At 39.4% G+C, this 72,089-nt stretch overlaps 2 protein-coding genes across 3 annotated transcripts; both read left to right on the top strand.

Annotated features, from left to right (window-relative positions):
* The first annotated feature begins 27,556 nt into the window (after positions 1-27,556).
* On the top strand, positions 27,557-31,399 carry LOC131767784 (uncharacterized). Its single transcript, XM_059083178.2, has 2 exons — positions 27,557-27,640; positions 30,848-31,399. The coding sequence occupies exons 1-2, from the start codon at positions 27,602-27,604 to the stop codon at positions 30,941-30,943; spliced, it is 135 nt and encodes a 44-aa protein (XP_058939161.1). The 5' UTR covers positions 27,557-27,601; the 3' UTR covers positions 30,944-31,399.
* Positions 31,294-36,400, top strand: PTP4A1 (protein tyrosine phosphatase 4A1). Of its 2 annotated transcripts, none has more exons than XM_059083176.2 (5): positions 31,294-31,398; positions 32,748-32,840; positions 33,175-33,305; positions 34,216-34,290; positions 35,027-36,400. In XM_059083176.2, exons 1-5 carry the CDS (start codon positions 31,294-31,296, stop codon positions 35,178-35,180), a joined length of 558 nt encoding a protein of 185 aa, XP_058939159.1. In that variant the 3' UTR covers positions 35,181-36,400. The 2 variants fall into 2 exon arrangements, with proteins under 2 accessions (XP_058939159.1, XP_058939158.1); XM_059083175.2 differs by having other exon boundaries at positions 35,023-36,400.
* The last annotated feature ends 35,689 nt before the right edge of the window (positions 36,401-72,089 follow it).

Below are 72,089 nucleotides of genomic sequence, written 5' to 3'. Positions count from 1 at the left end.
CAGGAACTATCAGAGGGCTAAAAATTATAAATTAAGTGTAAAAATATGTCTACAGTTACTGGTAAATTTGTATTTTCACTATTAGAGAAATATGACGTTTTGTCATTATAAATCATTATGTAATTTGGCTTTTCACCATTATTTAGGTGTTTTTGTAGGATGATGAGCAATATTTCATTTTCTGAAAAAAGAAAATTAGAATCATGAAGATTAACAGTTGCTGGAGATAGGGCAAGAATAATAACACTATAGATTCCTGAAAATGAACAGACAAAAAATTAATGCAAACGAACTGGCAAAAGGAAGTCAAATTGGAGCCACGTGGAATGATGTAATGATGAAATACAACTGTGAAAATAGCCGTGAGGGTCATTTACTTCATACACTTTTTCATTCACTGGAGTCAGCATATCATCTCAAGGTAGGAAAAAGATACCCGTATAACCCTGCAAGAGGACACTGGTGGGACACAGCTGCAGAGAAAACTGGTCTAAGAAAATGGCACAAAGGCTAAATCCTAAATGTATATGGTGTTGGCAACCAGGTATAGGTTGCCCTGCCTTTTATCCCCAAGTCTATAGTTTAAGTGGATGGTCCAAGAAGATGCTCCAGATTGCCTTGAAGACTCAGCCACCCAGACACAAATGGTGCCTTGTACAGCCAAACAGATGGTTTACCGCACAACTCCGGGGCACCATTCACACAGACTATTATGTGAAAGGGGACGCTGACTTTGTGAGACGTGGATACCCCTCAGGGTAAACCGCCAGGGTCGTATAGAATAAGAGAAGAAAGCAGGACATGTTTAAATATAAAGTATGATAATGATTTTTTTTCCAAATAAAACATAGAAAAATGACCAGAAGGAAATTATTAAATTTCTGGAAGAATGCCTGAATTCACTTTCCCTTATTCCTAGTTTTCCTTATTTTCACATAGAATAAATTAGTAGCTTTTAAATAAATTAACAGCATTTAATAAATTAGTAGCTGAAAATATCCAAATGAATACCATTTTTAGCTTTAATGTTACAAAATGTCAAAGATGTAATGATTAGAATGGTTTTCATACAGATGGAAAATCCTTTAGAGAATTGGGCACTATTTTTCTACATGTGTTTGCATTTTAAACTATTCAATAAAATATCAGGATTGGCTTTGCTTTTGAAAGCCCTGATTCTCTCATAAATGCAGCCAACTTGTATACTGCACATCCAGAGGTATACCAGGTTTCAAGTACACTTCTCTCTGCCCTGAGGTTCTCTCTGTGCTGCCAGCCTCTTGGGCTGGCATCTCTCTAGACCTCATACCTGCCATCAGGAACTGGAGCCATGTGATTCCTGGTCCATGGCCAATGGTGAGAGGGACTCTCCACCCCTAAACCAATCACAGGCAGGAGATGAATCAGGACTGACCCTGGACCAGGGCTCACTACATATCGCTACTGCACACTGGGAAAAGGGCAAGCACAGGCTTCGTGAAGCCTGGAACTTAACACAATCTGGGGGTTCTCTTTAAGTGATACAGTTTTAAAACTACAAACTTATTAAGAAAGTGAATATTTATTTAGAAAGAAAAGAACACAATATACATTTTTTAATGCCAAATGCCATAGACATCACAAAATTCAGAAAAGAGACCGTGACATTTTTGTTAATTTACTTCCTGACAAATTTCTTTATACCTTTTTCCACAATTTTTTGTCCACATTCTCTTGGATTGCCTCTTCATGTGACAACTGTGTAATGGTTAATAAAGAAAACATAAAGAAATATAATTGTCTTTTCTCTAGCATATATTATTTGAAATTGTTGGCATTATTGATAATTTCAAAAAAAATTTTTAGCATCACAATTTGTTATCAGTGATGTTATACAAATTTTCAGGAATGTTATCACATTTAGGTAGAACTCTATCAGTTATTTTTTTCACATATGGCCATAAAATTTAGAACAATTTTCTAAAGTCTAGCTACTGGATCTGCACCTTTCAAAGGTAAAATCTCTTCGACTATCCAAATACTGCCAGCACCAGGCACTACAGGACTTGCTCATGGCTTCATACATCCTATGCCAGGGTTGGCACAGCACAATGGATGTTGCGATTATTTCTGGAAGCCATTTCTACACGAGGGCAGCTAACTGTACATGAGAGTAATTGCAAACAAGGTAAATATATGCCATTAACCCCAAACAAAAATATTCCCTATACACCATCCCCTTAATTGGATCTCAAATTGTATCTAGGCACATCACCCAACTGAAGGGCAAGTGTGATGGAGGTGTTAGACAATGAAGTAAAAATCAGTTCTAACTGACCAGAATTAAAATGTCCCATTGTTACAAATTTTACAAAAACATTATGACCATGTTAAATCAGTATTCAGATCCCATAAGATTGCATTCTATATATTTGGCAACAGACTATGGGAAAAGATAAGATAGTGCACAATCGATTTCTTTTGTTATGATGATCAAATTATATCTACTTATTAGTCAATTAGTTAGTAATTCGTTCATGTATTACATTCCTGATGCAAGTCTGTATCCCACGGCATGAGGGAGGAGGGGTAGACATAGAAATGTATCACCAGGCCCTGCCTTTGAAGAACTATGAACCTGATAGGGGCACCAAAATCTATAGGCATTCATTTTCTCCTTTAAAATACTTGATAGAGTAAAAGAAAACAATAAAATAAATATATCTTGGCATTAATAACATCTTAATTTCATATTATACACATTAATTCCATGAGAAAATAAACACTAGTGTATAGCTATTTGAAAAATAGTTTGGTTGGAGAATCATACTGACATTGTGCAAGGAACAGTGCCCAACAAGCTATGGTGTTCATTGTTTCATCTTGAATACAAGGCTGTTTAGCATTTCCATCAGGTGTGGTTGACAGACTGGAGCACATAATGATTAAATTTACAGATGACAGCGAATTAGAATAAGTGGTTATTACTTTGGATAGGATTAGAATTCTAAATGACCTTGCAAACCTGGAAAAGGAGTCATGAAAAGACTGATGAGCAATTGCATTGAGAAATGTGCAGTAAAGTACAATTAGGAATTTTTTATCTACACAAACTAAATGAGGCAAACTCTTTAACTTTTTTTAAATGCAGAAATCACATTCCAGCACAAATTGAATATACTTCAGTAAGTATAGCAATTAAAATTTGTTTAATGCTTCATTTTGGACGTGGTTTAACAACACTGTAATTGAAAGGAAACAGAAAATAATGTTTTCCCACTATATCTGGTACCATGCAATCTCTCCTGGGTCAAGGTATACTCTAATTCTGAAGAAAAAAAAAATTTTTTTTTTTTTGGCTGCACGGAGTGGCACGCAAGTTCGTAGCTCCATGACCAGGGATGGAACCCGTGCCCCTTGCAATGGAAGCGTGGAGTCTTTTTCTTCTTTAACATCTTTATTGGAGTATAATTGCTTTACAATGGTGTGTTAGTTTCTGCTTCATAACATAGTGACTCAGCTATACATACACATATATCCCCATATCTCCTCCCTCTTGCATCTCCCTCCCACACCCTCCCTATCCCACCCTTCTAGGTGGTCACAGAGCACTAAGCTGATCTCGTTGTGCTATGCAGCTGCTTTCCACTAGCTATCGACTTTGCATTTCGTAGTGTATATATGTCAATGCTACTACTCTCACACATCGTCCCAGCTTACACTTCCCCCCCTCCCCATGTCCTTAAGTCCATTCTCTACATCTGGCCTTTATTCCTGTCCGACCCCTAGGTTTGTCGGAACTTTTTTTTTTTTTTAGATTCCATATATATATGTTAACATACAGTATTTGTTTTTCTCTTTCTGACTTACTTCACTCTGTATGACAGACTCTAAGTCCATCCACCTCACTACAAATAACTCAATTTCATCTCTTTTTAATAGCTGAGTAATATTCCATTGTATATATGTGCCACATCTTTATCCATTCATCTGTCAATGGACACTTAGGTTGCTTGCCCGTCCTGGCTATTGTAAATACTGCTGCAATGAACACTGTGGTACATGTCTATTTTTGAATTATGGTTTTCTCAGGGTATATGCCCAGTAGTGGGATTGCTGGGTCATATGGTAGTTCTATTTTTAGTTTTTTAAGGAACCTCCATACTGTTCTCCATAGTGGCTGTATCAATTTACATTCCCTTCAACAGTGCAAGAGGGCTCCCTTTTCTTCACACCCTCTCCAGCATTTTTTTGTTTGTTTTTTTTAGTTTTTTTTTTAGTTTTTCTTTAGTTTTTTTTTTTTTTTTTTTTTTTTTTTTTGCGGTATGCGGATCTCTCACCGCTGTGGCCTCTTCCGTTGCGGAGCACAGGCTCCAGATGCGCAGGCCCAGCGGCCATGGCTCACAGGCCCAGCCGCTCCGCGGCATGTGGGATCTTCCCGGACCGGGGCATGAACCCTCGTCCCCTGCATCAGCAGGCGGACTCTCAACCACTGCGCCACCAGGGAAGCCTCCAGCATTTATTTTTTGTAGATTTTTTGACGATGGCCATTCTGACCGCTGTGAGGTGATACCTTATTGTAGTTTTAGTTTTGATTTCAATTTCTCTAATGATTAGTGATGTTGAGCATTCTTTCATGTGTTTGTTGGCAATCTGTATATCTTCTTTGGAGAAATGTCTTTTTAGGTCTTCAGCCCATTTTTGGATTGGTTGTTTTTTTTTTTTGATATTGAGCTTCATGAGCTGCTTGTAAATTGTGGAGAGTAATCCTTTGTCAGTTGCTTCATTTGCCAATATTTTCTCCCATTCTGAGTGTTGTCTTTATCTTATCTATGGTTTCCTTTGCTGTGCAAAAGCTTTTAAGTTTCACTAGGTCCATTTGTTTCTTTTTGTTTTTATTTCCATTTCTCTAGGAGATGGGTCAAAAAGGATCTTGCTGTGATTTATGTCACAAAGTGTTCAGCCTATGTTTTCCTCTAAGAGTTTTAGAGTGTCTGGCCTTACATTTAGGTTTTTAATCCATTTTGAGTTTACTTTTGTGTATGGTGTTAGGGAGTGTTCTAATTTCATTCTTTTACATGTAGCTGTCCAGTTTTCCCAGCACCACTTATTGAAGAGGCTGTCTATTCTCCATTGTATATTCTTGCCTCCTTTATCAAAAATAAGGTGACCGATGCTAGAGGGAAGAGATATGGGGATGTATGTATATGTATAGCTGATTCACTTGGTTATAAAGCAGAAACTAATACACCATTGTAAAGCAATTATACTCCAATAAAGATGTTCAAAAAAAAATAAGGTGACCATATGTGCATGGGTTTATCTCTGGGTTTTCTAACCTGTTCCAATGATATATATTTCTGTTTTTGTGCCAGTACCATACTGTCTTGATGACTGTAGCTTTGTAGTATAGTCTGAAGTCAGGGAGCCTGATACCTCCAGCTCCGTTTTTCTTTCTCAAGATTGCTTTAGCTGTTCGGGGTCTATTGTGTTTTCATACAAATTGTGAAAGTTTTTGTTCTAATTCTGTTAAAATCCCATTGGTAGTTTGATAGTGATTGAATTAAATCTGTAGATTGCTTTGGGTAGTATAGTCATTATCACAATGTTGATTCTTCCAATCCAAGAACGTTGTATATATCTCCACTTGTTTGTATCATCTTTAATTACTCTCATCAGTGTCTTATAGTTTTCTGCATACAGGTGTTTTGTCTCCTTAGGTAAGTTTATTCCTAGGTACTTCACTCTTTTGTTTTAGTGGTAAATAGGAGTGTTTCCTTAATTTATCTTTCAGATTTTTCATCATTAATGTGTAGGAATGCAAGAGATTTCTGAGCATTAATTTTGTGTCCTGCTACTTCACCAAATTCATTGATTAGGTCTAGTAGTATTCTGGTAGAGTCTTTAGGATTCTCTATGTATACTATTATGTCATCTGCAAACAGTGACAGCTTTACTTCTTCTTTTCCAATTTCAATTCATTTTATTTCTTTTTCTTCTTTGATTGCTGTGGCTAAAACTTCCAAACTATGTTGAATAATAGTGGTGAGAGTGGGCAACCTTGTCTTGTTCCTGATCTTAGTGGAAATGGTTTCAGTTTTTCACCATTGAGAATGATGTTGGCAGTGGGTTTGCCATATATAGCCTTTATTATGTTGAGGTAAGTTCCCTCTGTGCCTACTTTCTTATCATAAATCGGTGTTGAATTTTGTCAAAAGCTTTTTCTGCATCTATTGAGATGATCATATGGTTTTTATTCTTCAGTTTGTTAATATGGTTTATTACCACATTGATTGCTTTGCATATTGAAGAATCCTTGCGTTCCTGGGATAAACCCCACTTGATCATGGTGTATGTTCCTTTTAATGTGCTGTTGGATCCTGTTTGCTAGTATTATATTGAAGATTTTTGCATCTATATTCATCAGAGATATTGGCCTGTAGTTTTCTTTTTTTGTGACATCTTACTCTGGTTTTGGTGTCAGGGTGATGGTGGCCTTGTAGAATGAGTTTGGGAGTGTTCCTCCCTCTGCTATATTTTGAAAGAGTTTGGGAAGGATAGGTGTTAGCTCTTCTCTAAATGTTTGATAGAATTCATCTGTGAAGCCATGTGGTCCTGGGCTTTTGTTTGTTGGAAGATTTTTAAGTACAGTCTCAATTTCACTGCTTGCGATTGGTCTGTTTCTATTTTGTATTTCTTCCTGGTTCAGTCCCAGAAGGTTGTGCTTATCTAAGAATTTGTCCATTTCTTCCAGGTTGTCCATTTTATTGGCATACAGTTGCCTGTAGTAATCTCTAATAATCTTTTGTATTTCTACAGTGTCAGTTGTTACATCTCCTTTTTCATTTCTAATTCTATTGATTTGAGTCTTCTCCCGTTTTTTCCTGATGAGTCTGGCTAAGGGTTTATCAATTTTGTCTATCTTCTCAAAGAACCAGCTTTTAGTTTTATTTATCTTTGCTATTGTTTCCTTCATTTCTTTTTCATTTATTTCTGATTTGATCTTTAGGATTTCTTTCCTTCTGCTAACTTTGGGGATTTTTTGTTCTTCTTTCTCTGAATTCTTTAGGTGTAAGGCTTCGTTCTTTATTTGAGATGTTTCTTGTTTCTTGAGGCAGGATTGTATTGCTATACTCTTCCCTCTTAGAACTGCTTTTGTTGCATCCCATAGGTTTTGGGTCATCATGTTTTCATTGTCATTTGTTTCTAGGTGTTTTCTGATTTCCTGTTTGATATCTTCAGTGATCTCTTGGTTATTAAGTAGTGTATTGTTTAGCCTCCATGTGTTTGTATTTTTTACAGATATTTTCCTGTAATTGATATCTAGTCTCATAGTGCTGTGGTTGGAAAAGACACTTGATACAATTTCAGTTTTCTTAAATTTACCAAGGCTTGATTTGTGACCCCAAATATGATCTATCCTGGAGAATGTTCCATGAGCACTTGTGAAGAAAGTGTATTCTGTTGTTTTTGGATAGAATGTCCTATAAATATCCATTAAGTCCATATTGTTTAACATATCATTTAAAGCTTATGATTCCTTATTTATTTTCATTTTGGATGATCTGTCCATTGGTGATAAAGTCCCCTACTATGATTATGTTACTGTTGATTTCCCCTTTTATGGCTGTTAGCACTTGCCTTATGTATTGAGGTGTTCCTATGTTGGGTGCATGAATATTTACAATTGTTATATCTTCTTGGATTGATCCCTTGATCATTACGTAGTGTCCTTGTCTCTTGTAATAGTCTTTATTTTAAAGTCTCTTTTGTCTGATATGAGTATTGCAGCTCCAGGTTTCTTTTGATTTCCATCTGCATGGAATATCTTTTTCCACACCCTCACTTTCAGTCTGTATGTGTCCCTAGGTCTGAAGTGTGTCTCTTGTAGACAGATATATATGGGTCTTGTTTTTGTATCCATTTATCCAGTCTAAGTCTTTTAATTGGATCATTTAATCTATTTACACTTAAGGTAATTATCGATATGTATGTTCCTATTGCCATTTTCTTAATTGTTTTTGGTTTGTTATTGTAGGTCTTTTCTTTCTCTTCTGTTTCTTGGCTAGAGAAGTTCCTTTAGCATTTATTGTAAAGCTGGTTTAGTGGTGCTGAATTCTCTTAGCTTTTGCTTGTCTGTTTTAATTTATTCTTTGAATCTGAATGAGATCCTTCCTGGGTAGAGTATTCTTGTTTGTAAGTTTTTCTCTTTCATCACTTTAAATATGTCCTGCCACTCCCTTCTGGCTTGCCGAGTTTCTCCTGGAAGATCAGTTGTTAACCTTATGGGGATTCCCTTGTATGTTATTTGTTGTTTTTCCTTTGCTGCTTTTAATATTTTTTCTTTGTATTTAATTGTTGGTAGTTTCATTAATATGTGTCTTGGCATCTTTCTCCTTTGATTTATTCTGCATGGGACTCTCTGCACTTCCTGGACTGGATTAACTATTTCCTTTCCCATATTAGGGAAGTTTTCAACTATAATCTCTTCAAATACTTTCTCAGTCCCTTTCTTTTTCTCCTCTTCTTCTGGGACCCCTATAGTTCGAATGTTGGTGCATTTAATGTTGTCACAGAAGTCTCTGAGACTGTTCTCTATTCTTTTCATTCTTTTATCTTTATTCTTCTTTGCAGTAGTTATTTCCACTATTTTATCTTCCAGGTCACTTATCCATTCTTCTGCCTCAGTTATTCTGCTATTGATTCTTTCTAGAGAATTTTTAATTTCATTTATTGTGTTGTTCACCATTGTCTGCTTGCTCTTTAGTTCTTCTAGGTCCTTGTTAAACATTTCTTGCATTTTCTCCATTCTATATCCAAAATTTTGGATCATCTTTACTATCATTACTCTGAATTTTTTTTCAGGTAGACTGCCTATTTCATCTTCATTTGTTTGGTCTGATGGTTTTTTGCCTTGGTACTTCATCTGCTGTGTGTTTCTCTGTCTTCTCATTTTGCTTAACTTACTGTGTTTGGGTTCTCCTTTTCACAGGCTGCAAGTTCGTAGTTCCTGTTGTTTTTGTTGTCTGCCCCCAGTGGCTAAGTTTGGTTCAGTGGGTTGTGTAGGCTTCCTGGTGGAGGGGTCTGGTGGTGGTGGTGGATGAGGCTGGATCTTGTCTTTCTGGTGGACAACACCGCGTTCGGTGCTGTGCTTTGGGGTGTGTGTGTGACCTTATTATGATTTTAGGCAGCCTCTCTGCTAATGGGTGGAGTTTTGTTCCTGTCTTGTTGTTTGGCATAGGGTGTCCCACACTGCAGGTTGCTGGTCGTTGAGTGGAGCTGGGTCTTAGCATTGAGTTGGAGATCTCTGGGAGAGTTTTGTCGTTTGATATTATGTGGAGCCAGGAGCTCTCTTGTGGACCAGAGTCCTGAACTTGGCTCTCCCACCTCAGAGGCACAAACCTGACACCCGGCTGGAGCACCAAGACCCTGTCACCACACGGCTCAGAAGAAAAGGGTGAGAGAAAGAAAGAAAAGAAAGAAAGAAAGAGAGAGAGAGAGAGAGAGAAAGCTATTAAATTTTAAAAGAATTATTAAAAATAAAAAAGTAAAAAGTAAATAAACAACAAAAGAAAGAAAGAAGAGAGCAACCAAACCAAAAAACAAATCCTCCAATGATAACAAGTGCTAAAAACTATAATAAAAACAAAACAAACAAAATAAAACAGACAGACAGAACCCAGGACAAATGGTAAATCAAAACTATACAGACAAAATCACACACAGAAGCATACAAATACAGACTCACAAAAAGAGGGAAAGGAAAAGAATATATCTATTGTTGTTCCCAAAGTCCACCTCTTCAATTTCGGGATGATTCGCTGTCTATTCAGGTATTCCACAGGTGCAGGGTACATCAAGTTGATTGTGGAGCTTTAATCCACTGCTCCTGAGGCTGCTGGGAGAGACCTCCCCCTCTCTTCTTTGGTCGCACAGCTCCCGGGCTCAGCTTTGGACTTGGTTCCGCCTCTGTGTGTAGGTCGCCTGAGGGCATCTGTTCTTCGCTCAGACAGAACGGGGTTAAAGGAGCAGCTGAGTCCGAGGCTCTGGCTCACTCAGGCCGGGGGGAGGGAGGGGTACGGATGCGGGACAAGCCTGCGGCGGCAAAGGCCGGCGTGACACTGCACCAGCCTGAGGCATGCCGTGCACTCACCCGGGGAAGCTGTCCCTAGATCCTGGGACCCTGGTGGTGGTGGGCTGCACAGGCTTCTGGGAGGGGAGGTGTGGAGAGTGACCTGTGCTCACACACAGGCTTCTTGGTGGTGGCAACAGCGGCCTTAGCATCTCATGCCCATCTCTGGGGTCCGCGCTGATAGCCGCGGCCTGCGCCTGTTTCTGGAGCACCCTTAGGCGGCGCTCTGAATCTCCTCGCACACCCCGAAACAATGGTTTCTTGCCTCTTCGGCAGCTCCAGACTTCTCCCAGACTCCCTCCCGGCCAGCCGAGGTGCACTAGCCCCTTCAGGCTGTGTTCATGCCGCCAACTCCAGTCCTCTCCCTGCGATCCAACCGAAGTCTGAGCCTCAGCTCCCAGCCCCCTGCCCTTCCCGGCGGGTGAGCAGACAAGCCTCTCGGGCTGGTGAGTGCTGGTCAGCACTGATTTTCTGTGCAGGAATCTCTCCGCTTTGCCCTCCGCACCCTTGTTACTGCGCTCTCCTCTGCGGCTTCAAAGCTCCCCCCTCCGGCTCCCGCAGTCTCTGCCCTCAAAGGGGCTTCTAGTGTGTGGAAACCTTTCCTCCTTCACAGCTCCCTCCCTCCCACTGGTGCAGGTCCTGTCCCTATTCTTTTGTCTCTGTTTATTCTTTTTTCTTTTACCCTACCCAGGTTCGTGGGGAGTTTCTTGCCTCTTGGGAAGTCTGAGGTCTTCTGCCAGCGTTCAGTAGGTGTTCTGTAGGACTTGTTCCACATGTAGATGTATGTCTGATGTATTTGTGGGGAGGAAGGTGATCTCCGTGTCTTACTCTTCCGCCATCTTGAAGGTCTCTCAAGCGTGGAGTCTTAACCACTGGACTGCCAAGGAAGTCCTGAGAAAATGGTTTTTTGAGGGTATTTGACTATAGTTTCTGTATCTTATAGATTTCTATCAGATTTTTTTCTGAATGTAAGGAATCAGAGCAGTGACACAGGGGTCCTAAAATTGGGGTCTATCGAAGTCAGTTCAACCGGTACTTATAAAACATTTATATATAACATTGCACTAAGCACTATAGGCAATTGGATATATATCTTATGTAGCTGTGCATAAAAGAGGATTCGGAAGGATTAAAAACACAACAATAATATGCATTTTCTTCCTTAATTAAATAGTTAAAAATTTCACTTATTCCATAACTGAAATTGGTGGCATTTGTCAATTATATGTGTCATTATGATTTCTCTAAAGGTAATATTATAAGATAATTTGAATGTTAATACAAATATAGAATTATTTATAAAAATAAGTGTGATACCCAGAGCAACATCATAAACACACTTAGAGTAGCTTTGATCAGTTAGTCACAAGAGCTGTGCCCCACATATATCAAAGTATCAGAAACCTGACCACCTTCCAGAACATCATGACTAGTTAAAAATCAATACATCCAATAAAGATGTTAAAAAATAAATAAATAAATAAAATTTAAAAAATAAAAATCAATGCATGTTTATTTTTGGCACAGGTCATTTTATTTTATGGCTTTGCTGGTATTTGAAAGCCAATCATAAAGGTTTAAAGTTATCTCAGTAACTTAGCTCAGAGAGGGAAATATATTAAATAATTGGATTAAAATAATAGGATTAGAAAATATCTGAACCCAGGAACTCCAGGGGAAACAAATTACCATTTATATTTTATCCACATGATTTTGTGCAATTTTAAAGATAAACTAGGAATGATTTATAATGTTTCCCATATGTGTTAGCAGTATTTTATCAAGGATATTAAACACTCTAAAGAAATTTCTTACCCTATAGAAAATAAGTATCACTACAAGGAAATCAACCTTAATTATTATTTATTAGGCCAAGTTTTGATATATTATTTCTTAAAATAATAATAATAAATTTAAAGTTTAGGGGTATAAAGTCTTAGCAGTACAGGGCCTTTTTGTAATTTGAAGTTTCCCCTAAAGCACTCCAGATTTAAAGCTCTCCTCTGAGCAAACTCTCTGTGACTGTAACTCTCAGATTAGTGTCACTACTTCAGATGGGAGTTTTTATTGTATAATTATAAAAGACTACAAATCAAATGAGTTAGAAGGGGAGGGCGGGGGAGGAGGGAATGGAAGTAGGGGTTGAGAAGTAAGGTAAAACGTTAAAAAAAAAACTAAAATGAGAGTTTTCATGGACTAATGCTGAAATAAAATGGAATGAATTAAGGAGAATAATGTTCATTTAATCATTCTAAAGTTTTTAAAGTATTTTTTAAAGGGAGGATGGCAGTATTTTCTGGACGGGACAAAATTCACCTAACACAGTGGTTTTCAAGTTTTCACTAGAGCAGTGCAGTGGTTCTCAAAGTGTGGTCCCTGGACCAGCAGTCTCAGCATCCCCTGGGAACTTGTTAGAAATGCGAATTATCAGGCCCAATCCCAGACATACTGAACCAGGAACTATGGGTGGGGCCCCGTAATCAAATGTTAACAAAGTCCTACAGGTGATTCTAATGCTTGAAAGAGGTAAAGAACCAAATTTGTAACACAGGAGCTTTAAGAACTACCAATGCCCAGGCCGGTCCCAGAACAATTAAATCAGACTCTGTGAGGATGGGGTCTTGGCATCAATATGGTTCACAACAATCCTCAGGTCTTCCAATGTCGGATAGAGAATCACTTCCTTAGAGAGTCCCCCGCAATCAAGAGAAAGGAGCCAACTGGCTGAGCTCCAAATTTAACCCTCCTTCAAACAGGATTAATTAAATCTTGAACTGGTTTGTTTTACTTCTTTGTGAATGAAAGATTTTCTTAAAAGAAGTGTGAAACCACAGGCTGGATACAGTCAGGACTGATTAGTTCTATTTAAATCTTTTAACACCTTTGTCAGTAGATCCAAACTGAAGGATTAGGGACCCTAGGCTTAATTTTTGCATGTGCAGAAAGGAGGAGGGGGGATGACCATCCTGAGCCATGGGGCACAGTAAGGATACCTCAACAGCCAAGAATATGAAGAAAGGGACAGGGCTCCAGTGAAGGGGAAGGTAGGAGAGTCCTACAATCAGAATACAGACAGGCCCGGACAAGGGTTTAGGACAACAAAAAGCCGATATGGTGTCACAGGCAGATCTCACCTGCACCAGAGTTTACCTGAGGCTGCCTTTGTACAGCCAAATAGAGATTAGTCAGACATAAAGATTAGTTATCTCTGAAATTATTCTGCAAAATCATGGGGAAACTTTTAAAAATTTGCTGACTTTAAATGTACATGCTAATTTCCAGGCACTTATCTCAGGAGATGGCACCCAATCATCCCCATTAAAGGTTCTTTGGAATGTGAGATGGGGTGTTTGTTTACCAGAAGGTTGTTCAAGAGACATTGTTTCTCGGGTTTCCCTGGGGAGCTGGCATCAAGAGAAAGAGACAGAAATCCAGGACTGTTCTGCTATTATTTTCTCTTCACCAAGATTTCAAGAAATTGTACTGAAAGTGTAGCAAACATTGTTAAAAGGATTTCCATTCTTCATAAGAAAGATAAACATGCAAAAATTGGGACTAATTTAGTGATTGAATTATTAAAGATGAACGTTGAATATCCTGATTTAAAAGAAATTAGACAGAAATTAGATTAGTTTAACTTTCAGTCGAAGACACTTAGTGAGGTAGTTATATATCCCAGTACTTATGCTGTAGCATTGCATCAAATAATAAATAAGATTTTGAAATGTGGTTCAGACATATAAAATACTGCAGATACAAAGAATTAGCATAAAAAATGAAAATGAAAAAGAATAGTTGGGGGTCTCAACAGTATAATCTCATATTTTGAAGATAGCATCAAACTGTGCTTCAGTTTTTCCCTACAACAATAGTTCAAAAATTTTATCTGCCCCAGAGCCACCTGGGACACAGATTGCTGGGCCCTACTCCCAGAGTTTCTGAGTTCAGAAGTCTGGCATGCAGGCTGATTTTGCATTTCTAACAAGTTCTCTGGTGATGCTAATGCTGTTGCTCTGGACACCACACTTTGAGAAGCACTGATTTAGAATACTGAGTAGATTCCAGCATGTAGAATTTGTTTAAAGTTACATACCATATAAGATTTACAAAGAGGTAAAGAATAAGTAAATAAACATACTTGACCTACCACCTAACCTGAGAAATTATACATTACAATACAGTTGAAATTGCCTCTAAATCTTTCCAGATTCCATTTCTCTTCCAACTTCAACCCTAGGGGTAATCAATATTCTTCATGTTTAATTGTTATTCTTTATGGTTTGCAGAGAATTACTGCAAATCAACAAGAAATGGGAAATCTTAAAAAAAAAAAAAGTAGATGAATAGCCAATTTTCAGAAGAAACCCAAAAGGTCAGCAAATATATGAAGACATGCTCAAACCCAATAATCAGAGGAGAGAGAGAAGGGGGGAGGAGCAGGATAAGGGTAGAGGATTAAGAGGTACATGCTACTATGCATAAAATAAATAAGCCACAAGGCTATATTGTACAGCTCAGGGAAATATAGCCATTATTTTATAATAACTTTAAATGAAATATAATCTATAAAAATTTTGAATCACTTTGTTGTTCACCTGAAACTCATATAATATTGTAAATCAAGTATACTTCAATTTTTTTTAATTTAAAAATTAAAACACAGAAAAACATCCAATTGTACACCTTAAATATACACAATTTTATTTATATCTATTGAGGTATTTTTGTTTCATTTAATTATTTAAAAAAATAGGAATCACACATAGATAACGTACAGTGATTGCATTCTGAATATATTGAATGGATCCAAACAAAGCTCTTTGTGGGCCCCTTCCTAGAATGCTTTTAAAAGAGGTGTGTAAAAAAGATAATCCAATCGGGATGAAAGGTTTACCCCCTCCCTCGGGAGTATAAAAGGAGTTGAGAGAGGCGCGAGTGATGCATTCGGCGTCCTGAGAGTGAAGCTACAAGAGTGGACCTTTCTTGGGATAAGCAAGCCTACACCAAGAGAACAGGCTGGAGAGAGGGTGAGTAGACCCGTGTGGGAAAGGGGGGAAAGTCGGGCTCCCCAGGCCTTAAAAACTGTCAACAGTGGTTCTCTCCAAGGATGAGATTTGGGGTATAGATGTGGATAGGAAGTTCGCTTTAAAACATACCTATAGTGTTTGATTTTTAGAACTATGTGTGTGATTTCTTTTCCTACTAAAAAAATGTTTCAGTCTGTGGGACTTCCCTGGTGGTCCAGTGGTTAAGACCCCGGGTTTCCACTGCAGTGGGTGCAGGTTCCATCCCTGGTGGGGGAACTAAGATCCCACATGCTGGGCAGCATGGCCAAAAAACAACAACAAAAACAAAAGTTTCAGGTTATTAAGAAGTAATCTGGATCCTTCCTCTCCAGATTACACGAGATAATATTTTTTACAGCCCAAATATCAAGAGAACAAATATTTGACATCAGACCTATCCCAGATAATTGGGGGAACTATGGTCACAAAATTTATATTCTGATTATCAAAGGATTATCAAAGTTTGAAACTAAGTCCAATAAGAGCTATGTTATGTAATAATGTAAAGTCTGGTCACTGGCAAGTTTAAAAATCAGTATTTTTCATAATTAAAAAAAAAAAATCTGGTAATCTACTGGTGAACCATAATTTATCTTCTTAATAACCTGAAATTATTTTTGCTCTGGGAATCTAGTTATACATACTTGATCTTGATTACCTGGGTCTTTTTTTTTTTTTTTTTGTCTGTGCCCTAGAGGTTTGTGGAATCTTTTCCCAACCAGCACAGAGTCCTAACCACTGAGCCACGAGGGAATTCCCAACCTGGGTCTTTTTTTAAGAATGTTGATAGGGTTTTTCTCATATATGAAAGCAATACAAGCCACTGTGGATAATTAGGAAGATACAGAAAAGTATAAAATATAAAATAAAATGTCCAAAATCTATACTACTTCAGAAATAGTCACTATATGCATTTTGATGTATTCCTTTCCAGACATTTTCTTTGTATATACCACAAATATTGTTTCAAAATGAGGATTGTGTCATATAAAGTTCATTATCCTTAACATTCCTTCATGACCATGACCTCTTTTCAGTGAATATTCTTGGGAAATATGATATAAATAGTTGCATAGAATTCTTCATACAAATTTACCAGATTGTACTTAACTGGTCCCCAAAGTTCAAAGTAGTAAGGAAAAGGTATATCTGAGTATATTGAGTAAATTCAAAAAACATTTTTTTTCTTTAGAGATACTATTCAACTTCAAACTACAGTAGACCCTTGAAAAATGCAGGGGTTAGGGGTGCCGACCCTCCTCACAGCCAAAAATCCACCCATAACCTGTAGTCAGCCCTATGTCCGCACAGTCCCTCCATATCCGCAGTTCCAAATCCAGTTTCAAACAACCTTAGATCATATGGTACTCTAGTATTTACTATTTTAAAAATCCACGAATTAGTGGACCCGCACAGTTCAAACCTGCATTGTTCAAGGGTCAACTCCGCATGTTTTGCTTAATCATGGTCACTCAAGTTTGAATAAAATCTGGTAATAGAATGTGTGTGAATGTGGTGTGTGAAAACCCAGAGTTCTGGACCCCATGCCCCATAGTGAAAGCCAAAGGTCAGTGTACTTCCTCTTGTATGAATAAACAATTCCATGGGTGGCCTAAAGAGAATTCTTATTGGCTAAGACAGGTTAATGAGATTTGGCTTGGAATCCTGTAGTGGTGTAGCTACTTTAGTGCTACAGTGTAGCTAGATCTTCTCTGGCCATTAGCACATATTTCTTATCTTCATGCCCCCAACAAAAGCATCTCAGCTAAGGAATGTGTAGTTCACTGGTGATTGATTGACTGCATTATCTCTGATTAGATCAGGGGATAGGAATTCTCTTGTCTTTGTGTATAAGAGCAAGAATTCACACAGGGGTTGTAGGGAAGGGGAAAGGAAGAGGAAATGATGGTATGAACAGCTAAACAAAACTTTTGCTCAGTTTGAGAGTGTAACTGTAATGGGATGCAATTAAGTTACTTGACTCAGGTTATTTAAAAGGTAATGGTTACAGTTGTTTAAAGCAGAAATTAAGAATAATAGGGCATCAAAGTTAGTGATGTCATATCAGTTGGCATTATTTAAGAAACTTACAAGCACAACTGAAAATCCCAGTTATCAGTCTAGAAATGTTCACAGACATAGACTACACTTTTTTTTTGGGTAATTAAGTGATCTAAATTTTTTAAAAAGCAAAATATTGGAAGTACAAATATTCAGATTAACAGATGGTAGACTCCTCTCAGCAGAGACAATAAAAAAAGACTTTACAATTCTTCTCACCAGAAGTGTATTTAGTTACAATTCAGTCTTGCAGTCTTTTTTTTTTTTCTCTTAAGCACATTTCACTACAGTGAAATGTAGAATTTTTCTCTATTCTTGTCAGGTTTCTGATCCCTCTGGAAAACTTCAACCAATATAAAAAGCATTCATGTTCTTTTAATCCAATTATCATAATACTGGGAGTATTTGGTTCAAAACTTGGGACCAGAAATTCTTATTCTCTTTCTTTCAAACTCTAGTCCCTCCTTAGGAAGACTCTTTACTTTCACTCCCATATTCCAACCCAGGCAGAATTAGGCATCACTTCTCAGGATTCCCATAGCACCCAGCAGAAAACATCTGTTATACATTTTATCTTGCTGTACTGTAACTGTTTACACAGGGATAACTTTTGAGGACAGCATCTTTTTCACAATTGTATACCACCCACACCTCCATCTATTAGACCAGTGCCAGTGCATAGTAAATGCTCACAGAAATTTTATCAGACCCATCCAAGGAGAAGACTATTCTTAGAGGCAACATGGGCAGTTCTGAGACATATGGTATGGTTTCTACACATATTTACCTGTGGCTGATGTCAGAATGGACCCAAGCAAAGCAGCAATTGTTCCAGGTATTCATAGAAACCTCAAACCTCCATTTCTTTTCATCTTTCCACTCCCAGAACAATTGCTGTTCATTTCTAGTAATAGAAGATTAGTGCTAACTGACCCTCCCTTCTTCAAAGGAGAACATAGTTGGCTCAGCAAAGAAAATGGGCTCTGTAGAGCTTAGAAGCTCTCAGAGGCTGCCCTGAGACAGGTGGAAGTACAGGTGTGACTCACCATGGAAACCGTCTCCAGCATTAGAGCATTGAGTCAGATGTCACAGTAAAGACAAGGACCTTGGAAGAGTTCACTGGAAATCAGAGAATTTAAGAATTCGATCTTTTTGTCATGTCATTAGAGTATGTTTAGACCTATAGGAAGTAAAATCCTTGAAGTTGTGTCCCCCCCTCTCCTATCTCTTCTTTTTTTTTTTTTTTGCGGTACACCGCCCTCTCACTGTTGTGGCCTCTCCCGTTGAGAAGCACAGTCTCCGGAGGCACAGGTTCAGCGGCCATGGCTCAGGGGCCCAGCTGCTCGGCGTCATGTGGGATCTTCCCAGACCAGGGCACGAACCCATGTCCCCTGCACCGGCAGGCAGACTCTCAACCACTGCGCCACCAGGGAAGCCCTCCTATCTCTTCAGATACCTATTTCTATAAGTGGCATGGGGCCTCAATTACCAGAAATATTATTACTGCTGCTATAGCTGCTACTGCAATCACAATTCTTGGACCCACAGAGTTTTGTGTGCCCCACTGCACTAGAAATAGATGATTTTGTCTTCTTGTGTGACATACTACCAAAGGCATGCTTTCACTCTGCCTAGCTAATGATGAGCTACCTTAGAGCAGCAGCTCGTGGGAGCTTTTAGCATTCACAGACCCCAACTTGTGAATCAGAATCACCCGAGGTGCCTCTAAAGAGTTTGGGAGCCACAGCCTCAGCGGAGATTGGAGCATTTATTTAACCTGTGGATCCTGATTTTATGAGAAGAATGAGTCTGGGAACAGTTTTCAATTTTGACTAGCTTACTTACTAAGTGTGTTTCAACCTCTCCTTATGGAAGATGGGGTAGCCAATTCTCCTCCCAAAGCCTTGTTAAGAGTCGGTAAGAGATGCAATCAGATAATACAAAAGAAATCATTTGCGAGTTAAATTACATGGAAATGCAAGTTATGTTCCCGATAGGAGGACTTCACCTTGGCTCTCAGATGACTGTGCCACATTCTGTGAGCACTTGATGAGTCACTTATCCTCTCCGGTGCTCTGCTCCCTGAGGTATAATTGGATGATCTTTCAGGCCTTTCCAGTTTCATCTTTACATGGCTCTAAAATTCTCTCATCTTCTTAAATTTGGAAAAACTCCATCCTCCAAACCCTTACTGTATTTGCTGCCTCACATCATTCTAACAGCTTCTGAATCTCAGCTACTCCAAAAAGGCACACAGATATAGACACTTTACAATATCCTTATACAATAACAATGGCAGACAGAGAGGTTGGGCCATGTAGATAGAGTGCTTTAAAAAGATAAAAATCCCCTTAAAAATGAAAGATTGTTATGTAGAATCAAGGGATCCAAGAATAGAATAACTAAGAACCTTGAAGGGCCGTATTTAATGATTCCATAATCATAAATTGTGTGCATAGATGCAGGATAAAACCCTAAATCGTCTGCAACTACAACAAGATGTTTGCCATCCTGAATTAAGTCCTTATATGTACAGTAACCACCTGCCAGGATTTTCCCCTCTCAAAAAGGATTTAATTGAAGGAGAACTATTACAAAGATTGTAAAATCTGTTCTTAAATAATTATCATTACCACTGATCATTCAGCACCTTCAGTGTATATGGAGCCAACAGAACACATGTCATACTCTTCTCAATTAAAATTTAATATTAATTAGCATTTCTTTGGTACAATGTATAAAACAAAGGAAAAACTTTCCTTAAATTTTCAAAAAGTTAATCCAGTCTTCAAGTACACATTTTTGCAAATCTAAAAGTTTAATCACACTAATACAATACCTTAAATATATTATAATAAACTTGCTTTAGGTGTGCCATGTTAAGTATTTTCTCAGAGCATGGCTTCTGTCTGCCTTATAGTACACAGAAGGGAGGGTGACACCAGAGGGGAAGTCTAGAATTCTCTGTTCAAAGGCTCTGCCAAAGAGATCAGCATGTCACTATCACTTTAGGTGAATCTGTTCTACATCAATAATTTATTTCTGAGTCACTGATACTAGTTGTGAGTTCTTTTGTCTTGTTATTCATTTCAAGGAATAAAAAGTAAGATTATTCCTAATAGTAATGTAAAAGTGAGTTATTAATACTCTTTTAGGAGAAATGCTCAAATACAGCAACAACCAAAAAAAGATAGTAAACAATCTGTCTTTGATACTATCGAAGATAAGCCAGCCTGTTATCATGACTTTCTTGATTTCACCTTCTAATCTTTGTCTGTTGCTAGATCCTATTTCTTGGTTCTGTGTCCTACCAAACACCAGCACTGTCTTCTAAACATCCTTAAATAAAGCATGAAACAGTAATACCAAAAAATATGCTAGTTGCTCATTAAATACCTACTATGTGCCAAGAACTGTGTTAGGCACAGGGAAATTAATAGGACCTGGCATCTGCCTTGGAAAGCTTCATGGGGTATGAGGGAGACAGATTGGAGCTTATAAAAATGGTTATCATAATGCAGTGAATGCTTCATTAGAGGTATGCACAAGAAACTATGGAAGCATGGGGAATGGAGTACCTAATTGATGTAGTGGCCAGGAAAGCTTCATAAGAGAATTAATTGTAGAGTTTTAGGGGAAGTAGAAAGAGAACTCTCTAGGTAAAAGGAATTGCAGACCATAGAGGTCTGAGAAAGCATGGCAAATATTTTGGAAACCACAAGTGGTTTCAAAGACTAGAAGAGTAACAGTAGTGCAGGAAGTAGGGCTTGGGAAGGCAAAGGCATAATTTGGAGGGTCTTAAATGTCTTGCTCATTTGGGCTTTCTAAAAGTTAATAGAGGGCCACTGGAGCATTTTAAGTAGGAGAATGACAAGATCAGATTTGCATTTTTTTTAAAGACACTGAATTTTTTAAAAATACAGGATGGATTAGATGGAGACAAGACTAGAAATCCTTGAATCAAGCTATTTCAGTACAACTTAGTAAATATCGTTAAAGGGATGAATGAAGGAAGGAAAGAAGGAACAGAGGAAGGAAGGAAGGAAGACTGACAGTAAAAAGTGGAGAAAGAGGGACACTTTCTGAGATTTTTAATAGATAGACTCAACAGAAATTGGCAGCCAATCAGACAGAAGAGACGAGAAGGGAGGATGCTAGTATGGCTGCCAAGTTTCTGGCTGGAGCATCTGAGGGCCAGAGACGGGAGTCACTGGTATCAGGACAATAAAAAGATGAACTGGTCTCATGGTGAATATTCAAGTCTTCTCAATTCTATTTCTACATCTCTGATCTACTCGCTTCTCTCCATTTCCACTGTCTCATCACAGTCAACACTGTCACTGTCTGCCATTTAGCAAGGCAGGAAACCTCAAGTCTTTCACTGCATCACACCAACTCCACTCTGTGGCTCCCTCCAATCCATTCTCCACAGAATAGGAAAAATGATTTTCTTAAAACATCTATTTCCTGTTAGGCACCTGTTGCTCATTGCCCTTAAAATAAAATCCAAATACTTACCGTGGCCTACAAGGTCGCTGAATTACCCAGCCCCTGCCAGATCTGCAGGCTGACCCCTGCCTCTGTTCCCTTTTCTTATTTTGCTGCAGCCCCTCAAGTCTTTCATCTCCTTGAGCACAGCCAAACTCTTCCCACCTGGGGTATTTGTACTGTCATTTCCTCCACCAAGAACCTCTCTCCTCTCCTCTTCCTTCTCCTCTTTCTGTGATTCATTCTTGTCCTTTAGGTCTGAGTTTCCTGGGAGACACTGCCCCTTGACTTCCCTGTCTGAAGTAACTACCCCAGCTATTCCGTTTACCCCTTCATAGCACACATTACAACTTATATATTCTTTGCTTAGTTACTTTTTATTTTCCCTTTCCTCATCTGTATATAAATTCCACTGGAGGTAGAAACAATGTTTATGCTGTTCATCATAATATAGCAGAGGGCCTGGCATAGGCTAGGCATTTAACAAATGTTGAGGAGAGAGGGAGGGTGGATAGCCAAAGCTGTGGGGGTAAGTGAAAACTCCAGAGTGCATGCAGAGCATCGCCAGGCAGTACTAGAACAAAACCCCAGTGAACACCATTGTTAAAGGGATGGAGAAAAAACTAAGAGGAGCCTGCAAATAAATCTTAGGAAGACTGGGAAGAGGATGCCTAAAAGGATTTCAGGAGGGACAGTAACCTGGTCATATCCAAACAAATATTGATTATCTGCTATATTAATGTATCAAAGGACTCCAGAAATACATGATATGCCAACTCTCTTAAGTAGAAGAAATTCTGAAATGCTTCTACACTTTTTTCTTATTCAGTATCTTCTGGTGATGAAACAAGCTATAGAAATACACTAAGATAGCAATGTTTACTGAACATGTCCCGTTAAAAAACAATTTTGTGATAGAGTAGGGAAGAGACATGACTACTGCAGCTTTCTGTTAAATAAGTGTTATTATGCTTGGCAGAACCTGTTCAAGAACACTCCTCCTTAGGCTGACCCTAGTAAGGCTGCTTGGGTCAGTGTCTGTCTGGATTCTGCAGCCTAAATGCCAGCTCTGTAAGTTAAACCTGTCACGTGACAGCTTTGCCATAGCATGCATAACAAACCTTTGACATTTATTGATACTCCATTCCCTTTCTCTGGCCAGATTAAGTTCTCCTTTCCTAAGCTATTTTTGCCTCGCTTCAGACTGTGGCATAATTCAACATGTTCCTAACAATTTCATGGAGACTGTGGCCCTCCTGATTTCCAATTCCCAAATGATTTTTATTCAGACTTTAGAACAGCAAAAGAAATTTTTCCAAGTTCACTAAAAATAAGAATTTGCTGAAACTATATTCCTCCGGGTACCAGTAAGTGAATCAGTCATCAAAATGGCATGCTATGAAAATGCTATGAAGTATTAGAGGTTCATAATAAGTCCTTTACTCAGCATCCCAAGGAAACAGTTCCTACCAGCATGCAAATAGAAATATTCTTTTGATGAATCTGTCTGTCACATCATAATATGCACGCTGAACCTCCACAGAAGTAAATACTCACTATATTCAGTGGCAGGGTTTCTAATGTGAAAACACAATTTCATCTGACTTGAAGACTTACCTAAGCAATTTTGGGGTTTGTATTCAAGTTGATTAAACTTAGACATGAAAAGTAAAGGGACAGAAAATGGACATAACAGAGACTTACTAAAGAGAATTGTTTCTTAAAATAGTTTTTTAAAAGGTTTTTCGAAAACTGCCTTAAGTCAGTATTACAGAGAAAGATTACCTCTAATGATTGGGTTTGATGACTTAATAAAATGTTTATTTCTGATCCAACAGGATTCTTTTATCTCAAGATATTTACATCTTTACCACCCACCGGGTAGGTGACTGACAGTTTCTATGTCTGACTGAGTCAAAACACAATAGCCCAAGTACAGGTACTGATTGGCCTATGGACTTTGACTGGCTTGTAACAAGCTTAATTGCTTGTTGGAGATTTCTGTGTCTAAAATTCACATAGAAATGATGATGTAGCACTGCTGCTTGATTTTTATTATTCATCACAAGGGTGAATTGATATCCTTTTCCCAAGGAAAAAAATGGTACTTCCCTATGGGAACAGATGTTAGCGAGGCTTACTGTGGTGATTATTTGTGAAACACACAAATGTCGAATCATTATGTCAGACACCTGAAGCTAATATAATGTTATATGTCAATTATATACCTCAGTTAAAAAGTAATAAGTACACAAAAATATGTGGCTATTAAAAAAGATGATAAAACTTTAAATCAGTAACTTAGGGAAAGAAAACTAAGTCATTTTTTAACATAGAGCATGCTTTAGTTTTAAACAACATTCACACACTTGAAAATTATATGTTCACAAAAATTTAAGTATACTCTCCATTTGAAACATTTTTTAAAACTTTATGTTTGGCTGCGTTGGGTCTTTGTTGCCGCATGCGGGCTTCCTCTAGTTGTGGCGAGAGGGGGCTACTCTTCGTTGTGGTGTGCGGGCTCTAGGCATGCGGGCTTCAGTATTTGTGGCACGTGGGCTCAGTAGCTGTGGCACGCAAGCTCAGTAGTTGTGGAGCACGGGCTTAGTTGCTCCACGGCATGTGGGATCCTCCCAGACCAGGGCTCGAACCCGTGTCCCCTGCATTGGCAGGCAGATTCTCAACCACTGTGCCACCAGGGAAGCCCTCCATTTTAAACTTTTTTTTAACAAATCATACAAGAAGAATCATTTTAGATATAAAAGTCTTCTATATAACAGCAAAAGGAAAATAAACTGTTACAATGTTGATAGTAGCCATGGTTGTATCCCTGAGTTTTTAGGACACTTTTTTAAGTTTGGGGCTATACTGCACTTAAGACAACCCTCCCCACTAGTATCCAAACACCCACTGGGGTATTTGCCTCTATTTAGTACACCTGGCACATCATTATACCTTGCAATCTAGTATTTCTTTTCTGGGTTGTTATTGTCACATTTGATCTTTCCATCACTGCAGTGGTAATACTCTTGCTTTATTGTTTTTATCAGACTTCCTCATGGTCTCAACCTACCCTTCATGGCCCTAATAAGTCTGAGAAGATAGAAAGGTTTGAAATCCTCCATTCCTCTTACATGTCTGGTATAAGTGGAATCATTCAATGTTTACTAGATCTGCCATCCTATAAAGACTTCTCTGCTCTTCATCAGTTTTCGCTGATTTGTAGTCTCCTGCAGTGCTTCATCTTCTGTAAGGATTTTCCTCATAATGCTCTTACAGTCTCCTTTACCTCCCAACTGTTCAAAAGCCTGTTGGCTTTTGAATTTTGAATATGCTAATGAAAAGTCCTGCCTACCATGATGAACTCAAGGACACATGTTTTGCTGAGAAAAGTTAACTGCGATCTGGGCATTTTGTTTAGCTGGAAAAGAAGTCTTCCGTTTTAGGGCTTCTTTCTGGAGCATTGCCTTTTCAGAAGTGTTTCCTTACTTCTGGATGTCTGGACCACGATTTGCAAGCTTGTTGGCTCAGTCTGAACCCTCTGCTTCAACAATTTCAGGTGCTGATGCTCCAAGTGCAGATCTATAGAGGTTAGTGAGTCCTCTGACCCCAGGAGCCTCCTAACCAGTGATGGGATGGACCACTGTTTTCTAAGCAGCAGCAGCTTAAAACTATTGGGCTCCACAGGGCATACACGCTCAGCAGTGAACCACAATACCACGTGACACACATATAAACACGGCAGCTGCTGGAGTGGCAGGCCCATGACAACCCTGAGAGAATTCAGTGGGCTGGTCAGCAAGACCACGTTTATATCTTGTTTAAAGTGTGTCCTTCCTCTTAATAGCAAAAGTTCTATCTAGTTTTTCATCCTTGACTGTCTTCTCCAAGTAGAGCAAGGTGGTACCTCATCTGAGAGGCTAAGAGCCGCCCCCTCCCTCCCCCCCCCCCCCCCGAAGCTGATTGGCCCACTTGGGAGTTTGAGCCCAGCTTTGAGAGCTTGATGAGCAACAGCTCACTGGATATTTCATGTCAGCACTGCTTATGACCATTACGGGATCTGGCTCACAAGACTCACAGCTTGTATCTCAAGTTCTACAAGAACACTGGCTAATACTGATTTGGCTCTGCTTAGCTGAACTTATATCTCGTCCCGCCAAACTCATTTTTTGAAAAGATTTCCTTTCACTCTTCCAACTAGCATCACTGTGCTGACAAACTTTTGGCATGAAAGCAGCTGACTGAACATGGGTTTTTTTAAACTACACTATTGTAGATGTGGGTCAAGCATTTTATTTATTATGGTGTTAACTGTTCCCATGATACGTCGCCAAAATTTTCTCCCAACGGGCCATTAAATATTTTAACTTTGTCAACAGCCTTTTGCCATATCAAAGTTTTAAACTTTTATGTAGTGAAGGGGCATCATATATTTCTCAAGCTCTTTAGTTTTCCTTGACTTACATGGATTCAAGAGTTCCCATCTCTAAGCAGAAGTTCTAATAAATCCTAAGATGCTGCAGTACACTGACCAAGGAAACAATGTGATCCCTAAAGCCCTCTCCAACCTATGCTCAGTGAAAACAGCAAACAAAAGGCCTCAGTGTTAGTAGAAAGCCGAGTTCTTCAGAGCAGGTAAAACTCCTGTTTACTCCTTCCAGAGAGCAGAAGAGAAAGAGTTTTCAGACTAGAAATGACAGAGTTGCCCTTGTGTAACACAGAACAACAGTGATAAGCTTTACTTGTTAAGGGCCTACATTACGAAAGACAGTGGGACGGTTCTGAAACGGAACAAAAAGGAAAAGCTCCAGCTTGGACGCAAAGAGTTCCATCGGTCCTTGACCAAGTCGAAGGCTCTTACAATTTTTAAAACGCTGCCTAACCTTCCCTCACCCGTGGCAACGCATCCAGGGAGCCGCAGCACAGAGGATGCGTGGGATTCCGCAATGCCACGCTCGAGCCTGCCGCAGCTGCCCGCGTGCAGAGCACGAAGGCGTGCCTAAGAGAGCCCGCGGGCGGCAGAGCGCTCTGGCCGCTCCTCGCGATGCTCTCCCGCCTTCCGCTGGATGTTCGCCGAAATAAGACCTCCCCGCTCCAACGTGCCCGCACCTGCGCTCGCGCGGTCCGGGCCCGGGGGCCCAGGCACCCCAGGGGTCGTCGCCCGGCAGCCGTAGGGCCACAGAAAACATTTATTTGACGACGGGGATCGCAAGGCGCAGGTGCCACGGTAAACCGCAGGCAAAGCCGACCGCGGTCTAACCTACGGCAGAAGTTAGAAGGGCCGGGACTGAGACCCGGTTCCGGCCCCGAGGGGACTGTGTCTTCAGGCGACGCCAACTCCAGGCCTTGCCTGGTGACGAGAGCGCACGCACTCTTCGGGGTTTTAAGGAGGAAGGGCAGCACCTCCTCCCTCTCCCGGCCCTTCCCCCTCCCCTCCGCCACTTCCCGCCCCCGCCGGGTGGCGCTCCGACTGCAGCGCGGCGCCATTCATCAACCGGTTCACACCGGCAGCCGCCGCCGCTCCGTGACGTCCGCTGGGCGGGCCTCCGCCCCCGCTCGTCGGCGCGCGACCTGGGGCCCGGCTGCGATTGGTGGCCGTGGGGGAGTGCACGTCAGGCGCGCTATAAACAGGAGGGCTTGTGACGCAAGGGCGCCTCGGCGCGCGTATTGGCCCCCTGGACTGCGGGCCGGTGAGGCTGCGCGCCCTTCTCGGAGCCGTTCGCTGCAGACCGAGTCCGGTACCCCCGCCGCCGCCGCCGCCGCCGCCGCTGCCGCCGCCACCGTCGCCGCAGCCCGCGAAGCCGTCTCCGCCGCCGCCTCCGCCCCGCGACGACCGCCGCCGCCCCTGCCCTGCCGCCGCCTCGGGACCGGCTGTATGATTAGGCCACAATCTTCAATGAGTAGACATATTCCTGTGAGTACCCGCGCCCCGCGCCGCCGCCTTTGTTCGGAGCCCGGCGCCCGCCCGCGTCCCGGCCCGAGTCCCGGCCGTCCTGGCGGCGGGCGGGTGCCGAGGGCCGAGCCCGGGGCGCTGGGCGGGGCCCGGCGGCGCGGCGGCCCAGAAGCCACTTTGTGGCCGCTTCTTCGCCCGGGCGACTTGCGGGCCCGGCCGGCGCCCCGAGGCCCCTTTGTTTGCCGCGGGGCCCTGGGATCGGGGACGTGGCCCGGGTGGGGCGCGGGCTGCGCGTCACTGCGGCGGGCGCGCCCCCAGCCCCGGCGGGCGGGAGGGAGAGGCGGCTGCGCGTGGGCTGGGCCGGGCTCTCCGGCGCGGGACCGGCGGGACTGGGCCTGTGGGCCACCGTGCGCTCCGCAGCCGGGACCGGCGCTCGGACAAAATGGCCTCGGCGCCGCACTGAAGGCGCGGCGCGAACCCGTGACCCGGGCCGGCGCGGCCTCGCCAGGTAAGCCGGCCGCCGCGGGGGGCGCGCCCCTCCCCGGGCCGCGGGAGCGAGTCCAGGCTTGTCCTGCGCCGGGGCGGGCTGGGCCGGCGGCATCTTGCGATCGCGGGCTCTTGGGCTGTGCCTGGGTGTCCCCTGGTGCTCCGTGTGCTTGCCTTCTGTTGGGTTGTGGCTCCGTGGCGAGCCACACCCACGGCTGTGAGGCTGAGCTTGTGCCCGTGGAGCCTGCTACCGTTCCCAGTGTGTGAGGTTGTTGCGCTGTAGGTGGCATCGTGGGCTTTGTGCTTCCTGGTACTGTCTCTTTTTCTCTCTCTCTTTTTTTTTTTTTGGCCTCACCGAGCCGCTTTTGTGGGATCTTAGTTCCCCGAGCAGGCATCGAATCCGGGTCTTGGGCAGTGAGAACGAGGAGTCCTAAGCCCTGGACGGCCAGGGAAGTCCCATCCTGTTACTCTTTTCTTATGAGTTTTGTTTGATGGCAGTAGAAAAGTTGGAGACCAGAAAGCCAGATCATTCCCAGGAGTGAGCAGTATTTTACACATGCATTTTTCTGGGTGCGTTATCTAAAGCACAAGTAGATGTGGAACAGACTCGCCAACGAACCGTTGGACACAACAGAGATGTGTTGCTCGGACTCTGCAGTAGGACAGATCGGCTTAGCCTTCTGCACAGAAATTGGTCCCCCATGCCCCCGTGTGTATTATTGAGGTTATATGCAGTGGGAGGGGAACAATTCCTTGGTATTTCCAGACTTCCTATCATGGATAGTCTTTCCTGGGGCAGAGAAGTGGGGAATAGGGGAGTGTCTTGGGCAGAAGAGAAAGATGTTAGGTATTAGTGGTCATTTCTGCGCTTGTGGAAATCCATCGTCTGTCTGCCCGTCGTTGTCCCATCCCCGTCCCCCCCAGCCACTGGGTGCCTCCACTCAGTAAAAATAACCAGGTCACCAAAGGACTTATTTCTGTATTGCTTTCTCATGAAACTGCTTCCTTGAAAGGGGTGGATATGGCCAAAGCCCAGGTGTAACAGGAATTTCAGCTGTTCAGTATGTAAATCGGTGGTGTGCAATGCTGTCTCTTCAGAAATCGGCTTTCAGTTGAAAAAGGGTAGTACCGGAAATCAGAATATTGAGATAAGAGCCCGTGACCTTAACAGCTTTGCAGATCACTTTAATTCATTGTCATTGGAAAGGTGCCAGAATACACCTTTTATCGTAAGGAAGTAGTGTGTAGGATTTGAAGGGAAAGTATATATAATTGAAATTATTTCCAGTTACTGATGTCACACTGTTAACAACAAAGTCCTCAGTGGCAATTTAATCACTAATTTTCTTAGCCCAGCTCACAAGTAGGTGAACTGAGGGTGGGTTTGAGCAAATTTGGATTAATGAAAGTTACCTTCCTTATGGGACACCTATTAAGACATGATTCCTGAGGCTAGTTCCTTTATTTTCACAGAAAAATGAACTGGGTTTTTGACTTAATGTTTTCTGTGATCGGCTAGATCTTCATATGAATTATACTTCAAAACTTAGCAGTGTTCTTTTAGAAACTATAACTAGCGCGGGACTCAGTGAAAATGAGATGAGGTAGTTTGAATGTAGTTTTAAGCCTTTTTTAATGCTTAAATTTAAACTTTAGCATGGTAAACTAAGGGAATCTTTTGATTTCAAAAGATTTTATTTGGTAATTTATCCATGAGAATACCTGTGAAGCGTTTGGGGCAGTGGCTGGCTCTCAGTGCTCTTGTTGACCTGCTATTAATTTTTTTTTTTTAGTCCTCTGTTTACTCCCAACCACACAAGCTCCTTGTAAACTACTTGGAAGAAGACTAACGTCAACATCAATGTTTTTCATGTATATATTAGGAAAATATCCTGTGAATATTCATGTAATATTTGATACTAACATAAAATTGATTTAGATCTTTAAGGGGAACTTGGGGAAAATATAATTGGTGGTAGCACTTGCCTTGCTTTTGAGACCTGTGAAAGAAATGTAAGGTAATTTACACCATCCCACCACCACCTCTCTCTACTTTTTCTTTCAATTAGATTTCAGTTTAAGACAGGATAACTAAAATTTCGGCTTTAAAATACAAAAGACTATTACAATTATGAACGTCTTTTATAGTTATAAATGGGAATTCTGTGTATGTGTGTGTGTGTGTGTGTGTGTGTGTGTGCGCGCGCGCTTACGTTTCACGTAAGTTGAAAACTAGATTTCAAGTTGATTAACTTCCAGAGACTCAGATGAGAAATATCTGTTAAAGGGGAATGATAAGTTAACAGGTTGTTAAGAATCAAATGAAATAGTATATATGAGAGCATTTTGAAAACCAGTTTCGTTTCTTTTTAAGAATATATTGACTAATATATTGAATTTTTGTAATACGTAAAAATATTTTGGTAGTTGGAAAAATGTAGAAAGTTGTACATAATAATTTAAAAGAATGTAAAGCAAGTAGCCATGTTTTAAAAGGAGTAATTAATAGAAGAATGTATGTAAGGGATATTCACAAAATGTAACAATGATGTGAGGGGTATTTACTTAAAGTAATCCTTGCTTACTGATTTAATCTGTAATCACCCTTGTATTTTTGTGGTTCAAGTAAAAGATGTCTTGGGCCCAGATTTGGAAAGATCGTTGTGCACTTAAATACCGTCAAAGCATAACATGTTACTTTTGAATTGAAAACAACTTTTTTTCTCTCTTTCTTTTAAACAGCAGTTCTGTGGTGTTCTTGGTCACACATTTATGGAGTTTCTGAAGGGCAGTGGAGATTACTGCCAGGCACAGCACGACCTCTATGCAGACAAGTGAACTGTAGAAATTCATTACTACTCCACCAAGAAGCCCCCATAAGAGTGGTGAACCTGGACACAGAAGTGTTGAATTGAAATCCACAGAGCATTTTTTACAAGAGTTCTGACCTGGATGGGGTAAACCTCAGTGCACTTCCTTTCTCTTGCCTCAGTATTACTGGATTGAAGAATTGCTGCTTCTTGTCAGGAGGTTCATTTCATTTCCCATTACTCCCAACTTCATACTCAAAAGCACTGAGAATTTCAAGTGGAGTATATTGAAGTAGACTCAGTTTCTTTGCATCATTTCTGTATTCAACCTTTTAAATTCTTTCATAATCCTATTGAGTGTTTTTAAACTAAATTAACATGGCTCGAATGAACCGCCCAGCTCCTGTGGAAATCACTTACAAGAACATGAGATTTCTTATTACACACAATCCAACTAATGCGACCTTAAACAAATTTATAGAGGTAAGTTTTGATGCTTTTTAATGTCTTAAACTGATTGTAGTTTAATAGTGGAGCCTTTTATGTAACAAAATATTTTGGAAATTGTGAGGTGTTATGACTACAGTTCCAACTCTCAGAAATACCAGTGTCTACGTTAGAGGTAAATTATTTTATACATTTTGAGGAGGACATGTACTTGAGTTAGTTTAGATTTGTAAGTTAATATCTAGTTCTTCATACCTTACAGTTTGCTTAATTTAAATGTATATGTGGACAGTATAACAGTATGGCTCTTATCTTACTAGAAATTTGTTAGAGGGAGGCTCTGCTTGTGGGTTTTTCACATATTTGCTTATTAGCATAATGACTGATCCTATAAACCAGGATTAGTTTATGTCTTGGCCCCATTTTGATGCTTAGGATGCAATTATCAGCTACTGATCTACTATTTCTATTTTTGGAAGGATTGTAATGCTGAATAATTTGTTTGGATGCATACACATTTTATTTTATAAATATCTATAGATAATCAGAAACAACAAATAGGCATTCCAGATCATAGAAATACTTTTATCTTTGATTGTCGTCTATATGTTTTTTAAATGCCAGAAGAATTATAATTAGTAATAATGCATTATGAGTCTTTTTTTTTAATTATTTTTTCTTGTGGTACGTGGGCCTCTCACTGTTGTGGCCTCTCCCGTTGCGGAGCGCCGGCTCAGCGGCCATGGCTTACAGGCCCAGTCGCTCCATGGCGTGTGGGATCCCCCCAGACCGGGGCACGAACCCGTGTCCCCTGCATCGGCAGGCAGATTCTCAACCACTTTGCCACCAGAGAAGCCCCATTATGAGTCTTAAAGCCTGTAGTCTTAAATGGTGTGGGGTTTTCACACCACATTTTTGAGATTTTACTCTCTGAACATACTTTTAAGGCTCTGAACTATGCACTGTGCACTGCAAATGAGCAAAAGTTTAAAGAGTTCATATAAGTCAAGTCAGATGTCTTATAGTAATGAGTGATTCCTTTGGTCCTTTGTTCCTGAGTTGCTTCTGATCTTCTTTTGTTAGAACTTCATCTAGCCAAGGTTACCATGACTATAAACTACTTCAGTATATGAAGGGCCATGGGATTTCTTTTTTAACATAAAATTTATTAAAAATATATGATGTTTAACATTCCCTTTCCTTTTAATGCTTTTTTAGTATTGTCACTTAAAACAAGACTTGTGACAATAAGACTTAACAAGACCGTGTTAAACATACATGATTTTCTGTTAACCTGTTAGAGAGGTGATCAAAATGACAAATGGTGAGCAAGGGTGACGTGGTTATGAAGACTTCATATGCTTTTTTACATATGTTTTATCCAGGAACTTAAGAAGTACGGAGTTACCACAGTAGTAAGAGTATGTGAAGCAACTTATGACACTAGTCTTGTGGAGAAAGAAGGCATCCACGTTCTCGTAAGTGTTTAATGGTTCCCATGTGTTCACAGTGCTGTGCTGCCAAAGTTTATTCAGATAAACCACTGGCTTCAGAAAGCTTAATTGTTTAAGTTGTTGCAAAAGTATACACTGTCGTAAGGTCCAAATAAAGGTGAAAACTGAGCAGAGGTTTGAAGCAATAAAAGATCTTTAAAGACTCAGCATGTATTTGCGTTTCATTGACAGTGGGGTTTCATAAAACACTTGTTTGAACGTTAAAAGAAAATGCTTCTGGCAACATTTGGGTGTTAGAATCTTAGAATTATTATACCAATTACATTAAAAGTCTAAAATGTGTATTCTTTTGACTTAGGATTGGCCTTTTGATGATGGCGCACCACCATCTAACCAGATTGTTGATGATTGGTTAAGTCTTGTGAAAATTAAGTTTCGTGAAGACCCTGGTTGTTGTATTGCCGTTCATTGTGTTGCAGGCCTTGGGAGGTAAGAAAATTTCTTAAACCCATTTAATGATACTGGTCTTCATTCTAGTTAAAGCTTGATCTTGACTCCTGTAAAGACACAGTTGTCAGTATGTGAATCAATTTGCTTTGTTAAGTTACTTACTGAGTTAAATTTTAAAATAGGTGAGTGTAGCAATAATGTGTTCCAGTACATTTTGAACTGACAGATGCTATCGCTGAAATTTATACTTGCACATGGGGGCAGAATTACTTAATTGTGTGTTCTAGGTTGTATCCATAGTATTGGGAATCACTGTCTGAGCTCATTGGGAAAAGGATCATGAATTGTCTCTAAGGTGTTTTTGCACTGCATATGGTGAGTTTGTGGCAGGGTTCTTGATCCTGGAGAATCCTGATTCAGTAGGAAGTCATTACACAGCAGTGCCAAAATACACATGTCCGTAGTTGTAAATTTCTACCACCACCCTCGTCCCCCACTGCTCAGACCATGGCCCTGGGGAGGCTGGCGTGAAACTTGTGTCACAGTCTCATTGATAATAAAGAAAGCAATTTTTTCCAGACGATCTTTAAGCGGAAAGTATTTTTCACTGCTTGGAATTTAGAAAATATTGTCCACATGTGTCAAGATTTACCCTCTCCCTTAAATTTTTTCAGGACTGCTCTCCAGTAATACAGGTCTTAATTTCTAGACATATTTGTATTAGTTAAGGACATAGTTGTCTTTTTGGTTATAGATTAAAAACCTGGGTTTGATATGAAAATACTGATACTTTTTTAATTTTTAACATGAAGTCCAACATTTTCTATAGGTATTAACATAGGAAGTACGGTAAATAATAGTGCTATCGGATTGGGGAATGTTGGGAGTATTTTGAATTTTCCAGGATTTGACTTTGAAAAATAATTTACTGTAATTCTTGCCTTACCAGAGCTCCAGTGCTTGTCGCCCTAGCATTAATTGAAGGTGGAATGAAATACGAAGATGCAGTACAGTTCATAAGACAGTATGTATTTAACACATTCTTTCTGTTTGCACTTTTTATTTCCTTGTTGAATGTTAGCAGATTTAAATATATTACTAGGAAAGCAATTTGTTTCCAAGAGCCTGTCTGACCATTTCGTTCAATTTTAAGATAGTATTACCACCAGGGAATATCTTACTTGTTTGAATTCCTTGTAGATACTCATGTTACAAAGATTCTAATCCAGTAATAATTCTGTAAATTATTGTTTTAGTTTAAATTCTTGATTGAATATGTTGCATGTTTATCTGCCCCTTTATTGAGATATAGTTAGTTAAAATGCACATCAGAGGTAGATGAATGGATGGTAATAGCCAAATAAAATAACCACTCAGTGCAATATACAGAATATTTTGATAATTTCAGAAAGTGCCCTCATGCTGTTTGTAGTCCTCTTCCCAACCACCAGGGGCAATCTCTTTTTGACTCATTATTACAATAAGTTAGTTTGGCCTTTTCTTGGACTTCATATAAATGAATTCGTAAGTTTGGACTATTTTATAACTACCTCTCAAAAAGATTTAGAAAATTAACTTTTTACGGCCCTTTTCCCATTTACACATGGATGTTGATCCATATTTCTACATCAAGTAACAGTGTAATAATCAAAAAATAAATTGCTACAGGAAAGGTGATGATTGCCTCCTATAGAACAGTAAATGTTAATTATAGAGGGACTTTGCTTTAATTTGTCTTTTGTTTTCTTCCTTCTAGAAAGCGGCGTGGAGCTTTTAACAGCAAGCAGCTTTTGTATTTGGAAAAGTATCGTCCTAAAATGCGGCTGCGCTTCAAAGACTCTAATGGTCATAGAAACAACTGTTGCATTCAATAAAACTGGGTGCCTGATGCCGTTGATTGGAAGTGGAACCTAGACAGGATGGGATTTGTCATACATGTTAGCCAGCATGTTGGCTTGGTGAAGTCTGATGAAGCTTCCATAGGAGTGTTGAAACGCAGTTTTACCAGGCCACAAGCCTGGCAGAATTGCAGCCTCTATGTTTGGGTTATGATCAACCTACTTGGACACTTAGCAAAGGATTCTTGCTGTTCAGCATTTACAATGTGCTTATCATTTGTACCAATTGACTTTTCCTGAAATCATGCAGTTTGGAGTCATTCATGTCTTTAAATCTGTTTCCATGCCAGATTCTTATCAGTATGTAAGAAATTTAGAAAGACTAGGTGCCAAAATACCCAGCACAATTCTTGTTGTTTTTAGTATCATATCGAACTAAAATCCCAGGAACTATGAAAACTCTGGACCTTATTTGTTTAATTCTTTCCATCATTTCAAACATAGAAAGTAGGGCCTATAAGGTTATTTGCTCACAGTATGTTTACATCTTCCACATTCATACCAGTATACATCAGATTTCCTCATTTTTTTTTTAATTAACCAACTCTTATCAGTGATTATTTAATGTCTTTCTATAAATCTCATTTTGTGCTGTCATGGAAGACCTCCATTTTGAAAATCTACATTGTACAGAAGCACATGTCTTTAATGTCTCCAGACAAAAAAGCCTTACAGTTAATTTTAATGTTTGCACTTTGGGGTGCAACTTACAGGGAGGGCCTGAAAAAGGAATGGGAGGGGGCTATTAAGTATTTTTAGTAAAATGTTGCCTTTGTCTTGTGCAGAACATGTAGAATATGCGCTTTAATTTAGTAAATATTTTTTTAAAAGGTAGAAATACTTTGTTATTGTAGCTAAAACAATTCTTAATCATAAAATTTCGGAAATTCTTGTAATTTTTTTTCAAACTTATCTGAAGTTGTTTACCAACTTATTTTTGTTTGAAGTGTGATTCCCAACCTTTCTTGAAAAAAAAAGGTTTCTGCTAATGAATTGAGCAGACATTTAATATTTTATATGCCTTTTGAGCTGTGTAACTTAATATTTGGATACTTGACAATTTGTTTTATTATGTGACTGATAAAATGGTGATGTGTATTAATGTCAGCTCAACCATATATTTATACTGTCCAGGAACATGTGGTTATAGTTCTGTGGGAGAAATAATTGTCAGTGTTCACCAGCTTGTAAAAATCTAGTGCGAGAGCTTAAACATTAAATAAATGATGAAATGCATTTATCGTCATTGAAGTTGTTTTGCTTAAAGTTAACTTAGTTTGTAGAAAATGATATGAAAGAATTGCACTTCACTTACTGCCATTCAAAGCGTGGATTTTTTTTTTTAACAAACGAAGGATTAAATGAAGTTGGCGTTGTGATAAGCTCCTTATAATTAGGCAGGGAGCTATTTAATATTAAAAGTGCTTTCCATTATAAACTTGTTTTTTTAAGGTTTAGATAATCATGAACCAATTGTACTCTTATGTACTGAGGAGAAATGCTGTGGAGGAAGGCCATGATTTGAAGCTCAGTTCCACCTGATATATCAGTTCCATTGATATATATTGCCAGACTAATCATTTGATTAATGTAGCTATCATAGCTACTTACATATTAAAGATCTTATCAGGTAATTTTCATAATTCAATTACCTTATAGTCCTATATTAGTTATCCCACATTTACACATTTGAGCCTCTAGTTAGGTGATGAGCTCATAAGTGGTAAAAACTCAGGGACTCAAACCTGTGTGACTGTCCACTCTACCACACAGCTGTGACTATGCCTGGCCATTTTTTTATGTTACCAGTTGTTAAAGCTCTTATGAGTTTTCAAACTCCTGCCTATGGAACCCATTTTGTTTAAGGACAAAGTGTTCCACAGCACTGATTTTGTAAATTTCTTCATTTAGATTAAAACCTTTTTATTTCTGCAGAAAATCCCTTTTGAATTAAGTCAGGATAGGCTAAGATTTGCTGCAGAAACAACCAACCCTGAGAGTAGCTGGGATTTATTTGTCACTTAAGTGTCATAGCTATCAGAGGGACCCAAGCTGTTGGAGCATCTACTCTGGGGCAGTGCTTGTGACGGAAGGCACAAAAAAGGCTTTGGAGTGTCACAAATTTCTTGACTAAGAAATCATGCTTAACACTTTTATTCAACTCATTGGACAGAACTGGCCACTCAGCACACGAAATATCATGTACTGAAAAGCCAGAAATAGCATTAAATCAGTACCACATCACTTACAGAGTGGATTTATATTTAAAGAGTATTATCTACAGCAACATCCCACAGAACTGAAATATTAAGCATTAGGGGATAAGGTTTCCAAACAACCAAAGTAGAGGTCAAGAAGTTTAGTGCTTATTGAAGTGTGTGCTTATTAGGGAATCATAGGTGCTTATTTAAGCCTATTTAATCTTAATTTAGATAAAACTAAGGTAGCTGTGGTAATTTGGTTTACTAGTTAGTGTTACACATATATGACTTAGTTTTATGTTTGCTAGGATTTACTCAAGTATTAAATGCCAAATTTAATTATCACATACTTTTTGTAAATCCAATACATACATGTCCTTCGAGGAAAGAAGCACTTTTTCTCACAGTAATAGTCTGTGGTTTGTTGGAGGGCTGGGGCAAAAGAAGAAGCAAAATTCTAGCCCTGAAAGAGCTATTGAATTATCAGTTGACTAGAATCAGGAAATTGTGCAGTAGTTCCACAGGTGTTCATTGAGTGAACATTATATGCAATGTATTTGGCACTGAAGACAAAGTGATTAGGACAAACTTGGTCCCTGCCTTCATGGAATTTAGACTAGCACATCAAATTACTTAAACTGCTGGTATAGCATAATGAAAGCCAGTATATCTAAACCAACACACCCTCTACCTAAAGGTTCTGGCTTGCAAAAGAAGTATGTTAAAATACCCTGCTGCAAAAGTATATTCAAATAATTTTCATGGGTAGCTATCAGGTAAATGCTATTAGCATACAGATTCAAAGCAAATATTTAGACATTAATTAAATGATAGTTGTAGTTATGTCTGATACATATGCTGTGCATGAAAATATTGCCAGGTTTGATAGGGCTTACTGATGCATCAAACTAAACCCATCACAGAAGTGCAGCTCAAACACCAAAAACTTGACAAGATGAACTTCCAAACCTTGGCATTGAGTTGTTTAGTCACACATACAGAATAAGTCGTTCTTGGAGAGGATCTAAAATTACTAACAATTTCTAATTGAAAAATTTTTCTCCCCACTAATTCTACCTCCTGATGGATGAAAAATGGCTATCATGACTTAGTTCCAACAACCCTGACAGTGTAGGCTGCTTCTCTCACTTTTTTTTTTCTTTCTTTGAAAATTTTATTTTTTTGTAACCATACAACATAGGCAAAACTAGTACTAGTAACTTTTCATTTGACGACAACATATGGTGTCCTTAATTGCAAGCAGTTTACAAGAGATGTATTGGTTACAAATATTGCTTACAAAGTCATCAAAAGAGAGAAAAGAAAAGGTTATCTTTGTAACTTACCTTGTTAAATCCTTCGCACTGTTCTCACTTTTGACACAGCTTGCTTCTCAGTACTTTTCAGCTTTTGGAAAGTTAAAGAGAGGCAACTTGCTTCACTTACTGCTTTGCACTTGCTTGAGAGGACTAATCATTTCCCCCATGATACCATGATACCATGGAAGGCACAGGAACAGTAAACACGGATCTAGTTCACAAAACTAAATAGTTCCCTGTTCCTTTGAAATCAGACCTTCAAAATGTGCTCTGCTTATCCTACTTGAAATATAAAAAAATAAATTCCCAAACCCAATAGAAAGTAAAATTATTTTTTTCCTCTTCCAACATCTCACTACTGGCAGAGACCTTCAAGATGGTGGAAGAGTAAGACATAGAGATCAACCTCCTCCCCACAAATACATCAGAAATACATCTACATGTGGAACAACTCCTACAGAACACTTGCTGAATGCTAGCAGAAGACCTCAGACCTCCCAAAAGGGAAGAAACTCCCCATGTACGAGGCCGTGTGGCTGACAAGATCTTGGTGCTACAGCCGGTTGTCAGGCCTGTGCCTCTGAAGTGGGAGAGCTGAGTTCAGGACATTGGTCCACCAAAGACCAACCAGCTCCACGTAATATCAAATGGTGAAAGCTCTCCCAGAGTTCTCCATCTCAACGCTAAGACCCAGCTCCAATCAACGACCAGCAAGCTACAGTGCTGGACACCCTATGCCAAACAACTAGCAAGACAGGAACACAACCCCACCGGTTAGCAGAGAGGCTGCCTAAAATCATAATAAAGTCACACACACCCCAAAACACACCACCAGACGAGGTTCTGCCCAGCAGAAAGAAAAGATCCAGCCTCATCCACTGGAACACAGGCACCAGTCCACTCCACCAGGAAGCCTACACAACCCACTGAACCAACCTTAACCACAGGGGGCAGACACCAAAAACAGCAGGAACTATGAAACTGCAGCCTGTGAAAAGGAGACCCCAAACACAGTAAGTTAAGCAAAATGAGAAGACAAAGAAACACACAGCAGATGAAGGAGCAAGGTAAAAACCCACCAGAGCAGGAAATAGGCAGTCTACCTGAAAACGAATTAAGAGTAATGATAGTAAAGATGATCCAAAATCTTGGAAATAGAACAGAGAAAATACAAGAAACGTTTAACAAGGACCTAGAAGAACTAAAGAGCAAACAAACAATCATGGAAAACACAATAAATGAAATTAAAACTTCTCAAGAATGAATCAATAGCAGAATAACTGAGGCAGAAGAAGAAATAAGTGACCTGGAAGATTAAATAGTGGAAATAAATACTGCAGAGCAGAATAAAGAAAAAAAATGAAAAGAATTGAGGACAGTCTCAGAGACTTCTGGTACAACATTAAACACACCAACATTCGAATTATAGGGGTCCCAGAAGAAGAAGAAGAAAAAAAAGGACTGAGAAAATATTTGAAGAGATTATAGTGGAAAACTTCCCTAAAATGAGAAAAGAAATAGTCAATCAAGTCCAGGAAGCGCAGAGAGTCACATACAGGAAAAATCCAAGGAGAAACATGACAAGACACATATTTATCGAACTATCAAAAATTAAAAACAAAAACTTTTGAAAGCAGCAAGGGAAAAACAACAAATAATATATATATGGAATAATAATAATAATAATATAATAATATAATAATAATATATAATATAATATATATATGGAATCCCCATCATGTTAACAGTTGATCTTTCAGCAGAAACTCTGCAAGTCAGAAGGGAGTGGCAGGAAATATTTAAAGTGATGAAAGGGAAATACCTACAACCAAGATTACTCTACCCAGCAAGAATCTCATTCAGATTCAACAGAGAAATTAAAACCTTTACAGACAAGCAAAGGCTAAGAGAGTTCAGCACCACCAAACCAGCTTTACAACAAATCCTAAAAGAACTTCTCTAGCAGGAAACACAAAAGAAGGAAAAGACCTACAATAACAAACCAAAAACAATTAATAAAATGGTAATAGGAACATACATACTGATAATTACATTAAATGTAAATGGATTAAATGCTCCAACCAAAAGACATACACTGGCTGAATGGAAACAAATATAGGACCCGTATATATGCAGTCTGCAAGAGACACACTTCAGACCTAGGGACACATACAGACTGAAAGTGAGAGGATAGAAAAAGATATTCTGGGATTCCCTGGTGGTGCAGTGGTTGAGAGTCCGCCTGCCGATGCAGGGGACATGGGTTCGTGCCCCGGTCTGGGAGGATCCCATGTGCCGCAGAGCGGCTGGGCCTGTGAGCCGTGGCCACTGAGCCTGCACGTCTGGAGCCTGTGTCCGCAACAGGAGAGGCCACAACAGTGAAAGGCCGGCGTACCACAAAAAAATAAAAATAAAAAATAAAAGATATTCCATGCAACTGGAAATCAAAGGAAAGCTGGAGTAGCAATTCTCACATCCGACAAAATAGACTTTAAAAACAAGACTATTACCAGAGACAAAGAAGGACACTACATAGTGATCAATCCAAGAAGAAGATAAAAAAATTGTAAATATTTATGCACCCAACATAGGCGCACCTCAATACATAAGGCAAATACTAACAGCCTTAAAAGGGGAAATCAACAGTAACACAATTATAGTAAGGGATTTTAACACCCCACTTTCACCAATGGACAGATCATCCAAAATGAAAATAAATAAGGAAACACAAGCTTTAAATGATACATTACACAAGATGGACTTAACTGATATTTATAGGACATTCCATCCAAAAACAACAGAATACACATTTTTCTCAAGTGCTCATGGAACATTCTCCAGGATTGATCATATATTGGGTCACAAATCTAGCCTTGGCACATTTAAGAAAATGGAAATCATATCAAGTATCTTTTCCGACCACAACGCTATGAGACTAGATATCAAATACAGGAAAAGATCTGTAAAAAATACAAACACATGTAGGCTAAACAATACACTACTTAATAACGAAGTGATCACTGAAGAAATCAAAGAGGAAATCAAAAAATACTTAGAAACAAATGACAATGGAGACACGATGACCCAAAACCTGTGGGATACAGCAAAAGCAGTTCTAAGAGGCAAGTTTATAGCAATACAATCATACCTTAAGAAACAAGAAACATCTCGAATAAACAACCTAACTTTGCACTTAAAGCAATTAGAGAAAGAAGAACAAAAAACACCCCAAATTTAGCAGAAGGAAAGAAATCATAAAGATCAGGCTGGAAATAAATGAAAAAGAAATGAAGGAAACAATAGCAAAGATCAATAAAACTAAAAGCTGGTTCTTTGAGAAGATAAATAAAATTGATAAACCATTAGCCAGACTCATCAAGAATAAAAGGGAGAAGACTCAAATCAATAGAATTAGAAATGAAAAAGGAGACGTAACAACTGACACTGCATTAATACAAAAGATTATTAGAGATTACTACAAGCAACTGTATGCCAATAAAATGGACAACCTGGAAGAAATGGACAAATTCTGAGAAATGCACAACCTGCCGAGACTGAACCAGGAAGAAATAGAAAATATGAACAGACCAATCACAAGCACTGAAATTGAAACTGTCATTCACAATCTTCCAACAAACAAAAGCCCAGGACCAGATGGCTTCACAGGCGAATTCTATCAAACATTTAGAGAAGAGCTAACACCTACCCTTCTCAAACTCTTCCAAAAGATAGCAGAGGGAGGAACACTCCCAAACTCATTCTATGAGGCCACCATCACCCTGATACCAAAACCAGACAAAGACGTCACAAAGAAAGAAAACTACAGGCCAATATCACTGATGAACATAGATGCAAAAATCCTCAACAAAATATTAGTGAACAGAATCCAACAGCACATTAAAAGGATCATACACCATGATCAAGTGGGGTTTATTCCAGGAATGCAAGGATTCTTCAATATACGCAAATCAATCAACGTGATACACCATATCAACAAACTGAAGGAGAAAAACCATATGATCATCTCAATAGATGCAGAGAAAGCTTTTGACAAAATTCAACACTCATTTATGATAAAAACCCTGCAGAAAGTAGGCATACAGGGAACTTTCCTCAACATAATAAAGGCCATATATGACAAACCCACAGCCAGCATCGTTCTCAATGGTGAAAACCTGAAACCATTTCCACTAAGATCAGGAACAGGACAAGGTTGTCCACTCTCACCACTCTTATTCAACATAGTTTTGGAAGTTCTAGCCACAGCAATCAGAGAAGAAAAAGAAATAAAAGGAATCCAAATAGGAAAAGAAGAATTAAAGCTGTCACTGTTTGCAGATGACATGATACTATACATAGAGAATCCTAAGGATGCTACCAGAAAACTACTAGAGCTAATCAATGAATTTGGTAAAGTAGCAGGATACAAAATTAATGCACAGAAATCTCTGGCATTCTTATACAGTAATGATGCAAAATCTGAGAGTGAAATTAAGAAAACACTCCCATTTGCCATTGCAACAAAAAGAATAAAATATCTAGGAATAAACCTACCTAGGGAGACAAAAGACTTGTATGCAGAAAACTATAAGACACTGATGAAAGAAATTAAAGATGATACAAATAGGTGGAGAAATATACCATGTTCTTGGATTGGAAGAATCAACATTGTGAAAATGACTATACTACTACCCAAAGCAATCTACAGATTCAATGCTATCCCTATCAAATTACCACTGGCATTTTTTACAGAACTAGAACAAAAAATTTCACAGTTTGTATGGAAACACAAAAGACCCCGAATAGCCAAAGCAATCTTGAGAACGAAAAATGGAGCTGGAGGAATCAGGCTCCCTGACTTCAGACTCTACTACAAGGCTACAGTAATCAAGACAGTATGGTACTGGCACAAAAACAGAAATATAGATCAATGGAACAGGATAGAAAGCCCAGAGATAAACCCACACACATATGGTCACCTTATCTTTGAGAAAGGAGGGAAGGATATACAGTGGAGAAAAGACAGCTTCTTCAATAAGTGGTGCTGGGAAAACTGGACAGCTACATGTAAAAGTATGAAATTAGAACAATCCCTAACACCACACACGAAAATAAACTCAAAATGGGTTAAAGACCTAAATGTAAGGCCAGACACTATCAAACTCTTATTGGAAAATATAGGCAGAACACTCTATGACATAAATCACAGCAAGATCCTTTTTGACCCATCTCCGAGAGAAATGGAAATAAAAACAAAAATAAACAAATGGGATCTAATGAAACTTAAAAGCTTTTGCACAGCAAAGGAAACCATAAACAAGACAAAAAGACAACCCTCAGAATGGGAGAGAATATTTGCAAGTGAAGCAACTGACAAAGGATTAATCTCCAAACTTTTCAAGTAGCTCATGCAGCTCAATATTAAAAAAACAAATAACCAAATTCAAAATGGGCAGAAGCCCTAAATAGACATTTCTCCAAAGAAGATATACAACACACATTTGCCTACAAACACATGAATGAATTAATCATTAATCATTAGAGAAATGCAAATCAAAACTACAATGAGGTATCACTTCATACTAGTCAGAATGGCCATCATCAAAAAATCTACAAACAATATATGCTGGAGATGGTGTGGAGAAAAGGGAACCCTCTTACACTGTTGGTGGGAATGTAAATTGATACAGCCACTACATAGAACAGTATGGAGGTTCCTTAAAAAACTACAAATAGAACTACCATACGACCCAGCAATCCCACTACTGAGCATATACCCTGAGAAAACCATAATTCAAAATGAGTCATGTACCAAAATGTTCATTGCAGCTCTATTTACAATAGCCAGGACATGGAAGCAACCTAAGTGTCCATCGACAGATGAATGGATAAAGAAGATGTGGCACATATATACAATGGAATATTACTCAGCCATAAAAAGAAATGAAACTGAGTTATTTATAATAAGGTGGATGGACCTGGAGTCTGTCATGCACAGTGAAGTAAGTCAGAAGGAGAAAAACAAATACCATATGCTAACACATATATATGGACTCTAAGGAAAAAAAAAAATGTCATGAAGAGATTAGTGGTAGGACGGGAATAAAACACAGACTTACTAGAGCATGGACTTGAGGATATGGGGAGGGGGAAGGGTAAGCTGTGACAAAGTGAGAGAGTGGCAGGGACATATATACACTATCAAATGTAAATTAGATAGCTAGTGGGAAGCTGCCGCATAGCACAGGGAGATCACCTCTGTGCTTTGTGACCACCTAGAGGGGTGGGATAGGGAGGGTGGGAGAGAGGGTGATGCAAGAGGGAAGAGATATAGCAACATATGTATATGTATAACTGATTCACTTTGTTGTAAAGGAAAAACTAACACACTATTGTAAAACAGTTATACTCCAATAAAGATGTTTTAAAAAAAAAGAAAGAAAGAAAGAAAGAAGTACCAGAACTCAGTCAAAAAGAGGCATGGACAAGTTTACAGAAATTGATTTTTACTTTTAATAATGGGAAAGGCAAGGTTTTGAGGGATAATCGACAACTATCATCTCCAAATGTGTCTTTATTACTGATTTTAACCACCAAATGTAGACTTTCCAAAAGGATTACGGCTTGTTTGCTTACCTCATTTCTTGGCTAAGGTTGGGAACTGAATTTCCCAGATTCCCTTTTCCTATATGGTTCCAGGTTAGAAATAGACAAAAGAAGAATTTGTATGAGATTTGGGGAGTGACAGAAGTTGAAGCCACTGTGCTCATAAGGTCATTGCTGTCACACTGGGTGACGGTAGGGGCAGAGATGCCCAGTGAGTCCCACATTTTCCTTTCTTCTCTCCAGGACATGTCTTGCCTCTCTTTCCACCTGCTGGTCCTACTGACAGCTGGCAGCATCTGACCACCCACAAGGCACTTAGCTGAAGACCCAGGGGTGATGGACACACAAAGACAACTATTTCCCCAGAGGTGACACTTGAAGAGATCTCTCCATCAGTACTCCTTCCACAGTCCCACTTTGGCAAGAAACTGTGCTTGTTTTCTTGAATTCCTCTGCCACCTCCAGTTTGTCCACTCAGACCAATGCTTCAGGTGGAAAGTTTAGTGTTTCTCTGATCCTGTCTCCCTTTGCAGACCTTCACTTTTGCAAAGCCACTTATGATTGTGTAAGGTCTAATTGTTATGATAAATCCCTTATTCTCTTTCTGTTTAGAGTGGCTCTGTTTTCCTACTGTTATACTTGGGATCTTTCTGTTCTGCCATCTTTATTGCTTCAACAATGTCTTTCCTCATGGCTGCAAAATGGCCACCATGACCAAGCATGATACCCTCACAGGACATTGCCAAAGCATAAAGAAGGAGTACTGGTGCTAAAAATCTATCTCCTTACACTCTTCTCTTGTTTCAGGGAGGAAAAATTTTACCTCTGCAGAATTCCCCCTCCGTCTCATCAGTCAGAACAGAGTGATGTACCTTCCGCTGGTCACTGACAAAGGGGCTGCAGGCCATGATAGGCTTGGACCTGTGGTCTTGTTCTCCAGCTGCATATCACGATAACCTAGGAGGCTTTCCAAACATATTTTCACCTGTGCCCGGCTTGCAGAGATTCTGATTTCATTGTTCTGGGGTGGTGCACTGGCATCAATATTTGTAAAATTCTCTTACAGGGATTTAATGTGCAGCCATGGTTGAGAGCCACTTCTTGTATCAAATATGATTCATTCTCTGGAGTTGTTGCACAACAAACAAAATCAGAGTTCTGTACAAGGAAAAAGGTATAAAAGGTTGTGGGATAGGCCATCAAGAGCGTCTTAGGATATGTTTTTATCCATTTAGATCAGTGGTCCCCAACCTTTTTGGCCCCAGGGACCGGTTTCGTGGAAGATAACTTTTCCACAGAAGGGGCTTGGGGGGTGGGATGGATAGTTCAGGCGGTAATGCCAGTGGTGATGAGGAGCGATGGGGGGTGGCAGATGAAGTTTCTCTGGCTCATCCCCTGCTCACCTCCTGCTGTGCAGCCTGGTTCCTAAGAGGCCAAGGACCACTCTCTGTCTATGGCCTGGGGGTTGGGGACCCCAATCTAGATTATCTCATCTAAGGACGTTCTATAAGATAGCAAGAAATATGACTAAAATTCCCACCTGGTTGGCATGATATAACATCACTAAGCACTATCAGTTTCTACGTAAGTTATTTAATGCGTATGTTCCACTTTGATCAACTTTAGGGATACAGTTGGACAGCTCCTCTCCCATTCTTTAGCTACTTGAGGTAAAGCTATCTGAACCCACTACCAAACCACGTTACACAGGGCTCAAGAAATAACTATTCCTTGGTGGGCACATACAATTTTGAAAAGCTAAATAAATATACAAATCACTTATCAAGAGGAACCTTAAATGATTTCCAGAAATTTTCCTAGTTATGTTAAGGATTTGACTATTAATATTCCAGTTAGATAAACTATAAAATGCTAAGGGTTTGGACACTGATCAGAATATCCCAGTCCAGCTACATCTTTGTTAAAAATGCATTTGCTAGGAGCTGCAGGTGGGGGAAAAGAACTTTGAATGTAAGAAAATGTGTTTTCCAATATGCAGGTTACTTTTGCAATCTAATCGGTCCCTGTGACACACACTCCAGGGATCTACCAAATCTAAAGTATTGATTTATATACCCAGGCACTCATTTGTATCATAGTTTTCAATACATAAGTTCTTCAAGGATTGGCAAACAAAGTTCATCATTTTGTTTTGATTTTTAAGGAAATCATGCTTGATCAGTACCTGAAAGTAGGAGAAGCTGCAGGCTATTTTTTTTTTTTTTTTCTTTTGTGGTATGCGGGCCTCTCACTGTTGTGGCCTCTCCCGTTGCAGAGCAGAGGCTCCGGACGCGCAGGCTCAGCGGCCATGGCTCACGGGCCCAGGCGCTCTGCGGCATGTGGGATCTTCCCGGACCGGGGCACGAACCCGTGTCCCCTGCATCGGAAGGCGGACTCTCAACCACTGCGCCACCAGTGAAGCCCGCAGCAGGTTATTCTTTACTACAGCACAAGTTTGCTCAGAAAGAATATTGGTTTTAAAATTTTATGCTTATTTGTTTAATTTATTTCAATTAAAAAAAACCTGAGGTGTAGGTGATTTACAATATTATATTAATTTCAGGTGTACAACATAGTGATTCACAATTTTTATAGATTACATTCCATTCAAAGGTATTATAAAAGGCTGGCTTTATTCCCTATGCTGTACAACATATCCTTGTAGCTTATTTACTTTATAGTAAGTAAGGTAATTTGTACCTCTTAACCCCTACCCCTACCTTGCCCCTCTCCTCGATCTCTCCGCACTGGTAACTACTACTTTGTTCTGCTTCTGTTTTGATATGTTCATTCATTTGTTTTATTTTTTAGATTCCACATATAAGCGACAACATACAGTATTTGTTCTTCTCTGCCTGACTTATTTCAATAAGCATAAAACCCTCCAGGTCTATCCATGTTGTTGCAATGGCAAAATTTCATTTTAATTGAGAAAAAACCTATAAGTTAAAAAACATGCCAACCAATTGCAATGTAAGGAATTCATGTGAATCCTAGGTTGCACAATCTTAAAATCAATTCATGAGATGATCAGGGAAGATTATTTTATTTTTTATTGGTTTAGAATATTATAAACCAATGTATATAATATTTTATTTCATGTATACAATATTTCAACTTTCGTATACACTGCAGTGTACTCACCACCAAAAGTTTAGTTTCCATCTGTCACCATACAGTTGATCCCCTTTACCCATTTCACCCTCCCCCCAGCCCGTTTCTCCTCTGGTAACCACTCTCCTGTTCCATGTATCTAAGTGTTTTTGTTTGGTTTGTTCACTTATCTTGCTTTTGTTTTGTTTGGAATATTCCACATATGAGTGAAATTATATGGTATTTCTCTGTCTGACTTATTTCACTTAGTATTATATCCTCAAGATCTATCCATGTTGTCACAAATGGCAAGATTTCATCTTTTTTCTGGCAGAGTAGTATTCCATTACATTTCACATCTTCTTTATCCATTCGTCCATAGATGGGCAATTAGGTTGTTTCCGCACCTTGGGTATTGTAAATAATGCTGCTATGAACATTGGGGTGCATGTATGTTTTTGAATTAGTGTTTTCATTTTTTTCTGGATATATATACCAGGAGTGGAATTGCTGGATCATATGGTAACTCTGTTTTTAGTTTTCTAAGGAAACTCCATACTGTTCTCCATAGTGGCTGTACCAATTTACATTCCCACCAACAGTGTATTAAAGTTCTGTTTTCCCCACATCCTCACCAACACTTGTCATTTCTTGCCTTTTTGATAATAGGACAATCAGGGAAATTTGTACAGTGATTGGATTCTTGATCTCATTGGATGTTTGATGATCTTAAGCAATTATTAATTTTTAGGTGTGATAATGATATTGTGAAATGTTTAGAAAAGCTAAATTATTTCTTGATAATGCATACCAAAATATATTCAGATGAAATGATGTTATATCCAGCAATTGCTTCAAATAACCCAGTTTGGCAGGGTATTCTTGTATTAAGTACCTACTGCTGCGTAACAAATTACCGCCCAAATTTATCAGCTTAAAGCAACAAACACTTATCTCACAGTTTCTGTGGGTCAGGAGTTCAGAAGTAGCTTAGAGGCATGGCTCTGGCTGAGCATCTCCATAGTCATCTGAAGACTGGAGGATCTACTCCCGTGTTTACTCAGTAATTGCAGGCTGACCTGTTACTCACTGGCTGTAGCTGGAGGCCTCATTTTCTTTCCTTCCCAAAGACTGCTTGGGTTGTCCTAAAGATGCGGCCACTGGCTTAACCCAGAGCACATCCCAAGATGAAAGCTGTGTGGTCTCTTATAACCTAATTTCAGGAGTGATATACCATCACTTCTGCCACATTCCATTGCTCATGCAGGCCAACCCTGGCACGGCATAGAAGACATCACTGATAGGTATAAATACAGAGAGGTAAGGGTAATTATGGGCCATCTTAGAAACTGGCTACCACATTGACTCAGTGCTTTATGGGCTTAGGTCAGGCCTCTTACCTCCATAAACAAAACCCCTACTGGTGGTCCATCGAGGTATTTCTGGTCACTGATTTTGATGTTGGTTCAGAGTGATGGGTATTTTCCTTTCCTCAGGGTAGAGTCAACCATTAAACAGACTTTAGGCAAGGTCTGAGGGAAGATTCACCGAAAACAGTGGTGGAAGAGTGCAGGGTACTTTCTTAAAGAGACCAGATCCCTTTGGACTCAGATGGCTTAGATTGGGGAATTGGGTAAAAGACCAAAAAGTCCCACTACAATGACTTATGTTTTTTGACAAGAAGACCTATTATTTTCCATCTATGTATGTCAACTAGCACCTTAATAAGCTGCCCATCTATTTCATTTCTAGGGATTCCATGACGAATTAGCCATCACCACAGATCCTGGGGAAAAAACCCTCTAATTACCATTTCATCACTGTGGCTTAGTGATGTAATTTCCCCTATCTTATCTCTGACAGTCCACAGCTGTCACCTGACCTCTAACACTCCAAGATTTCATTATTCCCCTGGAGTTGGGCAATCCAACTGCTTTCCTGTGATATTACTTCTTAATACTGTTATTGCAAATGGCAAGTCCTCTGCAGACACTGTGGCTCAGGTTGCAGATAACAGACCCACAGCAACACGTCCAATTTCTTTGAACACCTTTCTCTAAAGCACTGGTTCTGAAAGGGTTCTCCTAGGACTAGCAGCAGCACCTGAGAACTTGGTAGAAATTCAGAACCTCAGGCCCTCTCCAGACCTATTAAATCAGAAATTCTGGGGGTAGGGCCTAGAAATCTGTTTTAATATGCCCTCCAGTGATTCTGATGCAGGCATAAATTTGAGAATCACCGTCTTTGTGAATAAGGGTAGGGTAGAAATTGACTAGTCCCCACACATCTTAAAATTTTCCCTATCATTGCTTTCTTTCAAAAATTAAAATGTCATAATTCAGAAAGAGGAATCATACTTATTTGGGGCAAACTTAAAACATAAGAAAACTGTGGAAAGAGGTTGAAGAAGTGAGTTTTTTTCTTTTAACATCTTTATTGGAGTATAATTGCTTTACAATGGTGTGTTTGTTTCTGCTGTATAACAAAGTGAATCAGATATACGTATACATATATCCCTATATCTCCTCCCTCTTGCATCTCCCGCCCACCCCTCTAGATGGACACAAAGTAAAGAGCTGATTTCCCTATGCTATGCGGCTGCTTCCCCAAAGCTGTCTATTTTACAGGTGGTAGTGTACATAAGTCCATGCCACTCTCTCACTTCATCCCAGCTTACACTTCCCCCTCCCTGTGTCCTCAAGTCCATTCTCTACATCTGCATCTTTATTCCTGTCCTGACCCTAGTTTCTTCATAACTATTTTTTTAAGATTCCATACATATGTGTTAGCATACGGTATTTGTTTTTCTCTTTCTGACTTACTTCACTCTGAATGACAAATTCTAGATCTATCCACCTCACAATGAATAACTCAATTTCGTTTCTTTTTATGTCTGAGTAATATTCCATTGTACATATGGGCCACATCTTCTTTATCCATTCATCCAATGATGGACACTTAGGTTGCTTCCATGTCCTGGCTATTGTAAATAGTGCTGCAATGAACATTGTGGTACATGACTCTTTTTCAGTTATGGTTCTCTCAGGATATGTGCCCAGTAGTGGGATTGCTGGGCTGTATGGTAGTTCTATTTGTACCTTTTTAAGGAACCTCCATACTGTTCTATGTAGTGGCTGTATCAATTTACATTCCCACCAGCAGTGCAAGAGGGTTCCCCTTTCTCCACACCCTTTCCAGCATTTATTATTTCTAGAGTTTTTGATGATGGCCAATCTGACAGGTGTGAGATGATATCTCATTGTAGTTTTGATTTGCATTTCTCTAATAATTAATGATGTTGAGCATTCTTTCATGTGTTTGTTAGCAACCTGTATATCTTCTTTGGAGAAATGTCTATTTAGTTCTTCTGCCCACTTTTGGATTGGGTTGTTTGTTTTTTTGTTATTGAGCTGCATGAGTTGCTTATAAATTTTGGAGATTAATCCTTTGGCAGTTGCTTCATTTGCAAATATTTTCTCCCATTCTGAGGGTTGTCTTTTTGTCTTGTTTATGGTTTCCTTTGCTGTGCAAAAGCTTTTAAGTTTCATTAGATCCCATTTGTTTATTTTTGTTTTTATTTCCATTTCTCTAGGAGATGGGTCAAAAAGGATCTTGCTGTGATTTATGTCATAGAGTGTTCTGCCTATGTTTTCCAATAAGAGTTTGATAGTGTCTGGCCTTGCATTTAGGTCTTTAACCCATTTTGAGTTTATTTTTGTGTGTGGTGTTAGGGATTGTTCTAATTTCATACTTTTACATGTAGCTGTCCAGTTTTCCCAGCACCACTTATTGAAGAGGCTGTCTTTTCTCCACTGTATATCCTTCCCTCCTTTCTCAAAGATAAGGTGACCATATGTGTGTGGGTTTATCTCTGGGCTTTCTATCCTGTTCCATTGATCTATATTTCTGTTTTTGTGCCAGTACCATACTATCTTGATTACTGTAGCCTTGTAGTAGAGTCTGAAGTCAGGGAGCCTGATTCCTCCAGCTCCATTTTTCGTTCTCAAGATTGCTTTGGCTATTCGGGGTCTTTTGTGTTTCCATACAAACTGTGAAATTTTTTGTTCTAGTTCTGTAAAAAATGCCAGTGGTAATTTGATAGGGATAGCATTGAATCTGTAGATTGCTTTGGGTAGTATAGTCATTTTCACAATGTTGATTCTTCCAATCCAAGAACATGGTATATTTCTCCACCTATTTGTATCATCTTTAATTTCTTTCATCAGTGTCTTATAGTTTTCTGCATACAAGTCTTTTGTCTCCCTAGGTAGGTTTATTCCTAGATATTTTATTCTTTTTGTTGCAATGGCAAATGGGAGTGTTTTCTTAATTTCACTCTCAGATTTTGCATCATTACTGTATAAGAATGCCAGAGATTTCTGTGCATTAATTTTGTATCCTGCTACTTTACCAAATTCATTGATTAGCTCTAGTAGTTTTCTGGTAGCATCCTTAGGATTCTCTATGTATAGTATCATGTCATCTGCAAACAGTGACAGCTTTAATTCTTCTTTTCCTATTTGGATTCCTTTTATTTCTTTTTCTTCTCTGATTGCTGTGGCTAGAACTTCCAAAACTATGTTGAATAAGAGTGGTGAGAGTGGACAACCTTGTCCTGTTCCTGATCTTAGTGGAAATGGTTTCAGGTTTTCACCATTGAGAACGATGCTGGCTGTGGGTTTGTCATATATGGCCTTTATTATGTTGAGGAAAGTTCCCTGTATGCCTACTTTCTGCAGGGTTTTTATCATAAATGAGTGTTGAATTTTGTCAAAAGCTTTCTCTGCATCTATTGAGATGATCATATGGTTTTTCTCCTTCAGTTTGTTGATATGGTGTATCACGTTGATTGATTTGCGTATATTGAAGAATCCTTGCATTCCTGGAATAAACCCCACTTGATCATGGTGTATGATCCTTTTAATGTGCTGTTGGATTCTGTTCACTAATATTTTGTTGAGGATTTTTGCATCTATGTTCATCAGTGATATTGGCCTGTAGTTTTCTTTCTTTGTGACGTCTTTGTCTGGTTTTGGTATCAGGGTGATGGTGGCCTCATAGAATGAGTTTGGGAGTGTTCCTCCCTCTGCTATCTTTTGGAAGAGTTTGAGAAGGGTAGGTGTTAGCTCTTCTCTAAATGTTTGATAGAATTCGCCTGTGAAGCCATCTGGTCCTGGGCTTTTGTTTGTTGGAAGATTGTGAATGACAGTTTCAATTTCAGTGCTTGTGATTGGTCTGTTCATATTTTCTATTTCTTCCTGGTTCAGTCTCGGCAGGTTGTGCATTTCTCAGAATTTGTCCATTTCTTCCAGGTTGTCCATTTTATTGGCATACAGTTGCTTGTAGTAATCTCTAATAATCTTTTGTATTAATGCAGTGTCAGTTGTTACGTCTCCTTTTTCATTTCTAATTCTATTGATTTGAGTCTTCTCCCTTTTATTCTTGATGAGTCTGGCTAATGGTTTATCAATTTTATTTATCTTCTCAAAGAACCAGCTTTTAGTTTTATTGATCTTTGCTATTGTTTCCTTCATTTCTTTTTCATTTATTTCCAGCCTGATCTTTATGATTTCTTTCCTTCTGCTAAATTTGGGGTGTTTTTTGTTCTTCTTTCTCTAATTGCTTTAAGTGCAAAGTTAGGTTGTTTATTCGAGATGTTTCTTGTTTCTTAAGGTATGATTGTATTGCTATAAACTTGCCTCTTAGAACTGCTTTTGCTGTATCCCACAGGTTTTGGGTCGTCGTGTCTCCATTGTCATTTGTTTCTAAGTATTTTTTGATTTCCTCTTTGATTTCTTCAGTGATCACTTCGTTATTAAGTAGTGTATTGTTTAGCCTACATGTGTTTGTATTTTTTACAGATCTTTTCCTGTATTTGATATCTAGTCTCATAGCGTTGTGGTCGGAAAAGATACTTGATATGATTTCCATTTTCTTAAATGTGCCAAGGCTAGATTTGTGACCCAATATATGATCAATCCTGGAGAATGTTCCATGAGCACTTGAGAAAAATGTGTATTCTGTTGTTTTTGGATGGAATGTCCTATAAATATCAGTTAAGTCCATCTTGTGTAATGTATCATTTAAAGCTTGTGTTTCCTTATTTATTTTCATTTTGGATGATCTGTCCATTGGTGAAAGTGGGGTGTTAAAATCCCTTACTATAATTGTGTTACTGTTGATTTCCCCTTTTAAGGCTGTTAGTATTTGCCTTATGTATTGAGGTGCGCCTATGTTGGGTGCATAAATATTTACAATTGTTATATCTTCTTCATGGATCAATCCCTTGATCATTATGTAGTGTCCTTCTTTGTCTCTTGTAAGACTCTTTATTTTAAAGTCTATTTTGTTGCATATGAGAATTGCTACTCCAGCTTCCTTCTGATTTCCATTTGCATGGAATATCTTTTTCCTACCCCTTACTTTCAGTCTGTATGTGTCCCTAGGTTTGAAGTGGGTCCCTTGTAGACAGCATATATATGGGTCTTGTTTTTGTATCCATTCAGCCAGTCTGTGTCTTTTGGTGGGAGCATTTAATCCATTTACATTTAAGGTAATTATCGATATGTATGCTCATATTACCATTTACTTAATTGTTTCGGGTTGTTCTTGTAGGTCTTTTCCTTCTCTTGTGTTTCTTGCCTTGAGAAGTTCCTTTAGCATTTGTTGTAGAGCTGGTTTGGTGGTGCTGAACTCTCTCAGCTTTTGCTTGTCTGTAAAGGTTTTAATTTCTCCATCAAATCTGAATGAGATCCTTGCTGGGTAGAGTAATCTTGGTTGAAGGGTTTTTTCCTTCATCACTTTAAATATGTCCTGCCACTCCCTTCTGGCTTGTAGAGTTTCTGCTGAAAGATCAGATGTTAACCTTGTGGGGATTCCCTTGTGTGTTATTTGTTGTTTTTCCCTTGCTGCTTTTAATATGTTTTCTTTGTACTTAATTTTTGACAGTTTGATTATTATGTGTCTTGGAGTGTTTCTCTTTGGGTTTACCGTGTCTGGGACTCTCTGTGCTTCCTGGACTTGACTGACTATTTCCTTTCCTATATTAGGGAAGTTTTCAACTATAATCTCTTCAAATATTTTCTCAGTCCCTTTCTTTTTCTCTTCTTCTTCTGGGACCCCTATAATTCGAATGTTGGTGCGTTTAATGTTGTCCCAGAGGTCTCTGAGACTGTCCTCAGTTCTTTTCATTCTTTTTTCTTTCTTCTGCTCTGCAGTAGTTATTTCCACTATTTTATCTTCCAGGTCACTTATCCGTCCTTCTGCCTCAGTTATTCTGCTATTGATCCCATCTAGAGTATTTTAAATTTCATTTATTGTGTTGCTCATCGTTGTTTGCTTCCTCTTTATTTCTTCTAGGTCCTTGTTAACTGGTTCCTGCAATTTGTCTATTCTATTTCCAAGATTTTGAATCACCTTTACTATCATTATTCTGAATTCTTTTTCAGGTAGACTGCCTATTTCCTCTTCATTTGTTAGGTCTGGTGTGTTTTTATCTTGCTCCTTCCTCTGCTGTGTGTTTTTCTGTCTTCTCATTTCGCTTATCTTACTGTGTTTGGAGTCTCCTTTTTGCAGGCTGCAGGTTCGTAGTTCCCGTTGTTTTTGGTGGCTTTCCCCAGTGGCTAAGGTTGGTTCAGTGGGTTGAGTAAGTTCCCTGGTTGGGGGGACTAGTGCCTCTGTTCTGGTGGATGAGGCTGGATCTTGTCTTTCTGGTGGGCAGGTCCACGTCTGGTGGTGTTTGGGGATGTTGCTAGCCTTATTATGAGTTTAGGCAGCCTCTCTGCTAATGGATGGGTCTGTAGACCTGTCCTGCTCTTTGTTGGGGATAGGGTGTCCAGCACTGTTTGATGCTGGTCCTTGAGTGAAGCTGGGTCTTGGTGTTGAGATGGAGATCTCTGGGAGATTTTCACCGTTTGATATTGCGTGGAGCTGGGAGGTCTCTTGTCGACCTAGTGTCTTGAGGTTGGTTCTCCCACCTCAGAGACACAGCCCTGGTGCCTGGCTGGGGTGCCAAGAGCCTTTAATCCACACGGTTCAAAATAAAAGGGAGAAAAAATAGAAAGGAAAGAAAAGGAAGGAAGGAAGGAAGGAAGGAGGGAGGGAAGGAAGGAAGAAAGGAAGGTAGGAAGGTGGAGAGGAAGAAAGGGAGGAAGGAAGAGAGGAAGGGAGGAAAGAAGGGAGGAAGGAAGGAGGGAAGGAGGGAAGTAAGGAAGGAAGAAAGAAAGGGAGAAGACAAAATAAAGTAGGATAAAGTATAGTTATTAAAATAAAAAATAATTATTAAGAAGAAAAATTTCTATTAAAAAAAAAACAAAAACAGAAAAACGGGTCAGTCTAACCCTAGGACAAATAGTGAAAGCAAAGCTATACAGACAAAATCTCACACAGCAGCACACACATACACACTCACAAAAAGAAAAAAAGGGGAAAATAATAGTATATCTTGCTCCCAAAGTCCACCTCCTCACCTTGGGATGATACGTTGTCTATTCAGGTTTTCCACAGATGCAGGGCACTTCAAGTTGATTGTGGAGCTTTAATCCGCCGCTTCTGAGGCTGCTGGGAGAGACCTCCCCCTCTCCTCTTTGTTCACACAGCTCCTGGGGATCAGCTTTGGACTTGGCCCCGCCTCTGTGTGTAGGTCGTCCAAGGGCGTCTGCCCTTCGCTCAGACAGGACGGGGTTAAAGCAGCAGTTGATTCGGGGGCTCCAGCTCACTCAGGCTGGGGGGAGGGAGTGGCACGGGTGTGGGGCGACTCCGCGGCAGCAGAGGCTGACGTGACGCTGCACAGGACCAAGGCATGCCGCGCGTTCTCCTGGGGAAGCTGTCCCTGAATCCCGGGACCCCAGCAGTGGCAGGTTGCACAGGCTCCCGGGAGGGCCGGTGTGGAGAGTGAGCTGTGCTCACACACAGCCCTCTTGGTGGCGGCAGCAGCAAACTTAGCGTCCCACACCCGTCTCTACTGTCCGTGCCGACAGCTGTGGCTCCTGCCCATTTCTGGAGCTCCTTTACGCGGTGCTCTTAATCCCCTCTCCTCGTGCCCAGGAAGCAAAGAGGGAAGAAAAGGTCTCTTGCTTCTTTGGCAGCTCCAGACTTCAACCGGACTCCCTCCCGGCCAGCCGTGGCGCACTCCACCTTCAGGCTGTTTTCACTCTGACAACTCCAGACCTTTCCCTGGGATCCAACTGAAGCCCGAGCCTCAGCTCCCGGCCCCCGCCCGCTCTGGCGGGGGAGCAGACAAGCCTCTTGGGCTGGTGAGTGCCAGTCGGCACCAATCCTCTGCGGGAATCTCTCCGCTTTCCCCTCCGCACCCCTGTGGCTGAGCTGTCCTCCGCGGCTCCGAAGCTTCCCCCCTCCGCCACCCGCAGTCTCCGCCCACGAAGGGGCTTCTAGTGTTTGGGAGTCTTTCCTCCTTCATGGCTCCCTCCCACTGGTGTAGGTCCCGTCCCTATTCTTTGTCTTTGTTTATTCTTTTTTCTTTTGCCCTACCCAGGTATGTGGGGAGTTTCTTGCCTTTTGGGAGGTCTGAGGTCTTCTGCCAGCGTTTGGTGGGTGTTCTATAGGAGAAGTTCCACGTGTAGATGTATTTCTGATGTCTCTGTGAGGAGGAAGGAGATCTCCACTTATTTCTTATACAGACAAATCGATAATAAACACACTAGATAAACAATAAAGGAGTAGGGACAAAAATTCAATGGCTAAGAAGAAATTTTTAAATGGAATGAATTAAAATGTAGAGAAGAAGAGACTTCCCTGGTGGTCCAGTGGTTAAGAGTCCCCCTTCCAATGCAGGGGGCGTGGGTTCGATCCCTGGTTGGGGAAATAGGATCCCACATGCCATGCGGTGAGGCCAAAAATTTAAAGAATAAATAAAATAGAGTAAACAGCAATAAAAAAATTAACATTGAAAAACTGTAGAGAAGATTGATGTGAAAATAATGATTAATAGGAATTAAAAACACTCAATAGATAGGAAAAATAGAATGAGGTAGGAAATAAAAACAGGAGGCTTCTACTTTTAAAGCTGAATGGTAAAATAAAAGGATATAAAGGAAGAACAAAAAACAGCATATATTTGGACAAGGATGTCAATTAAAATGTAAATTGATACAGCCACTATGGAGAACAGTATGGAGGTTCCTTAAAAAACTACAAGTAGAACTACCATACGACCCAGCAATCCCACTACTGGGCATATACTCTGAGAAAACCATAATTCAAAAAGAGTCATGTACCAAAATGTTCATTGCAACTCTATTTACAATAGCCAGGACATGGAAGCAACCTAAGTGTCCATCAACAGATGAATGGATAAAGAAGATGTGGCACATATATACAATGGAATATTACTCAGCCATAAAAAGAAATGAAACTGAGTTATTTGTAATGAGGTGGATAGACCTGGAGTCTGTCATACAGGGTGAAGTAAGTCAGAAAGAGAAAAACAAATACCATATGCTAACACATATATATGGAATCTAAGCAAAAAAGAATGTCATGAAGAGACTAGGGGTAGGACGGGAATAAAACACAGACTTACTAGAGCATGGACTTGAGGATATGGGGAGCGGGAAGGGTAAGCTGTGACAAAGTGAGAGAGTGGCATGGACATATACACACTACCAAACATAAAATTGATAGCTAGTGGGAAGCAGCCGCATAGCACAGGGAGACAAGCTCAGTGTTTTGTGACCACCTAGAGGGGTGGGATAGGGAGGGTGGGAGGGAGGGAGACGCAACAGGGAAGAGATATGGGAACATATGCATATGTATAACTGATTCACTTTGTTGTAAGGCAGAAACTAACACAGCATTGTAAACCAGTTATACTCCAATAAAGATATTAAAAAAACAAAACAAAACAGTGTGAGGGTAATTTGAGCAGGATTAAGTCATCATTAGAATAAATTTTAATTAGGTCACAGAGTCAACTAACACTGAGAAAAAATTAAATTGTCCCCACTCTAACCAATGTAAACAACAATTGTAGTAGAGGTTTTAAGAAGTCCTCATTCTTCCAACGTATTTTCATTGAGTATTTTTGCAAGACCCACTACAAATTTGTCTTGTTTGGAAAACTCACGAAAGAAAACTGGAGAGAGACAAAAACTACAAAACTTTTAGAAGTTATTTTACAAATTTTTTGAACACTGACTAGCTAATGGAAGTAAGTGGGTTGTTATCTACATATAATATTTATTTAAAAATTAGTTTCTCCTCGATATATTTTAAGCAAATATTTAAGAATATTGGTTAAAGGCGACTAAAGAAATAAAGTAATCCCTTTATCTGAGTGGTAAACTGGCTTCCAGCAGGCTCTGGTGGATCTGCCATGCCACTCCCTGGAAATATATGGAGCATATCTCACTGCATTGTGAGCAGTCTCACTTTCAGATATACAAGGTTGCGCAAGCAAGTGGTAACACTCATAGCCTCCTAGAAAGGGGAAATAGTATCTTGGAGAAAAGGGATGAAGGAAACTTTCATAATTCTCCTTGCCATATACATTGTAAATGTTGTACCTTGTGAATATATTACCTATTCAAAAATAATCTAAAAACAAAACTTCAGGTTCTCAGCTTCTGATTCTGAAATTATCCACCACTTTAAGGAAGAAAGCAATTTCAAATGCCAGGTTCACCGCTCCTGACTTCTGTCTTCTCCAGGATCTTGGTCCACAAATTTCACTTCTTTAGTTGCTCTCCAATGCCTTCAAAGTGTTATTTTTATGTCCACCTCAATCTCAGCTTTTACAATTGTTCATGGTGGGAAGGATGAACCAAAATGATCTAGTGTACTGCAGTACCTGAAGCACAACTTCTATGATCACCTTTTTTCTTTTTAATTTCCTTGAAGTGGAAATATTGTTGCAGTTTGCAAGTTGCCAAGAATTTAATAAATGCAACATGTTAATCAACAGTATTAAAATGTATTGTCTCCAAAAAAAAAGAACAAGGACAAATGAAACATATTCGATTCCATAGGTATTTATTTGTAGCCAGCATTCACTTTGTCTACTGTAAGATAAACCCTATATCAAATGTTATTAATACACCATCTTATTTAATCTTTATAACAAACCATCTGATATTTATCATCAGTCCTGTTTCACAGATACAGAACCATGTGACATGAAATCATTTTTTTTCCAGATTACATAGTCAATGATTGGTAGAACTTAGTTCTACCATTTAGTTTTGATCATTGAAATTAGTAATATGCTCCACATTTTATCCGGCTCTGCAAAGCACTCTGCTAGATCCTGAATCAAAAAAAAAAAAAAAAAAAAAAAAGTAATAAACAGAAATCTGATAATGGTGTTATTTAGTCTGATATTTTCTGTCCAAAATTTGTCAAAATATTGAAGATATAATCTTTGCAAAATGGAGTTTGAGATAAGAGAGAAAATTAGCCTGAAGAAAATGGCCCCTCAAAATGGAGTTATTTTCGATATCTGTAACTCTGTTTCTGTTTTGTAAATAACGGGAAACATGGCGGAGGGGATAAATCAGGAGCTTGGGATGAACAAACACACACTACTATATATAAGACAGATAAGCAGCAAGGACCTACTGTATAGCACAGGGAACTCTACTCAATATTCTATGATAAACTAGATGAGAAAAGAATCTTAAAAAGAACGGGGCTCCCCTGGTGGCGCAGTGGTTGGGAGTCCATCTGCTGATGCATGGGACACGGGTTGGTGCCGCGGTCCGGGAAGATCCCACATGCCGCGGAGCGGCTGGGCCCGTGAGCCATGGCCGCTGAGCCTGCGCGTCCGGAGCCTGTGCTCCGCAACGGGAGAGGCCACAGCAGTGAGAGGCCCGCGTCCTGCAAAAAAAAAAAAAAAAGAATATATGTATAGCTGAATCACTTTGCTGTACACCTGAAATTAACTCAACATTGCAAATCGACTGTACTCCAGTAATTTTTTTAAAAATAGAGTTATTATTTGTCCCCTTTTCATTTCAGCACGTGACATTTCCATATTGTCGTAAACAGTGACATTCGAAGGTGGAAGGAAGGAGAATGGGAGTGTCATTGGTTCCCCCCATCGTTTTCCAAACCTGCTTCTGGATGCTGCCTCCTCACTAGGTTATAGGGCTGCACTGGTTTCTGTTTTCTATTTTCTCCACACAGCTTCAGACTCAGTCCTTCCTTGCTTCCCAGGATGACCAGTCACTATATTTAAGCATTGCTAGCTCTAATATCTATGAATTAAGATCAAGTACTTCTAGAAGGAGGCATTAGAAACTAGAGATTGCATCTGGAGAGTGATTGGAGTGGGAGAGAGTTCTCGACGAATAACTTGTATACTTTTAAATGTATTTTTTACGAAGTATGTGTATTATCTATTCCAAAATTTTTAAATAAAAAATGTATATTTGGAAAAAAAAAAAAAGATCAAGTACTCTCCAACACTGCTCTGCTGCTGTGGATGTCTGACCACTTTATGCCGGGGTCCCAGTCCCAGGCATTCCCGGCCATCTCTCTGGCACTTTTATTCCTTCTTAGGTAGTCCCCTGCCAAGATTTGGATTCACTTCCCTGAGTCAGTGACTGTTCCGCTTCTACCACAAGGCCAAACGCCTGTCTGCCCACACCTCTTTGGGTCGCTCACCACAGACCATCACAGGCTTTGTCCTACTGATTACCTGCTTCCCGCCCAACACTCCCATCCGACCACAGCAGTCACTTTGGAGATAACCACTGGGTTGCATGTACCTTTCCATCTGCTGTTGAATGAAGCTGCCGTTTCACAAAACTACGTGTAGGATGTTTTATCTCCTGGATGAATGGATTGAACAAAGAATATTGCTTTGCAAATAAATATTCATTTAAAATATCCTTAAGCCTCTTATTACTGTTAATGCTGTAGGTTACAGGAACCAGAAAAGGAAAAAAGCGCATATTGCTGTGGCCATGTTTGGAAACTATAAGCTGCCACACGGAACCTGCCCTTTAATGTGTACTTTGTTTTTTGTGCTTGTGGATTGTCCCTGATACTGTTTAAACCAGATTTCATCTTCACTCATAACTACGGATCTCAGGCACCATACCCCACCACCGAGAGCCATGCTTGTAGCAGCGTGTCTATACACTCTGCCTGATACCAGATTCTTGGCCTTCCCCAATCAATAGAAGTTAATCAGAGGCCAGACAAGAAATTCAGGCCAGGCTTCATTGGGGCCCCTGCTGCAGGGGGAGCAAGAACAAGCAACAGGTTCCCTTGCTGGGTCCCTGAGGTGGCATGAGCTGTTTCCCTATATGGGGTGAGTATAGGGGGGGGTCCAGGGGTCGGGCTGGAGGTGTGACTTAGGTGGTCTGCCTACCCCTTAGGTGGTGCAGTGTGCAGGCGGCATGGCAGTGCCCTGCTTTTGCTCCAGACCCCCTGTATTTGCTCCTGGCTCTTCAGAAGTGGTAGTTGGGGGTTTTGGGGGGGTCTTTTTGCATCTTGTTCATAATTTACCCCAACTCGCATGCATGCAGTTTTATTTATTTTTAATATTTTAATTTTATTGGAGTGTAGTTGATTTACAATGTTGTGTTAGTTTCAGGTGTACAGCAAAGAGATTCAGTTATCATATGCATATATTTATTTTTTTTAGATTCTTTTCTCACATAGCTTGTCACAGAATATTGAGTAGAGTTCCCTGTGCTATACAGTAAGTCCCTGTGGGTGCCTACAGTTATCTTTAGTCCCTTATAGTTTCTTTGTATTTTGTTGCTGCAGGAGATGTTTGTCCAGGTGCAAGCACTGCAACAAAGGGTCCCAGGTCCCGGGTCCCAGCCTGTCTCACACCCACCCCTCTCTAGTCCTATTTGAAAACAGCTGAGAGTAATGAGTTTTATTTTGACAGAGATCCTTACAAACCCTAGCAGTCATTTTGCAGCCTATGTATACGATATTCCTACTTTATGGCACATATACTATAGACAAATCACAATATATGCATAGAACTTTACAGTTAACAAACAAGTATAAGTTAGAAATTTCATGCTTTCATTTGCTTCCAAATATTCTTACATTTTCAGGAATACTACAGAATGAAATAATGAGAATAGCTCTTGGGACCTTTTCTAGTTTCCTTTTTATTTTAAATTATAAAACACTTCATATGTATCAAAAGTATACAAATAAAAAGTCATCTGTAAAGTTAACATCTGACCACATCAGCACCCCTCCCTCCTCTCTTCCTCTCAAAATAAATTATGGGTGCCATTTAAAAATTATCCCCATATTTCTTCCCTCCCTTCCCAGGTCTGCCATATGACACTGCACAGATTGTGTAAACATTGTAGTTTACATAAACGGTGCCCCAGAGGGTCGTGCAAAACAGAACACAATTATCCATACCAGCCCCAGAGTTACTGTCCTGAAATAAGTGGTTTTCATTGTGATTCTCATTTTTACATTTTCACTACAAGTAAGGATTGTATATAAATGTTCCTCATATGCTGATTTTTACATTTTTACATAGATGCTATCATAATACAATTATTTTATAGTTTGCTTTTTTTTTTTTACTTACCCCATCCATGTTAATTAATGTGCATCTAAATAATTAATTATTTTTGCTCTATAGTATTCCATTAAAAAAAAATAAACCACAGTTTATCCATTCTTCTATGAGAGTTAATTTTTCCCCATTGTTCTCTCTGTTAATATCATTGCTGCAATGAACATTCTTGAACAGTTATCCCTGTTCACATGACCATGAGTTTCCTTAGGGATTAAATATACCTAGAAACAGAGTTGCTGGCAAATAGGGGATGTGAATATTATATATCGCCAAATGTGCGTCTAGGGTAGACTGGTCTGCAGTAACAAACAGACCCCGAAATATAGCACTTCAATTCAATAGCAGTTTACTTTTCATTCACCTAAAAGCCCGGAACAGCATGTGCTTACACCTTCATAGTTACCTGAACAAACACTAGGTAACTTGCAGAGTTGGGTGAGTGAGACTGCTCCACACAGCTACTCAGGTAATGATGCTGTCAGGGATTCTGCCATGTTTAACCTGTGGCTTCCACGTTTCTCTGAGCATCTATTTCATTCCTAGGCGGCCAGAAGGGAGTGTGCATGCAATCCCTCCCCGTCAGTAACAGTTACAGGGGCACATCTAATCGCAAGAGAAGCTGAGGAACTGGTTTGGCTGTGTGTCCGGGAAGAGGAGAAGAGATCTGCTAAAGACTTAGCAGTCTATGCCTTCTCCATTTTCCCTCCAGGAATATACAAGAATTTCTATTCATTCACACCTTACTAATACATGATATTGTCAAACTTTTCCATTTTCTTAACATAACGGGTATGTAATAGCCTAGCAAGTGCTTTTAATTTGCATTTCTTTGATCTAAGATTAATTGCCAACCATTTTTCCTCTTCTGTTTAAATCAATTGCTCCATCCGCCCCCTCCTCTAGCTTTTCCTTATTGATCTGGATATAAATTCTATTTACTTGTTATACCTATTTTGGCTATATGAATTGTAAAATTCTTCTAGTTTGTGCATGTCTTTTCACTTTGTTTATTATACTTTTTGTCATACTAAGTTTCAAAGTTTCTTGTAACCCAGTTTATCAGTTTTCCTTTATGGATTGTGCTGTTTGTGCCTTATTTAAGAAAACCTTCATTGCCAAGATGTAATGAAGCTATTTTACTCTGCTTACTTTTGAAAGTTTTATAATTTCATTTTCTGAATTCATTATCGATTCCATCTGAATTTGGGGGGGTAATAAAAATTTTTGGCCCCCATATGGAGAGTCAGTTGTTCCAGCATCATTTATCGAATAGTCTACCCTTTCCCCACTGATTTGTAATACCACCTCTGTCATAAATCAAAATCCATGTATGCGTGGGTCTGCTTCTAGAGTCACATTTCTTTTAAGTGGACTATTTGATTATCTATTTGATTGTAATAAGCACATGTTTTTATTAGTATAGATTTATTGTAAGACTTGATAACTGGTAAGCATAATCCTCCTTCTTCAAAATTCCTGGCTCTTCTTGGCACTTTCCATTTGAGGTTTAGAATGGGTTTTTCAGATTTCATGAAAACTCTGTTGGGAGCACAATAAGAATTGCAATACCTTCACAGATTGATTTGGAAGAATTGTCATCTCTGTGCTAAGAAGATCTTGGTATTGGTTTGAACATCTTTCTAATGACTCTAGTGCATCTTGTTATCATGACATGGGGTTAAGAACTTAAGCTACACATTCGCCAAAGTCCATAGAACTGTACAGAGCAAAACATGGACCCTAACGTAAACTATGGAGTTCAGTTAATAATAATGTATCAATATTTGTTCTTCAGTTATAACAAACATACCACCCTAAGGCCAAGAGTTAATAGAAGCAGAAACTGTGATCCAGGCCATGAGGAGGTAAGTAGGAATTCTCTGTATTATCTGCTCAATTTTCTATAAACCTAAAACTTCTGAAAAAGATAAAATCTATTATTTAAGGGAAAAAAGGAACCCTTAAGCTGTGATGTTCAACTCTTAGTAGTTGTGGGACTTTGGACAACGTTTCGTGTGGGATTTTTTTGTGTATGTGTTTTTTTGTTTTGTTTCTTGTTCTTTTTCTTTTACTTATTTTCCTTATCTGTATCATAGGAGTTATGATAGTATGTATGACAGTGCTTCGCTGAAAGGGTTACTTTCAGCGAAAAGGGTAAGGATTATATGATATGTGTAAAGTGCTTATCACAGCTGTTGGCAAATGGGAAGAGCTTAATAGTGGTAGCTACAATTATAATTTGGGTCCAATTATTCTTCTCTTCTAATAGACTAGCACCCCAGCTTTAGATTTACCCTCTGATTTAGTCCTTAGCTGCTGAATTCATTCACTGGAAAATATTTATTCTGTCCCAAATATTGTGTTAGACACTATAAATACAAAGACATAAGTTTTCTGCCCTCAAATAATTTATAGTCTAGTGGTGGAGAGAGAGAAGTAAACAGACAATTATAGTATGGTTCCACAGTGCCATGGAAAGCAATGCCTGACGTTCCTTCCATGTTCAGTTTCCAGGATTTTCCTAACCTCTTAATCTACCTGGACTTGGGACCCAACATTCCCTGGTTTATTCTGTCAAGCCACTGAATGAACCAATGTTCTAAAAGAACAGTGAGTTTCAAAAAGTCGCAGGCCCCAGTTACTCTACATAAACCCATCACCATGAGCTGTTGGTGTTTGTGGTTGACTGGCTGCTTTACTGTCAAGAAAAATACACCTGTAGTAGTAGCATGCATAATACATTTCTCGGAAATTAACATCTTCTGCCATGAATTTTAGAAGCCAAGGCTTGCCAGACACACGGCTTCTGTTTCCCTAATCAGGCCACTCATTTTACACAAATATGTTGCCACCAAACACCAAGCAATATTGCCCAGAACGACAAGTGCTCCACCTTTCAGAGTCACCGAAGTCCTTTGTGCCAGCTCCTGCAGAATTGTAACCGAGCAGGACTTTATGGGGCCTTCCCAGAACAGAACCCTACTCCCCTTGTCCTCTGCCTGCCTCTTGTCTGTAGAAAAACCTTAGCCTCCTAGGCCTTCCCCGAGTTCCAAAGAGTAAATGTAATCAGTGAAGTGAGAAAATGCAGAAAGTAAGGAAAACAGGCAAGCAAGACAAAACAATAATAGTATAGCCATTAAACAAAGTCAAGGGCCTTTAGTTCCTCCTCGAGGGCTGTAGATAATATTCTGAGCCATGTCCTTTGAACTGTTTTGCAGATACCGAAACCCCCAGCAGGTGGAAGAAGTTAACTGTATGCTGCCCACAAGCATGTAGATCCCAGACCATTTGGAACCAGAAGATTGATGATGTTGACTCCCCATTACCCCACCACCAATGAATCAGAAGAAGGTCCACGAGCTGATCACACACCACACAGCCCCCTCCCTCACCCTGTCTTTAAAAACCTTTTGCTGAAAGCTTTCAGAAATTTCAGGTCTTTTCAGCACTAGCTGCCTGGACTCCTTGCTTGGCGTCTGCAGTAAACTCTGCACTTTCCTTCACCACAACCCAAGGTCAGTAGATTGGCTTTACCACGTGCAGGCAACTGGATCCAAGTTTGGTTCAGTAACAGAATCCCCACAACTCCTCTTGCTCCATTCCTACACTGTCCTGAACAATTCATGAGCTGTGAGCTCAGAAAACTTCTCCCAAAGACAGTGACTCCTCAGCCAGGCCAAAGAATTCATCATAATGTCTGCCAAAAGATCTCTGGTTCCAGTGGCCCTCTGGAAAGTTTTGTTTTGTGGCTTTCATTCCCTTTTGGTATTACACCATACCATGACTTCTTGCTCATGAAGGAAAGATATTTTCCCTTCTGACTGTATCTGAGAGGAAAATTAAATGGGTTAGTGCCTTAGTGGCTGTTTATCCGTAATCACACTCTGTCTTTTTATAAACTAAACTAAGCTTGTTCCCAAATTTAAATCATAGCTTGAGCAGATTCTACCAGAGGCTTATTTTTTCTTATAATAATATTATAGCTCAATAATTAGTGGATATTTTTTATACTAGAAATGTGGAAAACTCAGTAGATGATAACTGTCTTGAAAGAAGCATCTTTGTTTTATTCATCTGATTATCTTTAGTGATATTCAGAGCCTTACACACAGTAGACCCACAGAAATGTGTGTTGAATTAATTTGAGAATCGTTTTCTACTGGCCCCTCATAATGACAGGGAGCTTCACTGGGAGGTGCACTAAAACCCCAAGGATTGTGTTCCTGCAACCAGATAGACCCAGTTTCCCAGATGGTAGTGAGGTTAGGAAAAGCCTTTATCTTGCTGCCACGAAAACGAGCATGTGCATTAACTGCCTGACTAACTATGACACATGTGCTACTTAGAGGAGCTCTTTATAAGCTGTATATAGGGGATGTGTTCTTTTCTATCAGCACTTCAGAATCTTAACCCAGTGCTGAACTTTGAGAAATTTCCCACTTTCAGGGTCTTGGTGGAGGTTAGAGCCTGTATGCCTCTAGAAAGTTGGAAGAGGCCCAAACCTTCCTCCCCAGGCACATGTAAGTGGGGCCTGGGATCCACTTTTAGACACATCTTTCCTGACTCTGACCTTGGAGCTTGTGGCACAAGAAGCGAGGAGAATGGAGCATCCTCCTTGGCTGCAGGGACAATTGCAACAAGTATTTAGCTTCTCTTCTTTCCTGGATCCAAATTTTAGACCTAGTCCTGGAAAATCTGTCTTCAGAGGTATTAAGGAGGTCTTTGCTTGGTCCTTTTGTGTCTGGAATATACCTTTGAATAATGTTGATACAATAAAGGCAGTTGTATCTTCATGTTTGGAGGTTAGAAAAATTATTAGAAACTTGAGATTTCAACCTTTTTCTGGGAATACCTGAAAATGAGCTCAATGTTTTTTTGAGTTGTGGCTCAAGGATAAAGTAAATTTTCCAAATATCCGTCCCTTAGCTGAGTTATTATTTGTGCTGCCAAGAATTAACAACCGTTTAAAATGCACTTATGGTGTTGGTAGAAAAAGGCCATTGGAAAACTTCTATCTCTAATTAGATGTGAAGAAAATCTGAGATGAAAATAATTCAAAAAGTAAAGAAAAGGATAATTGAAGTAAGGCAGATTGGATGTAATCTGAAGGCCAATGCCCACAGTTATCCCAGGAATATCTAAAAGAATCTGAATGATAAACTCAACTTCAATTCATTAGACATTTTTGTTTTAATCTTAATAGCCATAATGTACTAAGTTCTCCTTACCTAATAAGTTAACTTTTATACTGCAATATGTTTGCATTAAAAACTGATGAAGTTGTAATAGAAATATGCTATAACTTTGTTATCACTTTAGACTTGATTTAACTTAATCATATAAAATATAGGCATTACAAGGAGAAAATGTACTTCCCAACCCTAGAAGTCATCTCTTTTGTACTAAGATAGTGCCAAAGGTATTTAGATTGTTGAAATCATGACAACAGGTAGAACAACAATTCATTTACACATTTACTCATGTAAAACCTGACATTTGGTTTACTGTAATGTCATGACTGTTAAGCAGAAGTTAATTACTCTAGAACACATTATGAGTTCTGAATGTCTTTTTTTTTTCTATAAAAAGTGTTCAGTCACTTTTCCTGCTGCTTCTTGTTCACTGGGTTTCAGTATCACCCACAAATGCTCTCCTTGTTTCTTGCTAACATGGGAAGCAATCAATAACAACTATGTGCACATACTGAAGAAATAAACTTGATTAAATAAAGTTAGTATTTGCTCGTGTGTTAAGGAACTATTGGAAGCCTGCCATAGAATTTGAAAATTGAATAAAATTTGAATAAAGATCAAAGCAAAGCATTTTCTAAGGTGGAAATGTTTCCAATACGTGCCTCTGTGTAAATATATATATATATATTTTCTAAAGCTGGTAAGAATGCTTATTTATTTTGAACTCATGGAAGTTATTTGCCCAAAATGTTGGCGTTTAAGTGCATGAAGCATAAAATGACTTTGACTTAACATTTATTAAGTTTTGTCTTACTGCATATGTAGTTCATTACTTTTAAAAATTGTAAATATTTCCCTGTGCTATCACCAAACTGAAATTCTAGAGTGATAAATGTAAGGGGAATTAGGTAAGAGAATTTTCCTTGTTGGAATTTGAACAGCTATTAGCTGCTGTACCATATTACAGCATTTATTAGTTATCCTACACTAATTTATAAAACTTTTGTCTTATATAGCCTTCCACTTAAACTTCAACTGACATCACAGAGAATTAAAACAATGATGTAATAGATACATAATGAAAGTATTTAATTAAGGGATTCTTTCCATTGTACTTTCTGGCATCTGGGAAACATTTTGTTACATTCTTAAAAAAAAAAAAAAAGAAAGTAGGAAGAAAAGGGAAAATAAAAGAAGCCTGATATGGCACAAAGTAATAATATTAGAAAAATGAGTTAAACCTGAATCTAACCCCTTTGGAACTCGTCTACGAAGGGAGTGAGCTAAATCTTCACAATAAAAAGTGATGAATGTGTTTTCCACTGTCATAGTAATCATAGATTTGGAGCCCAACCTCCAGAGAAAATTCAGGAGAACACGCTTAACTTCTGACCTCCAAATTTTGGAATCTTTATTCCAGGTGAGCAGGGGGAAACACTTTGATAAGTCTCAACAATGTTCTCAATTTCTAAGATATAATGCTTTTGAACATTTAGGTTCCACTCAGTAATTTTCAATTGTATGCACACTTTCCAAAATCTTCTCATGTCCACTAAAACAGGTAGTAGATCTGAATGTAGTCAATATTTAAGTGTGTATTAAGATAGTTAACAAAGACAAGTTTCTTTTTTTTATTGAAGTATACTTGGTTCACAATATTGTGTTACTTCCAGGTGTATAGCATAGTGATTAGTTTTTGTTTGTTTGTTCTGCAGATTATATTCCATTATACAGTATTACAGATACTGAGTATAGTTCCCTGTGTGATACAGTAAATCCTTGTTGCTTATCTATTTTATGTATAGTAGTTTGTATCTGTTAATCTTGAACTCTTAATTTGTCCCTCCCCACCTCTTTCCCCTTTGGTAACCAAAAATTTGTTTTCTATGCCCATGAGTCTGTTTCTCTTTTGTATACAGATTCATTTGTATTATATATATATATACATATTTTTTTTGTGGTACGTGGGCCTCTCCCATTGCGGAGCACAGGCTCTGGACGCGCAGGCTCAGCGGCCATGACTCATGGGCCCAGCCGCTCCGCGGCATGTGGGATCTTCCCAGACCAGGGCACGAATCCGTGTCCCCTGCATCGGCAGGCGGATTCTCAACCACTGTGCCACCAGGGAAGCCCTGTATTATATTTTAGATTCCACATATAAATGATATAATGTAGTATTTGTCTTTGTCTGACTAAGCATAGTATTCTCTAGGTAGGTCCATCCATGTTGCTACAAATGGCATTATTTCATTCTTTTTTATGACTAATATTCCACTGTGTGTGTGTGTGTGTGTGTGTGTATATATATATATATATATATATATATATATATATATATATATATATATCACATTTTCTTAAGCCAGTTATCTGTTGATGGGCAATTGGGTTGTTTCCATGTCTTGGCTACTGTAAATTGTGTTGCTATTAACACTGGGGTGCATGTATCTTATTGAATTAGTGTTTTAATTTTTTCTGGATATATACCAGGAGTGGAATTGCTGGATCATATGGTAACTCTATTTTTAGTTTTTTAAGGAACTTCCATACTGTTTTCCACAGTGGTTGCACCGATTTACATTCCCACCAACAGTGTAAAGGGTTTCCTTTTCTCCACACCCTCTCCAGAACTTATTATTTCTAGATTTGTTTGATGATAGCCATTCTTAACAGTGTGTGGTGATACCTCTTTGTAGTTTTGATTTGCATTTCTCTAATAATCAGCAATGTTGAGAATCTTTTTATGTGCCATTGTCCACCTGTATGTTGTCTTTGGAAAAATATAAATTTAAGTCATCTGCCAATTTTTTATTTGGGTTGTTCATTTGATATTGAGTTGTACGAGCTGTTTGTATATTTTGGATATTAACCCCTTGTCAGTCACATCATTTGCAAATATTTTCTCCCATTTCATAGGTTGTCTTTTCATTTTGATTATGGTTTCCTTTGCTGTGCAAAAGCTTGTAAGTTTGATTAGGTCCCATTTATTTA

Source organism: Kogia breviceps, chromosome 13 (assembly GCF_026419965.1).
Source record: "Kogia breviceps isolate mKogBre1 chromosome 13, mKogBre1 haplotype 1, whole genome shotgun sequence".
Lineage (NCBI taxonomy): Eukaryota > Metazoa > Chordata > Mammalia > Artiodactyla > Physeteridae > Kogia > Kogia breviceps.
This window is presented reverse-complemented; position numbering and strand designations above follow the sequence as displayed.

Excerpts from the sequence above, each read along its gene's own strand:
- PTP4A1 (XM_059083176.2), top strand. The coding sequence starts at position 31,294 with ATGGCTCGAATGAACCGCCCAGCTCCTGTGGAAATCACTTACAAGAAC. Across the intron at positions 31,399-32,747 it reads CCTTAAACAAATTTATAGAG|GAACTTAAGAAGTACGGAGT; the intron begins GTAAGTTTTGAT and ends TGTTTTATCCAG. Across the intron at positions 34,291-35,026 it reads GCAGTACAGTTCATAAGACA|CGGCGTGGAGCTTTTAACAG; the intron begins GTATGTATTTAA and ends CCTTCTAGAAAG.
- LOC131767784 (XM_059083178.2), top strand. The coding sequence starts at position 27,602 with ATGATTAGGCCACAATCTTCAATGAGTAGACATATTCCT. Across the intron at positions 27,641-30,847 it reads CAATGAGTAGACATATTCCT|CAGTTCTGTGGTGTTCTTGG; the intron begins GTGAGTACCCGC and ends TCTTTTAAACAG.